The sequence below is a fragment of the Oncorhynchus mykiss genome, chromosome 1 (genome assembly GCF_013265735.2).
Source record: "Oncorhynchus mykiss isolate Arlee chromosome 1, USDA_OmykA_1.1, whole genome shotgun sequence".
NCBI classification, from domain to species: Eukaryota; Metazoa; Chordata; class Actinopteri; order Salmoniformes; family Salmonidae; genus Oncorhynchus; species Oncorhynchus mykiss.
The window spans coordinates 54,830,031-54,902,119 of NC_048565.1; the positions used below are offsets into that span (position 1 = coordinate 54,830,031).

Here is a 72,089-nt window from a genome sequence, read left to right on the forward strand (position 1 = left end):
CTCACAAAAAGTCACTAAAGTGCTCTCACAAACAAAGCTAGCTTACTAACTAATTACGTAACAACCCCGAAAAGCGCTTCAGGAAGAGACAGAAAATAACAGATGAGAACTGAGGAACATCCTGGATTCATATGGGTGTTTGTTCACACTCACTCCATCAGATACGTTATATCCCACTGTTGAATTCATTAATACCTAAAGATGAGTGTCTTCTAAAACCAAGTCATTTGATGAAAGATAAGGCAAAATGTGTGTGTCCAAAAAGATACAGGTCCATATGTTGTGCTTGATTGAGAGTGTGTGTGTCCGGACACTGTGTCTGTGTTTCACTGTCAATGTGTGTCTGCGTGTCTGTGTTTCACTGTCAGAGTGTGTGGCTGCGTGTCTGTGTTTCACTGTCAGAGTGTATGTCTGCATGTCTGTGTTTCACTGTCAGAGTGTGAGTCTGCGTTTCACTGTCAGAGTGTGTGTCTGCATGTCTGTTTTTCACTGTCAGAGTGTGTGTCTGCGTGTCTGTGTTTCACTGTCAGAGTGTGTGTCTGCGTGTCTGTGTTTCACTGTCAGTGTGTGTCTGCATGTCTGTGTTTCACTGTCAGAGTGTGTGTCCGCATTTCACTGTCAAGAGTGTGTGTTTGCGTGTCTGTGTTTCACTGTCAGAGTGTGTGTCTGCGTGTCTGTGTTTCACTGTCAGAGTGTGTGTCTGCGTGTCTGTGTTTCACTGTCAGTGTGTGTCTGCGTGTCTGTGTTTCACTGTCAGAGTGTGTGTCTGCGTTTCACTGTCAGTGTGTGTCTGCGTGTCTGTGTTTCACTGTCAGTGTGTGTGCCTGCGTGTCTGTGTTTCACTGTCAGAGTGTGTGTCTGCATGTCTGTGTTTCACTGTCAGTGTGTGTCTGCGTGTCTGTGTTCCACTGTCAGAGTGTGTGTCTGCGTGTCTGTGTTTCACTGTCAGAGTGTGTGTCTGCATGTATGTGTTTCACCGTCAGAGTGTGATTCTGCATGTCTGTGTTTCACTGTCAGAGTGTGTGTCTGCATGTCTGTGTGGTGTATAGCTTTTCCTGTCTTCAGGTCTTCATAGTCAGTACTTGGGTACTTTGGTGTAGTCCTCCTGGACAACACTCTTACACAGGCACATAGACAGGATCATTCCCAGAAGCTGGAGGACGAAACAACTGGGTTAGTTATGCTAAAAGCACGCACGCACGCACACATGCACGCACAAACACACACACACGTGTGCCCAAAAGCACCAATGCATGCACACACAGATAGACAGACACACGCACGCACACGGCAAGCACACACACAAGCATTAAAACCAAAACTAGCATACACAAAGACAACCACACCAGGCGCAGCAACAGGGTGGGGCACAGTAGACCTCCTATTATTAATCTTGAAGGTGCAGGATGCATACACATTCATACCTCACATGATGAGGGACTGTGTGTGGGCATGTATGTAATGTGTGTGTGAGGGCCTGTGTGTGTGTGCAATACCTCAATGACTGCCACTCCAACACAGATTCCAAGAATAACTCCACAGTTCTCCAGAAGCCAGCCCTCCACACTATGCATGCAGCCCTGTAGAAAGAGGGGGGAGAGCGAGAGAGACAGATTTTAATTTTAGAAAACCTTGAATGGCACAATCCAGGTAATGTACATACCGTACAGAGTGGCGAACCGTCATTCAGGGCAGCTTTGAGCCCCACATTTTTGCCCCCCCCCCCCCAAAAAAAATGAAAGGGGTTGCAGTCTGCTGTGAAGCATTCGTCCATGTATACGGGTAAGAGTCTAGCTACAGATTCAGATATTATACATACAGTTGAAGTCGGAAGTTTACATGCATTTAGATTGGAGTCATTAGAACTCGTTTTTCAACCACTCCACAAATTTCTTGCTAACAAACTATAGTTTTGGCAAGTCGGTTAGGACATCTACTTTGTGCATGACAAGCAATTTTTACAACAATTGTTTACAGACAGATTATTTCACATACTGTACTGTATCACAATTCCAGTGGGTCAGAAGATAAAATACACAAAGTTGACTGTGCCTTTAAACAGCTTGGACAATTCCAGAAAATGATATCCTGGCTTTAGAAGCTTCTGAAAGGCTAATTGACATCATTTGAGTCAATTAGAGGTGTACCTGTGGATGTGATTCAAGGCCTACCTTTCAACTCAGTGCCTCTTTTCTTGACATCATGATGAAAATTAAAATGAAATCAGACCTCCACAAGTCTGGTTCATTCTTGGGAGCAATTTCCAAACGCCTGAAGGTACCACGTTCATCTGTACAAAGAATAGTACGCAAGTATAAACACCATGGGACCACGCAGCATCATACTCGGCCTGTCCCCTAGAGATGAACGTACTTTGGTGCGAAAAGTGCAAATCAATCCCAGAACAACAGCAAAGGACCTTGTGAAGATGCTGGAGGAAACAGGTACAAAAGTATCTATATCCACATTAAAACGAGTCCCTATATCGACATAACCTGAAAGGCCGCTCAGCAAGGAAGAAGCCACTGCTCCAAAACCGCCATAAAAAAGCCAGACTAAGGTTTGCATCTGCACATGGGGACAAAGATTGTAATTTTTTGAGAAATGTCCTCTGGTCTGATGAAATTGAAATAGAACTGTTTGGCAAAAATGACCATCGTTATTTTTTGGGAAAAAGGGGGAATCTTGTTAGCCGAAGAACAACATCCCAACCGTAAAGCACGGGGGTGGCAGCATCATGTTGTGGGGTGCTTTGCTGCAGGAGGGACTGGTGGACTTCACAAAATAGATGGCATCATGGGTAGGACAATTATGTGGATATATTGAAGCAACATCAGTCAGGAAGTTAAAGCTTGGTTGCAAATGGATCTTCCAAATGGACAATGACCCCAAGCAGACTTCCAAAGTTGTGGCAAAATGGCTTAAGGACAACAAAGGCAAGGCATTGGAGTGGCCATCACAAAGCCCTGACCTCAATCCTACAGAAAATGTGTGGGCAGAACTGAAAAAAGTGTGTGCGAGCAAGAGGGCCTACAAACCTGATTCATTTACACCAGCTCTGTCAGGAGGAATGGGCCAAAATTCACCCAACTTATTTACCCAAGCTTGTGGAAGGCTACCCAAAATGTTTGACCCAAGTTAAACAATTTAAAGGCAATGCTACCAAATACTAATTGAGTGTATGTACACTTCTGACCCACTGGGAATGTGATGAAAGAAATAAAAGCTGAAATAAATCATTTTCGCTACTATTATTTTGACATTTCACATTCTTAAAATAAAGTGGTGATCCTAACTGACCTAAGACAGGGAATTTTTACTAGGATTAAATGTCAGAAATTGTGAAAAACTGAGTTTAAATGTATTTGGCTAAGGTGTATGTAAACTTCCGACTTCAACTGTACATACTCTACCGTTCAGAAGTTTGGGGTCATTTAGAAATGTCCATGTTTTTTTGTCCATTAAAATAACATCAAATTGATCAGAAATACAGTGTAGACATTGTTAATGTAAATGACTATTGTAGCTGGAAACGGCAGATTTTTTTATGGAATATAAAAAGCGTACAGAGGCCCATTATCAGCAACCATCACTCCTGTGTTCCAATGGCACGTTGTGTTAGCTAATCCAAGCTTATCATTTTAAAAGGCTAATTGATCATTAGAAAACCCTTTTGCAATTATGTTAACACAGCTGAAAACTGTTGTCCTGTTTAAAGAAGCAATAAAACTGGCCTTCTTCAGACTAGTTGAGTATCTGGAGCATTAGCATTTGTGGATTTGTGGGTTTGATTAGAGGCTCGAAGTGGCCAGAAGCAAAGACCTTTCTTCTGAAATTAGTCAGTCTATTCTTGTTATGAGAAATTAAGGCTATTACATGTGAGAAATTGGCAAGACACTGAAGATCTTGTACATCGCTGTGTACTACTCCCTTCACAGAACAACGCAAACTGTCTCTAACTAGAATAGAAAGACGAGTGGGAGGCCCCGGTGCACAACTGAGCAAGAGGACAAGTACATTAGAGTGTCTAGTTTGAGAAACAGACGCCTCACAAGTCCTCAACTGGCAGCTTCATTAAATAGTACCCACAAATCACCAGTCTCAACGTCAACAGTGAAGAGGCGACTCTGGGATGATGGCCTTCTAGGCAGAGTTCCTCTGTCCAGTGTCTGTGTTCTTTTGCCCATCTTAATCTTTTATTTTTATTGGCCAGTCTGAGATATGGCTTTTTCTTTGCAACTCTGCCTGGAAGGCCAGCATCCCGGAGTCTCTTCAGAATTCTCCTGAAGAGAGAAAGAGATTGAGAGAAATAGAGAGGGGGAGAGCAATAGATACAGGGAGAGAGAGGGAGAGAGAGGTGTGCAGAAAGAGGTAAGAATAAAGGGGTGATCCAAACGAGTCAGGACACAGAGCGCTCTCCAAACACCACCGTTGTCTTTGGACGAGGCTCAGTGCAGCATGCATACCGGTGTGTGTGTGTGTTGTCTTTGGCGGGGCCTGTAGTGCGGTAGAATAACAACCAGAGGCTGGCTGGAAAGAGAGAACATAAAAAGGATCCCTCTATAATAACAGTCCAGCAGCCTTACGGGAAAACATAGGAAACATTAATCAGCCCTTTGCTGTGTGTGTGTCTCTGCTGTGTGAATAGAGGCCTTTACTCAACACAAACAACAGGGATTGCTGCTGTCAACAGGGTGAGCAGGGTGATTAAGTACTACTGTAGTCCTGCCGTACTGAATTACCATCTGGGACATGACTAGGTTGCTGTCGGATGGTCAGGTGGAGTCTGATTAGATTCATATAGGAATATAACTTTGTAATGAGATGACACAGACCTTTGCTAAAAATACATTTTCTGTTCAAATTAAATATAAAGAGAGAAGTTTAGCTATGGTTTGCCCTAATGAACAAGAGCCAGGGTGTGGCTCATATACAGGCAGGTCAGCAGACAGGTGTACACAGATCCCAGTCTCCTTGACGTCTGTTCCTCTCCCTCCCTCTATACTACTTCGTATACAGGCAGGTCAGCAGACAGGTGTTCACAGAGCCCAGTCTCCTTGACATCTGTCCCCCTCCCTCCCTCTATACTATTTCATAAACAGGCAGGTCAGCAGACAGGTGTTCACAGAGCCCAGTCTCCCTCCCTCCCTCCATACCGTTTCGTAGACTGGCAGATCGGTAGAGCATGGTTTAATGTCAGTCCCCCCTATCCCATCCTCTCTCTTTAGCTTTCCCTCCCTTCCAACTCTCTCCAACATACCGTTTTTGTAGACAGGCAGGTCAGTAGACAGGTGTTCACACAGCCTACTCCTTGATATCTGTTCCCCCCTCTCTCTATCTCCCCCCTTCAACATACCGTTTCGTAGACCGGGAGGATGTTGGACAAGTGTTCACAGAGCCCTGTCTCCTTGACGTCTGTCCCGGGCAGGGTTTCGTTCCGACAGGAGCAAGGGTACATGGAGACAGAACTGTTCCTGATCCATACATTCTCCGACCAGTTGCCTGGGCCAGTCCAACCACAGCACTTCATCTGGAAGGCGGAGGGGAGGGGGTGGAGGCAGGACAGGGAGGTGGGAAGAGGATGGGGGAGAGAGAGAGGGGGGATTGGCAGAAAGAAAGAACAAAAGAAAGAGAAATAGGGAGAGAAAGCATGATTCATATGTACCAGTTAAATTCTTTGCTGAAACAGACAGTGTTCAAACAGCAAAAGAAGCCCAACACTCCGTGCCTGATGCTGGCATGAACATTTTGGGGTGATAGGCTTGACAGGACAGTCAGATATGCAAGAATGAACAGGGGAGGGGGATGTTAAATTGGAAACCTTTTGAATAACAAGCACTCTCGCTTGTGCTTTTGAAATCACAGTATCACATTCAGTTGACAACTGAACTATACTGAACAAAAATATAAACGCAAATGAAACAATATCAAAGATGTTGCTGACTTACAGTTCATATAAGGAAATCAGTCAATTTAAATAAATTCATTAGGCACTAATCTATGGATTTCACATGACTGGGCAATTGGTGGGCCTGGGAGACAGGCCCATACAATCATAATGAGTTTTTCATCACAAAAGGGGTGTATTTCAGACAGAAATACTCTTCCGCACACCCTCTGACGATACCGCAGGTGAAGAAGCTGGATGTGGACGTCCTGGGTTGGCGTGGTTACACGTGGTCTGCGATTGTGATGGAAATTCTCTAAAACGACGTTGAATGCAGCTTATGGTAGAGAAATTAACATTCAATTCTCTGGCAAGTGCTCTGGTGGACATTCCTGCAGTCAGCATGCCAAATGCTTGTTCCCTAAAAACTTGAGACATCCGTGGCATTGTGTTGTTTTACAAAACTGCATATGTTTAACCTCACTAGGGTAGGGGGTACTATTTTCACCTGCGGATGAAAAGCGTGCCCAAAGTAAACTGCCTGCTACTCAGGCCCAGAAGCTAGGATATGCATAGAGTAGATTTGGATAGAAAACACTCCAAAGTTTTTAAAACTGTTAAAATAATGTCTGTGCGTATAACAGAAATGAAATAGCAGGCGAAATCCATGAGGAAAATCCATCCAGGAAGTGCCATTATTTTTAAATGGCTGTTTTTCCAATGAAAGCCTATCCACTAGTTGTGAACAGTCTTTAGACATTGTTTCAGGATTTTATTCTGAAAAATGAGGGAGAATGACAACTTTGAGTCAGTGGATAGTGGGATGTCCACAGAGCTGTTTCCTGCGCACGACCTGACAGCACGCCTTTCTTGTTTTTCTTATATATTGACGACGCTATTGTTCGGTTGAAATATTATTGATTATTTAGGCTAAAAACAACCTGAGGATTGATTACAAACATCGTTTGAGATGATTCTACGAACTTTACGGATACTATTTGGAATTTTCGTCTGCCTCTTGTGACAGCATTTGTGCCATTGGATTACTGAACAAAACGCGCCAACAAAATGGAGGTTTTTGGATATAAAGAGGGACTTTATTGAACAAAACAAACATTTATTGTGTAACTGGGAGTCTTGTGAGTGCAACCATACAAAGATCATCAAAGGTAAGTGATTAATTGTATTGCTATTTCTGACATTCATGACTCATCTACTTGGCTGGCAACTGTATGTAATGTTTTGTGTGCTGAGCGCTGTCCTCAGATAATCGCATGGTGTGCTTTCGCTGAAAAGCCTTTTTGAAATCTGACACGGCGCACTGGATTAACAACAAGATAAGCTTTATTTGGATGTATTACACTTGTGATTTCATGAAAGTTAAATATTTATAGTAATTTAATTTGAATTTGGCGCTCTGCAATTTCACTGGATGTTGGCCAGGTGGGACGCTACCGTCCCACACCCCCTAGAGAGGTTAATGATCATGCTGTTTAACCTGTTTGGGCTAGGGGGCAGCATTTTCACTTTTGGATGAAAAGAGTGCCCAGAGTAAACTGCCTCCTACTCAGTCCAGATGCTAATATATGCATATTATTAGTAGTATTGGAAAGAAACACTCTGAAGTTTCTAAAACGGTTTGACTGATGTCTGTGAGTATAACATAACTCATATGGCAGGCAGGCAAAAACCTGAGAAAAAATCCAAACAGGAAGTGGGAAATCTGAGGCTTGTAGTTTTTCAACTCAGCTGTTATTGAAGATACAGTGGGATATTGGTCATCTTGCACTTCCCAAGGCTTCCACTAGATGTCAACAGTCTTTAGAATGTTGTTTGATGCTTCTACTATGAAGGGGGGCTGAATGAGAGGGGAATGAGTCAGAGGTCTGGCAGAGAACCACGGGCTCGTGACGCACGGTCATGAGAAAGTTACCTCTCGTTCCATTGCTTTTCTACAAAAGATGGAATTCTATGGTTGGGACATTATTGAACATTTATGATAAAAACATCCTAAAGATTGATTCTACACATCATTTGATATGTTTCTACGACCAGCAATATAACTTTTTGGACTTTTCGTCCGACATTTCCGCTGGAATTGCCCGCGCCTCGTGAGTGTCGATTTGTTTACTAAACGCGCAAACAAAAGGAGGTGTTTGGACATAAATGATGAACTTTACCGAACAAATCAAACATTTATTGTGGAACTGGGATTCCTTGGAGTGCATTCTGATGAAGATCATCAAAGGTAAGTTAATATTTATAATGCTATTTCTGACTTTTACTGACTCCACAACATGGCGGGTATCTTTTTGGCTTGATTTGTTGTCTGAGCGCCGTACTCAAGATTATGTTTTTTTCGTAAAGTTTTTTTGAAATCTGACACAGCGGTTGCATTAAGGAATTTATTTAAAGTTCCATGTATGATAGTTCTATCTATTATCAATGTTTATTATGAGTATTTCTGTAAATTGATGTGGCTCTCTGCAAAATCACCGCATGTTTTGGAACTACTGAACATAACACGCCAATGTAAACTGAGATTTTTGGATATAAATATTCACTTTATCGAACAAAACATACATCCTATGAGTGTCATCTGATGAAGATCATTAACAACGTTTGCCATGTTTCTGTCGATATTGTGGAGCTAATTTGGAATATTTTCCGGCGTTGTCGTGACATGAAGAAACATGAAGAACAAACTATTTTGCCAACAAAAATAATATTTTTGGAAAAAAGGAACATTTGCTATCTAACTGGGAGTCTTGTGAGTGAAAACATCCGAAGCTCATCAAAGATAAACGATTTAATATTACTATTATTTTTTTTTTTTATTGAATTTGACCCCTTTTTCTCCCCAATTTCGTGGTATCCAATTGTTGTAGTAGCTACTATCTTGTCTCATCGCTACAACTCCCGTACGGGCTCGGGAGAGACGAAGGTTGAAAGTAATGCGTCCTCCGATACACAACCCAACCAGCCGCACTGCTTCTTAACACAGCGCGCATCCAACCCGGAAGCCAGCCGCACCAATGTGTCGGAGGAAACACCGTGCACCTGGCAACCTTGGTTAGCGCGCACTGTGCCCGGCCTGCCACAGGAGTCGCTGGTGCGCGATGAGACAAGGACATCCCTACCAACCAAGCCCTCCCTAACCCGGACGACGCTAGGCCAATTGTGCGTTGCCCCACGGACCTCCCGGTCGCGGCCGGTTACGACAGAGCCTGGGCGCGAACCCAGGGACTCTGATGGCACAGCTGGCGCCCTTAACCACTGCGCCACCCTGGAGGCCTTAAACGATTTAATTTGATTGCTTTTCTGATTTTCGTGACCAAGTTACCTGCTGCTAGCTGGACATAATTCTATGCTAGGCTATCAATAAACTTACACAAATGCTTGTCTTGCTTTGGCTGTAAAGCATATTTTGAAAATCTGAGATGACAGGGTGATTAACTAAAGGCTAAGCTGTGTTTCAATATATTTCACTTGTGATTTTTTTTTTCTAGTAATATTTATGTCCGTTGCGTTATGCTAATTAGTGTCAGATGGGAGTTACAACAAGTTAAAGGTTAGTGATTCATTTTACCTATATTTTTGCTTTTTGTGACAACTCTCTTTGGCTGGAAAAATGGCTTTGATTTTCTGTGACTTGGTGATGACCTAACATAATCGTTTGTGGAGCTTTCTCTGTGAAGCCTTTTTGAAATCAGAGACTGTGGCTGGATTAACGAGAATTGTATCTTCAAAATGGTGCCTAATACTTGTATGTTTTAGAAATTTGATTTATGAGATTTCTGTTGACTGAATTTGGCGCCCTACAATTTCATTGGCTGCTGGCGAGCGGTTCCGCTAGCGGATGGAACATTTCTGGGATCTTTTATTCAGCTCATGAAACATGGGACCAGCATTTTACATGTTGCGTTTCTATTTTTGTTCAGTGTAAATATCAACGTTGACAAAGTGGAAACTAAAGCTACTCACCGTCCTTTGTACATAGTCCCAGGTGTGTTCTGTGGTCCTGTTCTGACCAGTGTAGTTGACCAACATCCCCTTGATGATGTTGGACATCTCATGCTTCAGCTGCATAGGGAGACAAAGGAAATAATACATGCATGAGCTAATTTAACTTTCAAAGTTAGGACAAGAAAAGGTACTAAAAAAGGTACTAATATTATCTAGGCATGATGCACTAATATTATGAAACCTGAATATAGCACAGAGCATGGGTAATAATGCACACATCAACAGCACAATGGCATGTTTCAATTGCCTTTCTATATACAAACAAGTTATACACTAAGTGTACAAACATTAGGAACGCCTGCTCTTTTCATGGAATAGACTGACCAGGTGAATCCAGGTGAAAGCTATGATCCCTTATTGATGTCACTTGTTTACTCCACTTCAATCAGTGTAGATGACAGGGAAGGGACAGGTTAAATAAGTATTTTTGAGCCTTGAGACATTTTAGACATGGATTGTGTTTGTGTGCCATTTAGAGTGAATTGGCAAGACAAAAGATTGAAGTGCCTTTGAACGAGGAATGGTATTCGGTGCCAGGCTGGGTTTTTCACGCTCAACAGTTTCCCGCGTGTATCCAGAATGGTCCACCATCCAAAGGACATCCAGCTTTCGACACCTTGTAGAGTCCATGCCCCGACTAATTTAGGCTGTTCTGAGGTCAAAAGGGGGTGCAACTCAATATTAGGAAGGTGTTCCTAATGTTTTGTACTCTCAGTGTATATTACAGGGCCACATGGTAGGGAGGCAGGGGAGTTGTGCCTAGCCTACATGCCTTAATAGGGGAGGAGTGGTGAGGGAGCCCAACCCTGTTCTGGGAAAGTGTGCCACCCTGCCCTGGCCTGTGGTAAACCCTAAACACAGAGAGCAAGCATTCACACACACATACAGCCATAGCAACCCCCACTTATCGTGAGTCATGAGATTCAAGTGGATCATGGGAACGGCTGAGCTAACAGAACTCAAACCGGTCAGATCGGCTCAAACAAAACACTCCCGTTTGTTCACGCAACACAACACACACACACACACACACACACACACACACACACACACACACACACACACACATCCAATTTCACCCATTAGCCTACTCTTCTTTCTTCTATAAAACAAGAATCACAGGTCCAAACAAGTTATGAAATCTTGAATATCATTATTCTACCTCGATTTTGTGTTAAACAATTAAATAAAAGCTTCCTTTTTGAGCTTGAGCAGTTTGACTCTGGTAAAAACTCAAATAGCTGAAACTCAAGTTTGTATATATGCTATTTTAATGTTAAGAGTTACAGTAGATTTACAGTTGACCAACCCTTGTGGTGCTGCTAGTGCCCCTCTCCTACCTATAGGGGGTGACGTGCCATTATACACCATGATGACACGTCTCCATCCCCGTGCTGTCATTTCACCAGCCGCTCAGCGTTGACGACAGAGCTGGAAACACATTTCACAAGCAAATGCCTTCCACATTGTCCCCCCTCCACAACCTTTCTCACCCCTCACCCCCACATCAATCCCCCCCCCCGAGTAGAAGCGGAACTACCTGTATGAACTGCTCAGAATGAAAACATACAACACCACAGTACAGCAATTCACACATCTCTCCCTCAACCCCACCTGCTCTCAGTCTCCCAGTCTTTCACTTTCCACTGATGGGTTGCGATCCGATTCTCTACTCTACACCCAGTAGTGTCTACCCGTTCAATCCCCCCTAAAAACACTGAATTGGAGCAAGCATGGCTGGAGGAAGTTTCCACCATATTTCTTAAATCCTCTTAAATCCATAAGTGGAAGTACACTTCTGGAGAAGGGTCGAGAATCGGAACTCAACCGTTGACTCATCACAGAACAATGCTTCTCTCCTGGCACACCCTGTTCCTGTTACACCAACACTAACTGTACATTCCATCACAGTCAGGGGTCAGAGGGGGGATTCTGAGAAGGCCTTCCCAGGAGTCAGGGAAGGTACAGCTGTGTAGGGGGGAGTGGAAATGCAAGATATGTCTTAGCTGCGAGGCCAAGAGAGGGAAGGTGAAGGGGGGAGAGCAGGACTCGGGAGATGGGGTGGGAGAGGGGCAGCGATTGGGAAAGGGGGGGGGGCAAGGAAGGCAAAGAGGGAGAATGAAGGGGGGTGGGAGAGGGATGAAGAGAGAGGTGGTAGAAGAGTGAGGCAGAGGGAGATGAAGATGGAGAGAGTGTGGGGTAGAAAGAACAGGGAAGGACATAGGGAGGAAGGTATAACTCACCCTGTCTCTCTGAAAGTAGATGAGCACCCCAGCGGTTACCTGGGCAATGAGGATGAGCAGGAGGCAGGTGAAGTACTGGGGAGAGACAGACAGAGAGCATCATGGGAAAGTGAGTTTGACAGGTTCATTATAACAGTTAAAAACAACAATGGTCTAGTTTGTATGACACAGGCTAAACCAAGTTTTACAGAGAATGTTAATCAATGTTATTGACTTGAAATGTTAGTCAGTTAAGTCAATCTGAAATGGAATCTCAGAAGTTGAATGGACACTGAAATAATGTAAGTCATTTGAAATGTTTTCGTAGAAGCAGAGCATGGCTGCCCTCACTACACTCCTGAAGCTCCCAGGTTTATCTCCCTGTAACCCCTCCTCACCCTCCTTTAACCCTCTCATCACAGTAAATCCACACATACTGCTGACCTAGGATGGTATTTAACTAACAATCCTCCATAGACCAAACAGGACTCTTTGCGTCTATACTAGAGGTCAAGCGATTAAAGTTCAAGTTTTTATAGCAATCGGTTTTGAATGCCGATTATGGCCGATTACATTGCAGTCCATGAGGAGACTGCGTGACAGGCTGACCACTTGTTACGTGAGTGCAGCAAGGAGCCAAGGTAATTTGGTAGCTAGCATTAAACGTATCTTATAAAAAACAATCAATCTTAACATAATCACTAGTTAACTACACATGGTTGATGATATTACTAGTTTAACTAGCTTGTCCTGCGTTGCATATAATCAATGTGGTGCCTGTTCATTTATCATCGAATCACAGCCTACTTCGCCAAACGGGTGATGATTTTACAAAGCGCATTCGCGAAAAAAGCAGTCGTTGCACCAATGTACCTAACCATAAACATCAATGCCTTTCTTAAAATGTTACATAATTATGACATAACATTGAAGGTTGTGCAATGTAACAGCAATATTTAGACTTATGGATGCCACCGGTTCGATAAAATACGAAACGGTTCCGTATTTCACTGAAAGAATAAACGTTTTCTTTTTTAAATGATAGTTTCCGGATTTGACCATAATAGTGGCTCGTATTTCTGTGTGTTTTTTACATTACAATTAAGTCTATGATTTGATATTTGATAGAGCAGTCTGACTGAGCGATGGTAGGCAGCAGCAGGCTCGTAAACATTCGTTCATACAGCACTTTCCTGCGTTTGCCAGCAGCTCTTCGCAATGCTTGAAGCACAGCGCTGTTTATGACTTCAAGCCTATCAACTCCTGAGATTAGGCTGGCAATACTATAGTGCCTACAAGAACATCCAATAGTCAAAGGTATTTAAAATACAAATGGTATAGAGAGAAATAGTCCTATAATTCCTATAATAATTACAACCTAAAACTTCTTAACTGGGGATATTGAAGACTCATGTTAAAAGGAACCACCAGCTTTGTTCTCATGTTCTGAGCAAGGAACTTAAAAGTCAGCTTTTTTACATGGCACATATTGCACTTTTACTTTCTTCTTCAACAATGTGTTTTTGCATTATTTTTACCAAATTGAACATGTTTCATTATTTATTTATGTATTAAATTAACTTAAAATAAAAGTGTTCATTCAGTATTGTTGTAATTGTCATTATTACAAATATATATATATCTATTTATCAACCGGCCGATTAATCGGTATCGGCGTTGAAAAATCATAATTGGTCGACATCTAGTCTATACACACTTCCACAACAAATCAGGGCCGCCAAATAAGAATTGAAGACCCAAGAGTCAATGAGTAATTTGAAATGTGAAACTTTAGGTTTAGCATTAGCGTGTTAGTAGTGGTGTTGTGTGTACAGTGGAAAGAAAAAGTATGTGAATCCTTTGGAATTATCTGGATTTCTGCATAAATTGGTCATAAAAGTTGATATTTGCAGGAGAATGTAAGGCTATCTGTCCGCCAATTGAAGCTCGACAGAAGTTGGGTGATGCAACAGTCCTGGCCTCAACCCGATTGAGATGCTGTGGCATGACCTCAAGAGAACGGTTCACACCAGACATCCCAAGAATATTGCAGTTTTGAGACAGTTTTGTAAAGAGGAATGGTCCAAAATTCCTCCTGACCGTTGAGCAGGTCTGATCCGCAACTACAGAAAACGTTTGGTAGAGGTTATACCTGCCAAAGTAGGGTCAACCAGTTATTAAATCCAATGGTTCACATACTTTTCCCACCCTGCACTGTGAATGTTTATACGGTGTGTTCAATAAAGACATGAAAAAGTATAATTGTTGGTGTGTTATTAGTTTATGCAGACTATTTGTCTATTGTTGTGACTTAGATGAAGATCAAATTTGATGACCAATTCATACAGAAATCCAGGTAATTTCAAAGGGTTCACATCATATTTCCACTTCATATTACTCGGTGTGTGTGTTTACTCACCAGGCCCAGCAGGCAGCGTATCTCATAGATGGCTCCTATACAGCCCAGGAAGCCCATGGCCATGGAGAGAGACCCCACACTGATGAAAATGTAGGACACTACCTTCAGGGTAGTAGAGGATTCCTCTGTAGGGAAGACATAGTGGAAAAGGTCAACTCTCAGCCCACAACAGACCATACACTAAACCAGAATCCATCTTACCCACTAGCTAAAATCAGGCCTGCTACTGGACTAAAAGGTATGCTCAACTAAAAAGGTATGCACATGTGGCAGGTGAAGTACCATCTAACCTGTGCATTCAGTAGTACCATAGTCAAGCAAAGCAATGCGGTCTGCCACAGACCAGGGCTCAAATGAGGCATTCTAAACATTCTAGCAATTCTCTGTACTACAAGAGTTTAAATGGCCCACCAGAGCAAAGGAGGAGATACAGAGCATTCACAAAGTATTGAGAACCCTTGTTGTTTTCCACATTTTGTTACATTACAGCCTTATTTTAAAATTAATTAAATATTTTTTCCCCTCATCAGTTTACACACAATACCCCATAATGACAAAGCAAAAACTGTTTTTTTGGTGCTAATTAATGTAAAATAAAATAAACGGAAATGTCACATTCACATAAGTATTCAGAACCTTTACTTAGTACTTTGTTGAAGCACCTTTGGCAGCGATTACAGCCTCGAGTCTTCTTGGGTATGATGCTACTTGGCACACCTGTACTTGGGGAGCTTCTCCCATTCTTCTCCGCAGATCCTCTCAAGGTTTGTCAGCGTCGCTGCACAGCTATTTTCAGGTCCCTCCAGAGATGTTAGATCGGGTTCAAGTCCGAGCCCTGGCTGGGCCACTCAAGGACATTCAGAGACTTGTCCCGAAGACACTCCTGCATTGTCTTGGCTGTGTGTTTTGGGTTGTTGTCCTGTTGAAAGGTGAACCTTTGCCCCAGTCTGAGGTCCTGAGCGTTCTGTAGTAGGGTTTCATCAAGGATCTCTCTGTACTTTGCTTCGTTCATTTTTCTCTTGATCCTAACCTCATCTTTTATCTCTTTCTCTCTCTTGGAGGAGGTCCAGAGAAGCTCCAGAGGCCCAATCTCTGTCTGAAATTAAGCGTGGCTCATAGCTCTGGGACACGGCTCCAAATCACTGGGGCCACAGCCAGAAGAACCAGAGAGTCCTATATACTGCATGATAACCTTTACTGAACCCTGTTCCATGAATAATACAATCACAATATAGTCACATCAAACCAGCCAAAATGCTCTAAAGATAAAACACAATAAGTCACTTCAAAGTATTGGCTCAGAGTGCAGAATATATTAATTTCAAAACCTGCCTTTGTTAAATCTATACTGTGGCAATACCAGTCACCTTATATGAATGGTAAACTACTGTTTGTGTAGCCTAATGTTATTTTATAATTTATTTTAAAAGAAAGTTGTCTTTAAAAAGTATGGTAATTTCTTATCAAGATTGGGGGAAATATCCCTGGACTGTCCATATTCGAAATGTGTATTAAATTAAGTCAATCATTATACTTTAGGCCTATTTAATGATGTTTTTTTATCAAGTGAAAATGTAGTGTAATAAAGTTATTTCAAATAGCACACATATTATTTTTCCATTGAAGGTGAAACAGCCCACTATTTCTATATTCTTATACTCTAATAAGTATTTTTTCACTCATAAGTCTTACTGTTTCCGCGGGAGTCCAGAACGTAGACGCAGCTGTCTAGTATCATAATCACATGGCAAGGTAACATGAGAGACCAACTGATCTGTAAGAATTTTTTGTTTGTTTTAACACGCAGGTTAGTCTCGTTTTAAGAAATACAGCGTTAACCTGCAGGGGCACGTTAAGTTCTGCATTTTCGTTGCAATTGACCCTACATGCCCATGAAGGATAAACAATGCCTGTATAATCATATATCTATTCTACAGTATAGCTATAGTGAAAGTAAACCAAGTCAGCGTAGTACAGTACATCACTGTGTGTATGTACTGCGTACAGACAGACATATATAGGCTATCAGTAACATTCGTCTTCCTCCTCTTCTGAGGAGGAGTAGCAAGGATCGGAGCACCAATGCGCAGCGTGGTATGTGTTAATGATGAATTTATTAAACACAGAACACTAAAACAAAAATAACAAAGAGAATGACACGAAACGAAACAGTCCTGTCTGGTGACATACACAAAGACAGAAAACAATCACCCACGAAACACAGGTGGGAAAAGGCTACCTAAGCATGATTCTCAATCAGAGACAACTAACGACACCTGCCTCTGATTGAGAACCATACCAGGCCAAACGCAAAACACAATATAGAAAAACGAACACAGACAACCCACCCCAACTCACACCCTGACCAACCTTAAACAAAGACATAACAAAAGAACTAAGGTCAGACACTATCCCACTTCAGACAGGAAAAAACACATACATTTATACTTTATACACACACTCATAACCTACATGCATGCATACGTCAGTGGCAGTGGTTATAGGATAATGAAAAGGCCTGGGTTTCACAGGGTGGGTCTACTACTAAGTATAGAGCAGGACACCCCATACAGACAGACTGTATGTGGCTCAGGACTATAATTTATGGGGATGTAACACACACACTGATCTATATCCAGTAAAGCCCTCTCCAATGTGCATGTGTGTGTGTTACACACATACGGCACTACAGAGCCATACTGAAATATGCTAGTTAAAAGGGCTCACACACAGAAAACACAGATCTAAGCTCCACCTGTCTTACAGCACTTGGCATCCGCTGACAGGAGCCTCTCACTACAAAACACAGATTCTTTGTGAATATAGAGGAGAGAGAGGAGCAGTTGTACTGAGCACCAGTGTACTATACTGTAAGACTCAAAGCACGTGAAGTAAGGAACACAGTGGACTGACAGAGATCAGCCCATTACTTCCTAACTCAGACCAAGATCATTGGTGACAGAAAAGTTAGAAAACAAAACAGTGAAACTTGCATGCAGACTTCATTTCACAGCTGGATACTTTCTAAAAGCAGGATCTCAAGGCCTTCAGATTAGTAACTTCTCTCTGAATGCACATCTTGTCACATCTGCTCCTGCTACGCCCTCTGGTGTTCATCCGGTGTCTTCTTGACCTGCAGTTACTCTCCCTGTACACTCTCTCTCCCTCTCCCTCTCTGTGTGATTGTGTGGTTGGAGACAGGTGTGCTGGAGTCAGAGCAGATCCCTACCAGCTGCAACTTGTTCCATAATAAAGACCTCTACAAATACTCTGTCCTGCCACTTCCACTCTGCCAGATCATAATCTCTGCTCAGTCAGTTCACGATTCTAGCCATTTATGATTATTCAAGATCCTGTTACTCTGCTGTGCCTGTTACCCTGCCTGGCACCATTTATCCTCTCATTGCATTTACCGATCTGTCTCTGGCTCCTGTCTCCTGTTCCACATTCACCACCCAACTACCTTGGATTCCCCTCAGGATCTGCTTACCCTGTTCTACTCAGCTAAATCCAACCTCAGTCTCCACATCTGGTTTTTCTGCAACTCATCCGAGCTTCCCCGGATCTGCACTCCATATCTCTCTGTGTAACAATAAATATTTTGGTTCATTCATCCCTGTTTCCTCATCTGAGTCTGCTCTTGGGTTCCCCTGTGTCGCTCCGTGTAACACATCTGTATTCTCTAGTGGTAGCGTAGCTAAAACACAACTTTTCCTTGTAGTCAGGATGTGTTCTCTGCTCTACTCTGTCTTGTACTATGGCACATTTCCAAGTAGGTCTCCTTCCCCTGGAACTTCCAAAATAGTTCCTCTGGTGGTTTCCATAGAAACGTACATTTAAAGAGTTTATTTCAAGGGTTTATTTCCCAAATGGCACCCTATTCCCTTCGACCAGGGCCCATAGGGTGCCATTTGGAAACCAGCAGCTGCTCAGACTTAGGGGGATTATTTGGCATAGCAGGGTTCAATGTATAAACATTTCCAGCTAGGGCAACATATTTAGTCTGTATTCAAATACCGAATGAACGCATCAAATGGAGTACATATTCTCATTTTAAACACAGTGATTCCACATTGAACTCAAATTCAATCTGTAAGACGGATATAATATATCACGTTTTTATAATATATATATATATATATAATACATATTTTTACCTTAAAGTGTGTGTTTGTGTACATTGAAAAAATCTTTCTATGAGCTATAATCTTTCATCTTAACTGAAGTATAGCCTTGCAGATCATAATTTCACAATGAGTTTTGGCACAAGATCGCAGATCTCCCTCACCAAGGCCAAGGTCTTTTGTTTAAATATATGTCAAGCTGTGTTTTCGCGAGCACGCCAATGATGAACTGTGTGTCGTGCGCGTCACTATGGCGAGCTACTAACAGAGTGGCACTGATAGAGAGAGAACAGTAGTCCAGTAGCTACTCCCATGGTGGAACAGCTGGACTCAGAGAGTCGGTCCCCATGGAGGAGGAAGGGGGAGAAAAAGGAGAATGAGTATAATGAGCCCCTCGAGAAAGAAGAGGGGATATCCTAAGGGTTCCCAACCTTCTTGATTTGAGGGGTAGATATAAAACGACACATAAATCCATGATGCTTTAGGCTAGAAGCAAGCGGTAAAATGCCAGAGGAAGACACGACTCTGATGCACATGGTTTCTCTCTATGACATTCAGGAGCTGAGCTACAACCTTTTAAAGTCGAGGAGTCATTACAAATTGACTTGGGAAGTAATCTTATACAATGTGTGACTGTCGCTATCAATTGATCAATTCACTTTCTGTAAAAAATAATATGTATAATTAAATTGAGGGTTCATATAGATTATCATAATAAAACATTTGGTATTGGAATAATATTTGGGAAAATTGGGGTCTAGATTTTATTTTCCTTATCAATTATTATACATTTCATTATTATTGTCTTTAGTCTTGTTAAACTACATAGAATTGCAGGTAATAAGCTTAAAACAAGTCTATATACAGTGGGGAGAACAAGTATTTGATACACTGCCGATTTTGCAGGTTTCCCTACTTACAAAGCATGTAGAGATCTGTAATTTTTTATCATAGGTACACTTCAACTGTGAGAGACGGAATCTAAAACAAAAATCCTGAAAATCACATTGTATGATTTTTAAGTAATTAATTTGCATTTTATTGCATGACATAAAGTATTCAATTACCTACCAACCAGTAAGAATTCCGGATCTCACAGACCTGTTCGTTTTTCTTTAAGAAGCCCTCCTGTTCTCCACTTATTACCTGTATTAACTGCACCTGTTTGAACTTGTTACTTGTATAAAAGACACCTGTTCACACACTCAATCAAACAGACTCCAACCTCTCCACAATGGCCAAGACCAGAGAGCTGTGTAAGGACACCAGGGATAAAATTGTAGACCTGCACAAGGCTGGGATGGGCTACAGGACAATAGGCAAGCAGCTTGGTGAGAAGGCAACAACTGTTGGCGCAATTATTAGAAAATGGAAGAAGTTCAAGATGACGGTCAATCACCCTTGGTCTGGGGCTCCATGCAAGATCTAATCTCGTGGGGAATCAATGATCATGAGGAAGGTGAGGGATCAGCCCAGAACTACACGGAAGGACCTGGCCAATGACCTGAAGAGAGCTGGGACCACAGTCTCAAAGAAAACCATTAGTGACACACTACGCCATCATGGATTAAAATCCTGCAGCGCACGCAAGGTCCCCCTACTCAAGCCAGCGCATGTCCAGGCCCGTCTGAAGTTTGCCAATGACCATCTGGATGATCCAGAGGAGGAATGGGAGAAGGTCATGTGGTTTGATGAGACAAAAATAGAGCTTTTTGGTCTAAACTCCACTCTCCGTGTTTGGAGGAAGAAGAAGGATGAGTACAACCCCAAGAACACCATCCCAACCGTGAAGCATGGAGGTGGAAACATCATTCTTTGGGGATGCTTTTCTGCAATGGGGACAGGACGACTGCACCGTATTGAGGGAAGGATGGATGGGGCCATGTATTGCGAGATCTTGGCCAACAACCTCCTTCCCTCAGTAAGAGCATTGAAGATGGGTCGTGGCTGGGTCTTCCAACATGACAACGACCCAAAACACACAGCCAGGGCAACTAAGGAGTGGCTCCGTAAGAAGCATCTCAAGGTCCTGGAGTGGCCTAGCCAGTCTCCAGACCTGAACCCAATAGAAAATCTTTGGAGGGAGCTGAAAGTCCGTATTGCCAGGCGACAGCCCCGAAACCTGAAGGATCTGGAGAAGTTCTGTATGGAGGAGTGGGCCAAAATCCCTGCCTCAGTGTGTGCAAACCTGGTCAAGAACTACAGCAAACGTATGATCTCTGTAATTGCAAACAAAGGTTTCTGTACCAAATATTGAGTTCTGCTTTTCTGATGTATCAAATACTTATGTCATGCAATAAAACGCAAATTAATTACTTAAAAATCATACAATGTAATTTTCTGGATTTTTGTTTTAGATTCCGTCTTTCACAGTTGAAGTGTACCTATGATAAAAATTACAGACCTCTACATGCTTTGTAAGTAGGAAAACCTGCAAAATCGGCAGTGTATTAAAAATACTTGTTCTCCCCACTGTATATCCTAGGTTGGGGGCATTTTTTTTTTTTTATGTGAAAAAGGGGGTCCTGGGAGAAAAAGGTAAGGGTATGGTGCGAGGGAATAGGGGGAGGATACAGGATCTGAGCTATCTGTAGAACAGCTGGATAATAAAAACAATGCATGATAAAGAGACTGGGGCCAGGGCTGTGCTTTGTGTTATGTCCCGGACACCCGACCTTGGTCAGAACAGATGGTGGTTCAGTATCCCATATTCACAATGAGTGTCAGAGTATTAGTAGTGCTGATTTAGGATTGGGTACGCCTTTTAGATTATAATGAATAAGATTATATGGCAGATCCTAGATCAGCAGAGTGGGATGATCGCCTAGGCTAAGCAGCAGTCATCAATCAACATTCAGTGACCTTGGAAAACATCAAGAGGGAAATGCCGAATCGAGAATCTCCATCCCTCAGTGATATATTTAATTTAGCCTTTATTTAGCCATGAAGTCCCATGAGATGAGTCATATTTTTTTAAAGGAGACCCAGTGGAAAATGATGACCACAGGGAAGAGAGGAGGGAAGACCCAGGCCAGACCTGAGAGGTCCGGGAAACATGTTAAGTTTCTATGTGTGTGTGTGTGTGTGTGTGTGTATGTGTCACAGGGAAGAGAGGTCCGGGAAACACTTCCAGTTCTGGCCAGTTAATACTCTCTCCAGACTAAATACAGACTATCTACTACTCCACCTAACCTTCTGCGAGAGATCTCACTGGTCGCTCCAGCAATACAACTCATTGACGGAGTTGGAATCAACTAGAATTAAGTTCAGAGTTATGCAGGAAAAAAATCCTACACGCCAAGAGAAGTACATTTCCAAGAGCAGTTCAAATAGAAAGTTGGATATGTATGACTTCCAGATGAAAATCAAAAGAAGAATCATTGAAGGGAGAGGATCAACTTTATGCTCTTCTGTAGCTCCAAAGGTGGTTTTCCATCCATGTTTCCCTTGATGGCCTGCTCTCTCCTTAGGCTACAGAGTGAGACTGGGCTTGCTACTGACTTGCAGTGTCTATAAGAAACCAATAAAACTAAAGCAGAAAAGATGGTGGGGATATCTGCTACCTCTTAACATGGCATGTAAGGTATTGAAACAGATATAACAATATGTGTCCGCGTGTCTGCTTCTGTGCGTGCGTACAAAGTGTTTGTACCTGCATATATGACTCGTTTCAGGAAACTAGGCGTATGTCGCAAGTCACGACTTCACAGGAGAGGCTTCAACTTTAATGTTTTATTTTTTTTAATCAAAATGGGTTTTTGGGCAGAAATGCCTTCTTGAACATTTTAACTTTCATGTGCCTTAACCTCTAGCGACAAGCAATCCCGTATCCGGGAGCGTAATCATAACCTCAAGCACATTACCATAACGCAACGTTTCCTATTCATGAAAATCGCAAATGAAATGAAATAAATATATTCAAACACAAGCTTAGCCTTTTGTTAACAACACTGTCATCTCAGATTTTCAAAATATGCGTTACAGCCATCGCTAGACAAGCATTTGTGTAAGTTTAGCATGGCATAATGCTATGCTAGGCTGTGCTGGTAGCAGGCAACATTTTCACAAAAATAAGAAAAGCAACCAAATAAAATCATTTACCTTTGAAGAACTTCAGATGCTTTCACTCAGGAGACTCCCAGTTAGATAGCAAATGTTCCTTTTTTCCCAAAATAATATTTTTTTAGGCGAAATCGCTCCGTTTTGTTCATCACTTTTGGCTAAGAAAAAAAACGAAAATTCATTCACTACAACGCCAAACTTTTTTCCAAATGAACTCCATAATATCGACAGAAACATGGCAAACGTTGTTTAGAATCATCCTCAAGGTGTTTTTCACATATCTATTCGATGATAAATCCTTCGTGGCAGTTGGGTTTCTCCTCAGTAGCAAACGGAAAAGTACTGCAGCTGGAGATTACGCAATAATTGTGACGGAGGACACCAAGCGACCACCTGGTAAATGTAGTCTCTTAGGGTCAATCTTCCAATGATATGCCTGCAAATACGTCACAATGCTGCAGACACCTTGGGGAAAACGTGGAAAAGGTAAGCTGACTCCTAGCTCCTCCTCAGCCATATAAGGAGTCATTGCCATGAGGCGGTTTCAAAAAATGCGGCACTTCCTGATTGTATTTTTATCTGGTTTTTTTCTGTAACATCAGTTCTGTGGCACTCACAGACAATATCTTTGCAGTTTTGGAAACGTCAGAGTGTTTTCTTTCCAAAGCTGTCAATTATATGCATAGTCGAGCATCTTTTCGTGACAAAATATCTTGTTTAAAACGGGAACGTTTTTCATCCAAAAATTAAAAGAGCGCCCCCTATATCGAAGAAGTTAATAACAAACGTGAATGCCATCTGTGCCATTTAGCCACAGAAAAAGTCAGGAACCTTCCCGCTAGCCATGATTGGCTGAGTTAATGAATGGGCTGGACATGCCGAGAGATGAGTTTCGGATTGGTCTGCCGTGTAGCATCTTCTGTCTATAAAATGAGCTGCTCGTTATGAGTCGATAAGCCTTTCTACTGCAGTTTTTTATAAAGATATAACATTAGCCATGGAGTACTACAAATGTGTTGCTACTTCTCTCTAACATTGCTGCCCTGAATTTATCAGGCACTATCGACAAAGGTCAGTGGGAAAAAGTTGTGATTGATTACTTTCAGGAGGACAATCGTACCATACTCACTCTCTCTGACTCTGAAATCAGACAATGTGAACCAGAGTGACTTGACACAACGGGCCAAGCAAGCTGTACAAACAAAACAGAAATGACATAGGACGTGTTATTTAATGAAAAGGGTTTTGCAGTCTGCTGTGAAGCATTCATCCATGTATATGGGTAAGAGTCTAGCTACAGATATTATACATACAGTTGAAGTCGGAAGTTTACATACACTTAGGTTGGAGTCATTAAAACATGTTTTTCAACCACCTCACACATTTCTTGTTAATACCCTCTCTGGGATATGTGGGACGGTAGCGTCCCACTTGGCCAAAAGCCAGAGAAAATGCAGAGCGCCAAATTCAAATAAATTCCTATAAAAATCAAACTTTCATGAAATCACACATGTAAGATACCAAATTAAAGCTACACGTGTTGTGAATCCAGCCAACATGTCAGATTTCAAAAAGGCTTTTCGGCGAAAGCAAACGATGCTATTATCTGAGGATAGCACCTCCATAAACAAAAGAGAGAAAACATTTCAACCATGCAGGCGCGACACAAAACGCAGAAATAAAAATATAAATCATGCCTTACCTTTGACAAGCTTCTTCTGTTGGCACTCCAATATGTCCCATAAACATCACAAATGGTCCTTTTGTTCGATTCATTCCGTCCATATGTATCCAAAATGTCCATTTATTTGGTGCGTTTGATCCAGAAAAACACGGGTTCCAACTTGTGCAACGTGACTACAAAATATCTCAAAAGTTACCTGTAAACTTTGCCAAAACATTTCAAACTATTTTTAGAATACAACTTTAGGCATTTTTTTAAGTAAATAATCGATAAAATTTAAGACCGGATGATCTGTGTTCAATACAGGAAGACAACAAACTGAAGCATGCTTTCTGGTCATGCGCCTCTATCAAACAGTACACATGAAGTGACCCTCGTTCAAGATGGCCGTACTTCTTCATCACACAAAGGAATAACCTCCACCAATTTCTAAAGACTGGTGACATCCAGCGGAACTGCAACCAAGTCCCTTAGAAATCTGGATTCCCAATGAAAATCCATTGAAAAGAGGGTGACCTCAAAAAAAAATATCTGAATGGTTTGTCCTCAGGGTTTCGCCTTCTACATAAGTTGTGTTATACTCACAGACATGATTCAAACAGTTTTAGAAACTTCAGAGTGTTTTCTATCCAAATCTACTAATAATATGCATATCATGGCTTCTGAGCCAGAGTAGCAGGCCGTTTACTTTGGACACGCTTTTCATCCGGACATGAAAATAATAATATGCATATCTTATCTTCTGGGGATGAGTAGCAGTTAGTTGAATTTGGGCATGCTTTTCATCCAAAATTCAAAATGCTGCCCCCTATCCTAGAGAACTTAACAAACTATAGTTTTCGCAAGTCGGATAGGACATCTACTTTGTACATGACAAAGTAATGTTTTGAACAAATGTTTACAGACAGATTATTTCACTTATAATTCACTGTATCACAATTCCAGTGGGTCAGAAGTTTACATACACTAAGTTGACTGTGCTTTTAAAAAAAGTTGGACAATTCCAGAAACTGTCATGGCTTTAGAAGCTTCTGATAGGCTAATTCACATCATTTGAGTCAATTGCAGGTGTACCTGTGGACGTACTTTAAGGCCAACCTTCAATCTCAGTGCCTCTTTGCTTGACATCATGGGAAAATCAAAGGAAATCAGGCAAGACCTCAGAAAAAACAATTGTAGACCTCCACATGTCTGGTTAATCCTTGGGAGCAATTTCCAAATGCCTGAAGGTACCATGTTCATCTGTACAAACAATAGTACGCAAGTATAAACACCATGGGACCACGCAGCCGTCATACCGCTCAGGAAGAAGACGCTGTCTGTCTCCTAGAGAGGAAAGTATCTATATCCACATCAAAACCATTCCTATATCGACATAACCTGAAAGGCCACTTAGCAAGGAAGAAGCCACTGCTCCAAAACCGGCATAAAAAAAGCCAGACTACGGTTTGCAACTGCACATTGGGACAAAGATCGTCCTTTTTGGAGAAATGTCCTCTGGTCTGATGACAAACAAATTGGACTGTTTGGCCATAATGACCATTGTTATGTTAGGAGGAAAAAGGGGGCATGCAAGCCGAAGAACACTAACCTAACCGTAAAAGCACGGGGGTGGCAGCATCATGTTGTGGGGGTGTTTCACTGCAGGAGGGACTGGTGCACTTCACAAAATAGATGGCATCATGGGGCGGAACTTATGTGGATATAAATAAAGTGGTGATTCTAACTGACCTAAAACAGGGAATTTTTACTAGGATTAAATGTCAGGAATTGTGAAAAACTGACGCCAGGTGGCTAGCTCGCTAGCTAACATTATGTGTATGATCTGTGGAGTAATATTATCTCAGAAATCCATTTGCATTGCTAGTTGTAGCCTAATGTTAGCTAGACAGGAACTAGCTAACATTTAATTTTATTTGGTTAACTTTAGCTAGCTATGACAATCAATTTGTATTGCTAGTACTCTATGGATTAGGATTATGGTTCATTGTTTAGCTAGCATGTCTAAACAAAAGATCGGATTGATTACATGACCCATCAAGTTGACAGGTGTGTCTGATGGTGATTACGGCTATCTATTGTATTATAATGTTAAAATATTTGTATCTGGAATTTGACTTTCAGCCTGACTCTCCTCCACCAGTCATACAAGGAGAATGATCTAATGCCTCCCATCAAAAAGAGAGCTGGCTCAAGCAAGCAATTCTTTACAGTGAGCAGTCGGTCTGCAGTGGTCAAAGCAAGAAAACGTTTGTGCTCTGGTATTGTGCCTGGCGGACCATGCACAAACTCCACCATAGTCTGGACATTCACTTCCTGGTGGAAAGCTATGGCTTGCAACAACACCTGATTCCGTAGTGCAGGCCGCTGCCACAGATCAAGCAGTACCAGCACTCCAGGTGAATATTATTTTCACTGCATTGTATGAGGTTATTCTTCTTATCTAAACTTGGGAGATGAATTGATGTTACGCAAGGTTGTAATGTCCTCTCAATTTTTTTTGTTATTTCCTGTTTTACAGCTTCGATGCTCTGGAGCCTGGTATTGTTGTCTCCAAGGAGCATTTGGACTCAGTCGTGACCAGGTTTTAGCTGCTGCGCAATGCTGACATCCTTCCTCCCATTGATGGTCAGCCTGTACAAGCACCACCTTGACTGGACACAGCTAGACAAACATATATTTTTGACAATATCAGGGAGTTTTGCGACAAAGAGGCTATGGACATCACATGCCCTGCACCAAAGTCAATGGCAGCACAGAAACAGGCTCTCCGAATATAGATTCCCTTGTTCATGCGTGGTTTGGACTTGGAGCGAGTTCCCAGTCATCAACACTATCTGCAGTGCCTCTATTCACATGACTCTCTCCTAATTGCTACTACAATTTAAAAAATGTATCCTGCTGCTCAACCACTTTTCCCTTGATTGTATGCATATAACTACCTCATACATCACTGATATCGTTATTGATATTGTTCTTGAACATAATGTATATTATTTTTTATTTTTTTCTACTGGCATTGACACTTGTTATTTTTTTCTTTATATTGACACTATCTCTTTTTGATATTGCTACTATACAAGTAACCATTTCACTTTACCGTTTACTCCTCCTGTAGAGACCCATCCACTTAACAAGATGTGGCTGTGGGATTATAGCATTTCTTTTACATGACCAATCAATTTAGACAAGTGTCATCTAATATTTATAAAATATTTTTATCTGTTTAACTGGAATTTTTCCTTATTGTAGGCTACTACTTTTACCTCTTAGTCTTAATGTGTGTAGCACATGACCTCACATGTGAATCCTTAAAGAAATGGGTGGGGCTGGCTTAAGAGGGTGTGAACAATGGGTGTAGACAAAGAAGAGCTCTCCAGTAGGTACCAAATCATTCAAGGGCCATTTCAAAAGTGAGGTTACACGTTTATCAACGTTCAAAGCAGATTTACTTTCCCATTGTTCCTCAAATACAGCGTAAGATAAACCATTTTGTAGCCCTGTGTCTCTGCTTTTATCCAATGCAAAAAACACAGTTTCAAATGTTGCTACATAACACCAAATTAAGGTGGTCGGTCACATATGGAGACAATATAGGAAATAAGGTGACATGATGTGTGTGAACGGCAAAGTTAGGGTTGAAGGGTTGAAGTAAGCTGTCATCCTCTAACACAGTATGAAACTACTTCAGATGTTAATCACCAACCTATCGCTAGTGATCTGTCACTTCCGCCTGTATGTGTTTGCATTTGCGCATGCATGTGTGTGTGCATGCATGCCTGCCGAACCAGATAGCTGTTTCTAGTGGAGTACCATATGCTATCTATCACATTTTTGTTTTAGTGCTTACATCTGCTCTTAACTTATGGCCCTCTTCCCTTGGGTTGGTGTTTGTGGGAATGAGACAAGTAAGATGAGAGCCACTTTAACTGCACAGACTGGGCTAAGGGTTTAGGATTGGATATGGATTGAGGTAGTAACAGTAGTAACACTTTGGGATCTGACAAGCACAATTTCCAATCTCTACTTTTGGCTTCCCCTGTGCATAGAACACTTGAGCAAAGATAGACAGTATCAACAACTATCAGGCAAGATCACAAAGGGTGTGTGTGTGCCTGTGTTCTTACTTACGCAGAACTGCGATGAAGCTCTGGTTATCCAGGAGAACCCACAGTCCAAAGCCCATGATCAATGCTCCAAATATCTACAGAGGGAAAAGGAATTGAGTTACAAGGTGGCACTCATTTTCATGGTCCATAGAGCCAGATAGCAACAATTGTCCTGGACCAGTACAATACAATAGAGGCAGGTAGATTCTTACTGAAAATGTTGGGCTCATTGCAAACCAGATCAGTGAGAAAACAAATAGAGACAACTTAAAAAACAGTGTGTCTCTAAAATAAGAAATTATAGTATGTCTGCTCCCTCTCTTTCTCTCTTCTTTTTCAAGTCTGGTGCACTCAGCCTGTTGTTACATTGGTATCGTTTGTATCATTTTACTTTGCCTGGGAGAACTATTAGCAAGTGGCTAGGCTTAGCTGTACCACAGGCTCTGACATAGAAACAAAGAGAGTATGGCTTTGTGTCCATGGTTGCACCTTTACAATGCAGAAAACCACCTCTCTCAAACCGTTCAAAACTAAAGACCTATTTTACCGGAGCAAAAGAAAATTACTTCTAGTATGGTTTCATGGGACTCTCTTAAAGGGGTACACACAAATTAATCATCATGAGTAAGGAAAAATAGTTTAAATAAAACCTATCTATAAAATACATCTTAAGAGAACATGTATGATTTTGCAGTATGAATTAAATGAGATGGAGGTCATTACCATGAAATTAATTAATCAAAAAATGCTAGGTGCCGCAGAATTTTTATATCCCATCAAGGTGTGCCACGGTTCAAAAAAGGTTAGGAACCACTGGTCTAAATTAATAAAAAAATGCTAGGTGCCGCAGAATTTTTTTTATCAAAAAAGGTTAGGAACCACTGGTCTAAACCACACCTTCTCTACTGTAACAGATCTGTCGGAGACCTCCAATTCAGACTAACCTAACACATAAAGGGCCAGATTGAAAAGTTCTGAAAGGGAACTAGCCAATAGAGGAGCCAGAACCAAAAGGTCTGAACCTGATCAGAGTTTCTTGTTTAATTTTAATTTCCGGTCCAGACCACGGCCTTTTCTGACACTCACCTCCAGCAACGAACGGATGTGTTAGACAGCCAGATTATCTGCCAATTATCTGGTAACGAGTCTATAAAGTGTAGCCTAGCGGTTAGCGCGTTGGGCCAGTAACCGAAAGGTCGCTGGTTTGAATCTCTGAGCTGACAACATGAAAAATGTGTCAATGTGCCCTTGAACAAGGCACTTCACCCTAATTGCTCCTGTAAGTCTCTCTGGATATCAGTGTCTGCTAAATAACTCAAATGTAAAAATGTAGCCTAAAGTGCAGTGTGGAGTTTATAGGGACCATGTCTGGTAGTGGGGGGGGGGGGTCAACCCAAAAGATGAGAGGTTCCTAATTCACCACTTTCCCTTGGCTTGGAAATGGAAACCTAATTTAGAACTCTTCATTTAGACTAGAGGGTCTGTTTCAACCTCATTAGGTCCATATAAACTAGTACTATGTAGTCCACTACTAGCCTCTGTCCACAGATGCTTTCCATTAAGGGCGGTGAGTGTTCACATCAAAAGCCTGAGTCACATTTACTACACACAGACACACAGTGAGTAAATTGGAAAGGAGGTAAAGAGTCAGGTTGGACATCATCAGTGAAGGTTTAATATAGGAGCTGTTGTGTCAGTTTCAGGATGGACTGTCTGGGTTTTGATCAAACACACTTGTAGGTTGCGTTTGAAGAGTGAAATCTCTGCCAGGTGAAGTCTTTTGAATAAAGGTTAGAAGATGAAAACCACCAGTTCTGACTGTGTTGCTACAGTACAGTACTACAACACTTTTCACTTTGGAAAGTAACACGTACTCTGCTAATCTCTGGGATATTTCAATAAACAGCCTACCATATTCAAATGATAATGAAAACAGGAACAACATGGAAAGAACAGCAAACAGAAACTGGTCAGTGGGCACTGGACACACACATTTTCTATTAATGATCTTCAATAACTACTAGTCATTATACACAGAGTAATATTCTCTTAAGTCAGATGGATTTGATGCAAATGAAGGCTACAGTGGCTGGGGTTGACATAGATATCCATTGACATAGATAGCAGGCTAGGGCTGAAGGTGGTGATGTCACTTACAAAGAAGAGGAGGTTGAAGAGGAACAGGAAGTACTTAGTTGCCGTGATGCATCCCTTCCCCATGGTTACGACTCTGCAACTGAGAGAAAGAAACAGTTAGGTTAGATGAAGGCTACTTTTTATTTGTTTTATTTAACCTTTATTTAACCAGGCAAGATAGTTGAGAACAAGTTCTCATTTACAACTGCGACCTGGCCAAGATAAAGCAAAGCAGTGTGACACAAACAACAACACAGAGTTACACATGTAATAAACAAGCGTACAGTCAATAACACAATAGAAAAAAAGTCTATATACAGTGTGTGCAAATGGCGTGAGGAGGTAAGGCAATAAATAGGCCATAGTAGCGAAGTAATTACAATTTAGAAGATTAACACTGGAGTGATAGATGGGCAGATGATGATGTATAGGTAGTGATACTGGTGTGCAAAAGAGCAGAAAAGTAAATAGGTAGGTAGATTGGGTGGGCTATTTACAGATGGACTATGTACAGTTGCAGCGATCGGTTAGCTGCTCAGATAGTTGATGTTTAAAGTTAGTGAGAGAAATATAAGTCTCCAGGTTCAGCGATTTTTGCAACTCATTCCAGTCACTGGCAGCAGAGAACTGAGTAGAGTATTGGAAGCTATTTTGTAGATGACATCGCCGAAGTCGAGGATCGGTAGGATAGTCAGTTATACTAGTGTAAGTTTGGCGGCGTGAGTGAAGGATGCTTTGTTGCAAAATATAAAGCCGATTCTAGATTTGATTTTGGATTGGAGATGTTTAACTTCTTATGGATGAGGAGCAGAATTGAGTAGCTTGGATGAATAAGGTGCCCAGAGTAAACTGCCTGCTACTCAGGCCCAGAAGCTAAGATATGCATATTATTAGTAGATTTGGATAGAAAACACTCTGAAGTTTCTAAAACTGTTTGAATGATGTCTGTGAGTATAACAGAAATCATATGGCAGGCAGAAACTGAGAAAAAATCCAACCTGGAAGTGGGAAATCTGAGGGTTGTAGGTTTCAAGTCTTTGCCTATACAATATACAATGTCATTGGGATCATATTGCACTTCCTAGGGCTTCCACTAAATGTCAACAGTCTTTAGAACCTTGTTTCAGGCTTCTACTGTGAAGGGGGAGAGAATAAGAGCTGATTGAGTAAGGGGTCTGCCATAAGGCCATGAGCTTGGTCAGGCGCGCATCCGTGAGAGGTAGCTGCGTTCCATTGCATTTCTAAAGACAAAGGAATTCTCCGGTTGAAACATTATTGAAGATTTATGATAAAAACATCCTAAAGATTGATTCTATACATCGTTTGACATGTTTCTACGAACTGTAGAGGAATTTAAAAAAAACTTTTTGTCTGACCTGCGTGTCGTGAATTTGGATTTTTGAACTAAACGCGCGAACAACAAGGAGGTATTTGGGCATAAATTATGGACTTTATCGAACAAAACAAACATTTATTGTGGAACTGGCATTCCTGGGAGAGCATTCTGATGAAGATCATCAACGGTAAGTGAATATTTATAATACTATTTCTGACTTCTGTTGACTCCACAACATGGCGGATATCTTCATTGCTTGTTTTGGTCTCTGAGTGCTGTACTCAGATTATGGCAGGGTGTGCTTTTTCGGTAAAGCTTTTTTGAAATCTGACACAGCGGTTGCATTAAGGAGAAGTTTATCTAAAGTTCCATGCATAACACTTGATTCTTTTATCAATGTTTATTATGAGTATTTCTGTAAATTGATGTGGCTCTCTTCAAAATCACAGGATGTTTTGGAAGCAAAACATTACTGAACGTAACGCGCCAATGTAAACTGAGATTTTTGAATATAAATATGAACTTTATCGAACAAAACATACATGTATTGTGTAACATGAAGTCTTACGAGTGTCATCTGATGAAGATCATCAAAGGTTAGTGATTAAATTTATCTCTATTTCCGCTTTTTGTGACTCCTCTCTTTGGCTGGAAAAATAGCTGTGTTTTTCTTTGACTGACCTAACATAATCAGATGGTGTGCTTTTTGAAATCGATCACGGTGGTGGGATTAACAACAATTTTATCTTTAAAATGGTGTGAAATACTTGTATGTTTGAGGAATTTTAATTATGAGATTTCTGTTTGAATTTGGCGCCTTGCACTTTCACAGGATCTCAGCCGTAAGAAGTTAATATGAGTCTGGAAGGAGAGTTTACAGTCTAGCCAGACACCTAGGTATTTGTAGTTGTCCACATGTCCTAGGTCAGAACCGTCCAGAGTAGTGATGCTAGTCGGGCGGGTGGATGCGGGCAGCGAACGGTTGAAAAGCATGCATTTGGTTTTACTAGCGTTTAAGAGCAGTTGGAGGCCACGGAAGGAGTGTTGTATGCCATTGAAGCTCATTTGGAGGTTAGTTAACACAGTGTCCAAAGAAGGGCCAGATGTATACAGAATGGTGTTGTCTGCGTAGAGGTGGATCAGGGAATCACCCACAGCAAGAGCGACATCGTTGATATATACAGAGAAAATAGTCGGCCCGAGGAATTGAACCCTATGGTAGGTACCCCCATAGAGACTGCCAGAGTTCCGGACAACAGGATTTGACACACTGAACTCTTATCTGAGAAGTAGTTGGTGAACCAGGCGAGGCAGTCATTCAAGAAACCAAGGCTGTTGAGTCTGTCGATAAGAATCCGGTGATTGACAGAGTCGAAAGCCTTGGCCAGGTCAATGAAGACGGCTGCGCAGTACTGTCAATTATCAATGGCAGTCATTGATCTACAAGTGATTTTGCATGCCGAGTAACCCCATGGAATATCAGTAGCCTAGTCAAACTGGGCACAGTGCCCAGCTTTAAGCGCTGACCAATGCCAGATATGCGGCCTGTTCCTGATCTTGCACATCTGCATGGCACTTTCAGTGTTTATATACATCTGTCGGCATACCGTGACTAAGGCCAAGTTTACATTGGATCATCAAGGCTTCTCATGGGTTTTAACACACACGCAGATATGCTTTGCTCCTCTCAGTCCACCCTGCCTGTTTGCCTGCACGATCCCTTCCCTCTGTTCACATGGCAGAGCAATCGTTGCAAGGCACTACTGTGTCGTAGCTCTTAATATGAGCAGGATGTAGTGTCAGTTTGAGTCTCACACTGAGACCAGATAGAGTACACACACACACACACTCACACTACTTCAGCAAGGTAGGATGACACACACACACACACACACACACACAGACACACACACCATTAGTGGTTATTACATAGGCCTAATTATTTGTCACGCCTGCTCCCGCTCTCCCTCTCTGGCGCTCGAGGGTGCCAGCCTGCAATTCATTACGCACACCTGTCACCATCATTACGCGTATCAGCGCTCATTGGACTCACCTGGACTCCTTCACCTTGTTGATTGCCCCATCTATCTCTGTCTGTTCCTCCATGTGTTCCCCGCATCATCATTATTGTCGTTTACCTGTTCCCCTGTCCAGACGCTGTCCGTGTTCTGTTTCATGTCCGTGTTTCATTAAATGTTCACTCCCTGTACTTGCTTCTCGTCTCCAGCATCTGCCCTCACAGAATGCTGACACCAATATGTGAAGCATGAGGGAGTTTTCGTTTTTTTGTTTTTGTTGGGTCTGGGTGCCGTCGCCAATGGAACCGAGAGTGCCTCAGCTGGCTCGTCGGGGTTCCATGTCTTAGCTGGCTCAAGAGGTTTTCTTGCCTAGGTAGGCACCCGTCATGCTTCAGCCGGCTCGTCGAGCTCTCACGCCTCAGTGGGATCGTCAGGCTTTCACGCCTCAGCCGGATTGTCAGGCTCCCATGCCTCAGCCGACTCCCACGACATCTGCAGGCTCGTCGGGCATCTACACATCAGCCGGCTTGTCCAGCGCCCATGCCTCCGCCAGCCCGTCAAGCTCGCCCAGGCGGGACGCCGGGTGGCGCCCCTAGAGGGGAGGGGGTACTGTCACGTCACTGTCAGTCTGCCCTTCATTACACACACCTGTCACCATCATTACGCGCATCAGTGCTCATTGGACTCACCTGGACTCCTTCACCTTGTTGATTGCCCCATCTATCTCTGTCTATTCCTCCTTTGGTTCCCCGTGTCAGCATTATTGTCATTATGTTTTCATTTCCAGACGCAGTCCTGTCTTGTTCCATGCCCATTGTTAATTAAATGTTCACTCCCTGTACTTGCTTCTCATCTCCAGCATCTGCCCTCACATTATTAACGTGTAAGGACAGGATTGATCAGAACCAGATATCCTAGTCGAGCACATAAAAACAAGTAGGCCTAAGTACAGTAGCAGCAGATACTATAGTCTACTACACAAAGCACATAATCCTTAACACTAGAACCGCTAAAGCAGCCATTTGGACTGCTCATTAATCTAATTATCTTATTACTCTGCCATTTTTAAAGTCATGGCCCCCTCTGTCCTTGACTTTTTCTAAATATGTCGATATAACACACAGTCATTGTTAGAATCTTAATATCACAAACTGAACTGGAGTTCTAACCAGTTTTAGGAGGGCATGTAATTTTTTTGAAAAGGGGTTATATGGTAGGAGACCCAGGAGGACCCCATTACTGAGAGAGAGAGACAGAAGAAAGGCTGACTGCAATTTGCATATTTTTGGAAAAGCACACCATCTCTATTTCTAAAGAAAACAAAATAAAGCCCTAAAAGAAAAGAACACCTTCCCTACAGTCAAATATGTAGGAGGTTCAGAGATGTTTTTGCGTTGCTTTGCTGCCTCTGGCAATGGGTGCCTTGAACATGTGCATGACATTATGAAATCAGGAGAATACCAAGCACAGGAAGTTGGTGGCACCTTGACGGGCACGTGATAATGGCTGGAGCGAAATAAGTGGAAAGGTATCAACAACATCAAACACATGGTTTCCATTTGTTTGATGCCATTCCATTTGCTTAGTTCCATCCACTATTATGAGCCATCCTCCCCTCTGCAGCCTCCACTGATACCAAGGCATTTTGGAACACAATGTCGGACACAGTGTCCGAAAACTCGGTCTCCATATAAGGTCAATGACCCAAACACACTTCGAAAAGCACCCGGGATTGGTTAAAGACAAAACGCTGGACTGTTTTGAAGTGGCCAGCAATGAGGCCAGATCTGAAAACTTGTGGAGAGATCTGAAAACAGCAGTTGGGAGAAGGCACTTTTTTGTTTTTACATACACTAGGTGTACAAAATAGGGATGCACAATACATCGGTGAACATATCGGAATCGGACGATATTAGCTAAAAATGCCATCATCGGTATAGCCCCGATGTCTAGTTTAACGCCAATGTTAAAAACCGATGTCTAAGCTAACGTGCATACCTATATAATGTAGGTACAGGACGTAATGACACCATGTAAACATTTGCACTACACGTGCAACACAGCATTCCGAACCTAGCACACAATGTCTGCTGTGTGGATCGAGCAGTCATTTGAAAGAGTAAGATATTTTCAGTGAGACAACTCAAAAGCAAAATCCATTAATGCCAAGATAATGGAATTCATTGCCCTTGACAATCAACCGTTCTCTGTTGTGGGTGATGTTGGCTTTAGCGACTGGTCGAGCACCGGTACACACTAACATTACCAAGTGTGCTATTGTTCAGATGTTGCCCTACCGAAGTTACACAGTAATAGGGTCACTGCTATTAGCTTCACGACATACTATACTATAACACTATTTTAACACTATTTGACAATAACACTATTTGATGAGATAAATAAGCTTTTAATATGACATGTCAAATAACACTATTATAGAATGTTGTGTGTGCTGAATTTACACATGCAAGCCAAGCTCCACCACTACTATCAGTAGAATTTTCAAAGCTGTACAAAAAAGTCTGCAAGCAAACACCTGCCACAAATGATGTGTTTACAATACAGTTGGCTAGAAAGCATTATATGTCCGACCGCAACTTCTGGGGTAGCTAGCTTTAGCTTTGTACCTAGCTAGCACCAATATAACCAGCCTGAAAACAATGACCAGTAGAAACTGCAGACATTTTCATTATTGTTAGCAATGTGTTGGCGCCCCCCCCTTGGGTTGTGCCGTGGCGGAGATCTTTGTGGGCTATACTCGGCCTTGTCTCAGGATGGTAAGTTGGTGGTTGAAGATATCCCTCTAGTGGTGTGGGGGCTGTGCTTGGCAAAGTGGTGGGGTTATATCCTTCCTGTTTGGCACTGTCCGGGGGTATCATCGGATGGGGCCACAGTGTCTCCTGACCCCTACCCGGCTCAGCCTCCAGTATTTATGCTGCAGTAGTTTATGTGTCGGGTGGATAGGGTCAGTTTGTTATATCTGGAGTACTTCTCCTGTCTTATCCGGTGTCCTGTGTGAATTTAAGTATGCTCTTTCTAATTCACTCTTTCTCTCTTTCTTTCTCTCTCTCGGAGGACCTGAGCCATAGGGCCATGCCTCAGGACTACCTGGCATGATGACTCCTTGCTGTCCCCAGTCCACCTGGTCGTACTGCTGCTCCAGTTTCAACTGTTCTACCTGCGGCTATGGAACCCTGACCTGTTCACCGGATGTGCAATTGAACTTCAGTTTATGAAAATAAATAGCTAGCCAGCTACTTAACCCTGTTGCCCAAAGCTAACGTTATAAGCAGCCAGCTAGCTTCATCTGGCTAGTAAGGCTCGACCGGACCGAGTTATGTGTTGTGAAGCTAGCCACAATAAGGATTAGGCACAATAGTGCCAAAAATAGTTTTCAAAAAGAGTACAACTAAAATAAGGAACTTGCAGAAGTAATTGCATGTCACTATGATTTACTTGCTGAGCATATGGAAGTTTATACTGTCTTCTCTGGGATGTCAAAATCAATTCAAAAAGATTTGATAACTTCCATTGCGTCATCCATTAAAAGTGAGATTAAAAAGAGGGGTTGACGTAGCGCATTTTTTCACACCCGGTCAAGTAGGCGTTCCACTTTCCTCCGGTATTTATTTAGCAAAGGTAATAACCCATCATCACTTCAGACAAACACAAGCAAAAACTCTTTCCATAAATGTTGCAGCAGCCTAGGCACACCTAAAGATTTGAGATCTGACATGCTGTATTGGATGAAACAGAGACGATTTTTCAGTCTGATCAACTGTATGCTACAAATAAGAGCAGCTGCATACAGCCTATGCACCCTGATCATCTGGTCAGGGTAAACAACATTATGTATTTATAGTCCATTTGTTTGTGAGAAGAAAATGTTATAACATTTTGTTTATATTCAAACCTGGGCTGGCTAGACTGCCTCAACCTTTTCAATCCAAAATTATTAACTGGAATTAATCAATCAACATAATAGTGATGACAGACTGAGTTCATTTTTAATTAGGCCTGCAGTTGCATATGCCTGCACTATGCAAACATGCAAAAAGCAAGCCATATGAGTTCTATTGTCTATCAGTTGTTGTCTCTGTGTCTGGGTAGAGGAAACACCCTGCTGGTCTAGTCTAATATATAATTCATATGAACAAATATAAGGTAGCTGCAGTTTGACAGGGTTTTCACCCTGAAGCCTATGAACACCTCAACCCCTGTCCTGCACTGAAGTCTATGAACACCTCAACCCCTGTCCTGCACTTAAGTCTATGGACACCTCAACCCCTGTCCTGCACTAAAGTCTATGAACACCTCAACCCCTGTCCTGCACTGAAGTCTATGAACACCCCAACCCCTGTCCTGCACTGAAGCCTATGAACACCTCAACCCCTGTCCTGCATTGAAGTCTATGAACACCTCAACCCCTGTCCTGCACTGAAGTCTATGAACACCTCAACTCCTGTCCTGCACTGAAGCCTCTGAACACCTCAACCCCTGGCCTGCACTGAAGCCTATGAACACCTCAACCCCTGTCCTGCACTGAAGTATATGAACACCTAAACCCCTGTCCTGCACTGAAGCCTATGAACACCTCAACCCCTGTCCTGCATTGAAGTCTATGAACACCTCAACCCCTGTCCTGCACTGAAGTCTATGAACACCTCAACCCCTGTCCTGCACTGAAGCCTCTGAACACCTCAACCCCTGGCCTGCACTGAAGCCTATGAACACCTCAACCCCTGTCCTGCACTGAAGTCTATGAACACCTAAACCCCTGTCCTGCACTGAAGTCTATGAACACCTCAACCCCTGTCCTGCACTGAAGTCTATGAACAGTGTGACAGAGATGAAAATATCCGTTAGAAATGTAGAAAGGGAAATCTATATGCAAAAATTAGCATGGGTTGCTAATATGACTAGGATTGTGAAAGAAATAAAATAAAGTTTATATAAAATAATTTCCTCCACGGATATGGTCGGATTTTGGCTAGGCTACTTTAAAGCAAGGTAGCAAAACGTTCAGGTTTCAAACGATTAAGTATATGTTTTCATACTACCTCCAGCTCCTTGCAAAGTGGTGTGTGACGTGCTGATGAAGCATGCCTTCCATTGTCTGTGCATTTGGTGTTTGAGATACTGACATATTTTCCGCTCAAAGGCTCTGTATCTGTATGCTGTACGCATGTGATAAATAAGATACATAACGAATATACTGTACACACATGCGCCAATTTAACTTCACAAAATTATGCTAATTACCCTATAGACCGATAAGCATGACCTGTCAAATGTATTTCCATCGACTGGTATTTAAGTAAATGAATAGGCTAAAAAGCATTATTTCGTAATGGTATTTTTTCTTCTTAATTGTCAGGCGGCAATTTTACTTATCAATTTTTCTATTTTTTGGGGGGCCAAAATCAGGCTATTACCAGCTAACGGAAACCCTGAGTTGAACACCAGTTCTTACATTGATTTGGACTCGGTCACAGAAATGGGAAGTGCAATATGTATTTATTGCCGATTTCAAAGTGCCATGTGTTATTTTCTGCTAAATCCTCTAGAGGGCAGAATTTGAAAGAACAATACTCGATATCAAAACGATACCAAAAAATGTTGCAAGTCACGACTTCACAGGAGAGCCATTTGAACGTTTATTTGTATCAAAATACGTTTTTTAGCAGAAATGCCTTCTGGAACATGTGAACTTTCATGTGCCTTAATAACAAACTTGTATGCCATCTGTAAATATGAATAAAATTGTTAAATTAAGAGCCTTGTTTGTTAAGCTACAGAAAAAGTTGGCAACCTTCCCACTAGCCATGATTGGCTGAGATAATAAGTGGGCTGGACTTGCCGAGAGAGGATTGGTCTGCCATATAGATGGCTTCTGTCTATTTGAGCTGGTCAGTCTGTGTTGGTAATCCCGTTGAACGAACCTTTAAAAAAAATGTAGCAAGTAATGGAGCTGCATATGTGTTGCTCTCTATTTTCTGGAGGATAGAGTTTTGAAATCAGTGGAATTAGAGTATGATAACTAAAGAGAAGGAGAAAACACCTGTCTCCGGATTACGTCTTCAATCCAAGGGCAACCGTGGCATGGCATCCATGACAAGAAGATGCGTCCATCATGCATGATAGATAGTCTAGCTAGCTACTTTTCAGATATTACACTTTTCTAATTTTGACAGAAAGTGGTTCCATTTCAAGCTAGTGTACTGTTAGCCAATTAGCTAATTAGCTGATTGGCTCCCTAGCGGCAGGGACTGGGAGACTAGTCAGGATCGAGGGAAATTTAGCTAGCAACAGCAAGCTAGCTAGCTAAAGTGCCATAAATGTTTGCTTATCGACCTGTCCCAAAATGAATGTAGTTGGTTCAGAGTTGGTTTTGATATTTCAACCACCTGATTGCATATGGTATGGGAGGACAAAATCAACATGGACGGACGGATGCACGCGCGGTCTGGAGGGACGCACGCGCGGTCTGGTCAACATGTAATGCAACAATGCTGTAACGTTAGGCGATATGCATCTTTCAAATTATTATTATAGCACACCGCACATCATCGTCGTTAAGCTGGAAAAATTATACAGAAAGGCAAAGCGACAGCAGCGAACAACCTGCTTTGCCCCTGTCGAGTCTGCTGCTACGTTGTGCTTTTAGCTGACTCAACATTACAATGAAGCAGTTGGTGCTTTGGAAACAAGCTGAAGTTATTTCTGACTGACTGCTGGGAACATGTCCACAACTTCATCAGCAAGTTGTCAAACTATTGTAAATAAGTGACAAATGTATGTGTGCAGTGCCCAACATCCTTAGCTAGCTAGCTAAAATTCAATCCATGTGTTTGTCATTGAAGCTAGCTAGCAGCAGGCAGGCTACAACAAGCTAAATCAGCTGATGCTTCGTTTTGCCCCAGTACCCGTGTTTCATAGTGAGTGAGTCATGCACAAGACAGGTAGCGGAACACAATGCTTGCAAATGGATTGTCTTCCAACTGACACAAATGGAAGTGTCAGTTGGGAAGTGGAGTGTGCAATGTCTCAATGCTCATTTTGGCCAAAACACTTGCAGACTCAAGTGGCCACTTTATAAAGGGCTTAATGGCCAATTGTTTGGTTTTAGATTAAATTCAGCCTATGACTGTGGTACTCTTAGAAAAGAAAAGGTTCTACCTGGAACCAAAAAGGGTTCTCCTATGGGGACAGCAGAAGAACCCTTTTGGAAACCTTTTTTCTAAGTGTTGATAGAACTTAATTGCCTGCTAGCGGTTATACGAAATAGAACCTGATTATGCATAGTGCATGTGGAATTTTATGAATTTTCTCAACGTTTTAACGGAAAACCGATTAAAGGCGTTAAAACGTTAATACATGTTTTTCTATTTGTCACATCCATAATATTCACATCTGTGAGTCCATTACCCTGGCATGGTACAGCCCTCCCTCTGGGGTTAAATATTTTAGTACCTTGTTATGGGTCCCCAGCGTTCTCCGTTTAACAACAACTGTCAGCTCACAGGAAAAATGGAGGAGACACATGGACACAGAATCCGTTTACACCAAGTTGTATTGCACCAAGCCAGGAGCTACAACATTCATCAGATGGGTCCATCTCTCCAGACCAAGGCCAAAGCAAATGAAAAAAACACCATTTATAGATTGTGTCAGCTATTCAATGCAAGAAGTGTGAACTTCAAAAATCGACCAAACGTTATTGTATTGTAGCTAACGTTATATTACATACAGCCAGAGGGAAAATGTTCCTACAACTTTCTTTCTAATCACCAAATTCAACCAGGGCGCATAGCGCTCACTCATCGTTTCTCTATCTACCCGAGGAGGCTTGACAGCTGTCCATAACTTCGGGATGTGATGGGAAGTTCCACTTTGCCTAGCACATTTCCCTATCAAATGTTATTCGCAGTAAATTACTAATAGCTAGCTACAGCTACCTAGCGTATGGCTCATTTATAAACCAGATAACTTTAGCTCTATTCAGAAATGTAAACTAGCTAGCCATACTAACTTAGCTATATAGCGTGCCGACTATCATTAGAGTTATCAAAATACCTCGTGACTCTATCTAATATTAACTAATATCTAATAACCCCACAAATAAACAAATACTTACTTTTTGGTGTAAAAGGTGGAGAGAACAGTTGGCCGTCTTCTTGTCTGTCCCGTTGTGCGTGTGAGAGAACGGGATGTGTGTCAGTGACGGGCCACGCGATTGGCTGTGAAGGCGTGGTAGATCCCCACCGTGCGGTGGCTTAATTCCTCTTTCATGTCTGTAAAAAAAGTCATACTGTACAGTTTGTTAAATGATAGGCCACTGCAACATGTTTTTCTATGCAATAATTATTGCAATTCATAAACATAATACTTTAAATGTTACATTTCATGTTGTTCTTACTGTTCTCTTCAAGAACACGATAATATACTTTTTAAAGGCCTTCAATTTAACTTCACAAAATTAAGAAAGTAGCCAACTTTGCTCATGCATGAGTCATTAAAAGCAAATAAATAATGAGCTCACCCTTTACATTGAATATAGTTACACTAACATGAATCAGTTTGTTGATTCCTTCCTCAACATGTGGTTTTTACTCTTCAGCTTCCTGTTTACAAAGTAACCACAGAGAGAGTGTCACACGTGTTCATACATAGTTCACAGAGTTGCCAACAGTCATAGATAGAGGAGTGCCAAACTGCCGATGGAGCCGTGCGTCCACCCTCCTGTCTGACTCCCACCCTGACCACTGATACCACCCTATAAAAGAGTTAACCTGACCATATCCCGTAAGCATGCTGGCACATTGAGTGTGGTAGGGGTGTGTCGATGTGAGTGGGCGTCTAATAAATCCATACACCATCACAAAGACATCTACAAGTACTGTAACTGCCCAAATAAAGGAAACACCAACATAAAGTATCTTAATAGGGCGTTGGGCCACCACGAGCCAGAACCGATTCAATGTACCTTGGAATAGATTCTACAAGTGTCTGAAACTCTTTTGGAGGGATGCGACACCTTTTTTCCATGAGAATTTCCATTATTTGGTGTTTTGTTGATGGTGGTGGAAAACGCTGTCTCCGGCGAATCTCCCATAGGAGTTTAATTGGGTTGAGATCTGGTGACTGAGACGGCCATGGTATATATGATTTGCATTGTCATCCTATGAGGGCATAGCCATGGTAGCCAAAATAATGGCCTGACCAGCATGTTTATATATGAGCCTAAGCATGATGGTATGTTAATTGCTTGACACAGGAACCACACCTGTGTGGAAGCATTTGCATCACTCGATAAGTGTTTCCATTATCTGTATTACTAATTCATTTAGTCAGGTCATGACTAACAAAAGACTAATAACATGTATTTTCAAAATAAAATAATATATTTTGAGTTTAACTATGTCACTGGTCTGTGCAACCTTTAGGCTACAAGGCTGAGCCATGCAAATTCAATCAATAGTTCTTCTCTTGTTCATTTAACAGACAAGACACTTAAATTCCCCTGCCTTGACCACAGTCAACACGCATATTTTAGATATAATGGAATATAAAATATAAATCATATTTTTCCCACACAACTTGAGTGCTATGGAATATATGGAACCACTGTCATATAGCCTAGGCTAATTTAAAAGTAGTATTTTGAAAAAGCCCATGTCCTCATTTTTATAAAAACACTAAATCTGCTCTTTCCGATCATGTTAAACAAAAAAATCTAACCTGGATTTGAGAAAACATTTTCTGATCCATGTTAGATGTGACCCCATCGTGCACATGCTCTCTTTTCAAATTCCCCAGTCCACATGGGCTATTTTGTCTGAAGACAGATAAACTACACATCGCTAGTAGGCTAAGTTGAAAACATGCAGATCAAGCTACCATTTACTAGATAAATATAAGAGCATTTAAATAGTTACCTGTCAAATATATTTTTTAAATATATGAAATTGCAGTGTGCATTCCCCCAGGCTAAATGCCAAAGCATTTCTGTGACAATATACTAGAACATCTCAAGGACAGAACTACACACATTTAAATGGAGAGAATAAATGCATTAAAAGCATTTCTGTGAAGCTTTGTGATTGACAAGAACAAGTGTGATGTCTGACAACAATAGAATATTTCAAATGTAATTCGTGCCAATGCCACATCAGCTTTATGGCTACATTTATATTAGACTAAGCCGTAGGCAGAATTTTACCGCAATTATGACTAGGTCGGTTTGGGGCAATAAATGTTTGGGCTTTGATACCAGCAACACCTTTCAGACAGATACATAGAAAAGACGGAAAAACGTTGCCAGCATGCTAAAGTTGGCAGGTTTTCGTCTTGGTTTGTAAAGGGTATAACTTCTCTTATTCTCTCTCCTGCTCGTCCCTTCAGTGTTAAAAGTTAGGTAAGCATCAGTGTGGCTTCATAGAAGTGGTGAAAAACTAGGGAGCCTCAGGTCCCATTTTTTTGTGCGTTACTATGTTATTATGCTGCTGTTACTGTATGTCATTAGGCTAAATACTTACAGTAATTGATTGTTTCAGTAAAAATAGGCGATCCAGCCGTGTAGAAATTCAACATATCAACTTTGAAGCTTCACATCTTTTGAATGAAAGCAGATTTGGTGAGCCTATTATTATCTTGGTGGGGACAATTATATAGTTTATAATGTTTTAGAGTTCATGAAAATCAGAGGAGAATCCAGAACCACATCTACAGTACTCTATACAGTGGCAGTTTTTTTTAGGTCAAGCCTTCACCACAGGTAATGTAGGGTGTGTGTGTGGTGGCTCATCGTCTTGCCTGCGTAAGAAAGATGACCCCACCACCGACCTGCAGTCAATAATAGAAACCCCAATAATAGAAAACCCTTTTTGCATGTGGTTAGGTGTGCATATACCACGAAGAGGCTCAAGACAAGTACAGAGTAAAAATTACAGGAGTGAATTTAACTCTATTTAAAGAAAATGTATCTCTGCCAAAGATAACATTTGGTCTCAATTCCAAAGAGTAAAATGTACTCTGGCAAATTATTTTTTCAGAGTTGCATTTGCTCAACTTGGTGTAGAAATGTAACTCCTACGTCATTGCGTTTCACGTTTTTTACTCTGCAGTGTTGTTCAGTATTCTAGAGTTAATTGTTGAGTGTAATGTTTACTCCTACCAGTGTCATCACACATTTACTCTAACTCATAATACTAAATAAATTGACCTTGATCAGGGTAAATGCAGAAAAATGTAATTACTACCATAAATCAGTCAACACAAAATATTGCATAACAGCATTTGTTTATTACATGAGATGCCAAAAACAGCCCAAACAGTTCTTGCATGGTGTACAATCTTTGAAATAAAATAAAGCAACAGGGACAGTATGAATTGAAAGCCCGTGCCTCCGTGGGGAAATGTCTTAATGGTTCTGATACTGTGTACAAGCGTGGAAATGAAATCATATGAAGCAGTACTGGACCACAAACTAACTTGAATCATCACCACCACAGGACATCTATCTGTATGTCGAATGATCTGTGATAAAAAATATCTTTAAAGTCAACAACATGGGGTCCCTTTCTTCTCTGTACAACCTCAAACACATTAAAATGTTCACAAAGAAACAGTGTGTTTAAAGCAAAGATGACCACATACTGCTGGTTATCTTTTACAAGAATAGACTGGATTGTGTGAAATATTGGCATCTCACAATGAACTTTAATACAAACAACCAAATTTGAACGGTAGACATTCCCTTGATGTTTGGCCCATTTAACACTCAAAACCTTAGTGGAAGATGGCACACAGAGTGCATTTGCCACCTAATGAGCTCCTTCCATCAAATTTAAGGACACCATTTTCCCTGGACCAATATCCAATCTACCTAGGTCAAATGTTTGGCAGTTGTACGTCATGCCACTTTGGTGTTTCTCAGTCAATGTTTTTGTTATGTTTTTAAAGCTTTTCATTGTATTTATATTTTTTTTTATTGTGTTTTGCTTCGCAGCACATACACCAGCTATGGAGAATCAGCCTGATTTTCTGAATACATCACGGATAATGCACCATAAAACGTTGCTTTGGTAACAACCTTTTTCCAGGAAACAAATCCTTAAACATCTGTGGGTTTCTGCAATCAAGTGCTTCAAATAGATTGCGCAGTAGAAAACAAGACTGAATGGCATTTAAGCCCAAATCATTGGAACCCTCAAGTAACTTGTTTCTTTCCATATAACCATAGTGAAAGCTCTGAATGTGCATGTCACATGCATCTCTTTAGTTCGCTATACAATCTTGGAATTGTCTTCACTAAACTCTGTCTGAAAGTCATCTTTCTCAGCAAGAAAGAAACGGCAGCTATGTCTTGCACTAAAAGATTCCACAAAATTAAATAAACCATGAATACCAAGATTGCACCTGTTACTTGGACAATAGTTCAATGAATTTGATGTTCGTACAAGGGAACCTTCATTCCATCACTTTCCAAAATGTTTACATCTCGTACAATTGGGTCAAGTAGTGAGTGAAACCCAGAGGTTTTTATATATTGAGTATGACATAGAGAAACCAGGTGAATATTGAGCAGAGAGGAATTCAACTTTGGAGAGACATTTCTTAAAGTGAAGGGCACCCAATTTATGTATGCCACACCTCAAGCCAAGAGGATTAGCTGTTTCAAAGTCTTCACAGAGGAGTTGAATTTGTATTGCATATTTCCCTTTTGAGAATAGAGCATGATTCTTTAAAAAAAATCCACCACGAAAGTCATAAAGTAGACTTTCTTTGGAACCATCCACAAGGCTGCACATTTTGTTTGTGCGCATTTTTATAAATAGACTTCACGTCTGGATGGGTATGTGCATTCATTTGTACATTAATTTATCTTTAACAATAACCTGGTCATATGTTCCAGTGGTTCTATTGCATCGCGTGTCATATCTTCTGCCAAGAACATATTCAACTGGATCTACAGTTCCCCACTTCTCTTCAGAAATATTTAAACCTTTTGGTTTCAGAATTCACTACATTGAAAGGATTTTCTATTTGCCCAAAACACATACAATTTTACACCCAATATCGTTGTTGCCAGTTTCCTGTAAAGTCAGAAACGTATTCACTGACTCTTTAGCTTGCCTGTGGATATCATCAACTATCTTTCCCATGGAACTGACTAAAGTGTTCACTGTTGTTTCACCAACTCCTGCTGCTTTGAGTTGAGCTATTGTTGTGGCACCATTATCCACCACACTCTTCTAATACAGAACTGAATCACAATGTGAGCTTGGTGCTGGCATATCACCAACATCGTTTGCTGCAAAACTGTTAGCAGCTGTAGAGGAGCCTTCACCATCATTATCAGAAAATGCTTCGGTACGCTCCTCATGTGCCTTGTTAAGATGCTTTCTACATCCAGAAAAAGTGTCAAATACATGTGAACAACCAACCTGACCACACTTCAAATGCAGAGATTTCCCTAGACAAATAGGGCTGTTGATTTCCATCGATGCCATCAAGATGCTGCTGGTTGCTGCCAATAAGACAATAATATATCATTAGGACATCTACTATTAATTCTCAAAACATCTAATATAAGTCTCACAAACCAGATAGTAGTGATTCTGATGTGCATTACAGTTTTATACTGCTAAAATTATAGTGTAACTAGTAAGAGGTCAGCAATAGAGCTGATGATAGTGTTCTTTGTTGGGGTAAGTGTTAATACATTTGAGGGGTGAAGGGCAAGAGGGGGAAGGAGGGGATCAATAACAAATTTGTGTTGAATTGTAGCCTGACCCATAGGAACTTCACAAGATATTCAGCTGTTTCACAAGATGTTAATTTTTCCCAGCTTGTTGCGGCATTGAGCGGGGGGAGGCAGAAGATGGACGAGGAGGAGAATGGACTACTTGTCACTCTCCCAGCCTAGAAACACACATTTTAATTCTGACAGAAAACTTTCAAAACATGTCTGCCTCCCACATACTCATCGTAGAACATCATATTACAGTATAAAGTGGTATGACTGTACCATTTTCCACCTCAGCTGTGAACTCGTTGTATATCAGCTCGGTTGTTGGTGTGAGTCTATGACCCTGCAGGATGACCTTCTATTTGAAGACAGTAGGCCATTTCCCACCTCAGCTGTGAACTCGTTGTATATCAGCTCGGTTGTTGGTGTGAGTCTATGACCCTGCAGGATGACCTTCTATTTGAAGACAGTAGGCCATTTCCCCAGGAATTTTGAGGAAATTGCATCACCAAACATCAGTGCTAAATCTTGCTCAATCTACAGACAAGACACAAAGACAACAATACAATCACAGCTACCAGATTTCTAATACATGGTTCTGTCGCCATTTAAGTGTAATTTGGGAATTTGATATTTTATTAGGATACCCATTAGCTGTTGCCAAAGCAGAAGCTACTCTTCCTGGGGTCCACACAAAACATGGAACATGACATAATACAGAATATTAATAGAACAGCTCAAGGACAGATTATTATAATTTTTTAACAAAAGGCTCACTTAGCCTACATATTAAGCACACAAACTATCTAGGTCAAATAGGAGAGAGGCGTTGTACCGTAAGGTGTTGCTTTATCTGTTTTTTGAAAACAGGTTTGCTGTTCACATGAGCAATATGAGATGGAACAGAGTTTCATGCAATGATTGCTCTATATAATACTGTATAAATTCTTGAATTTGCTCTGGATTTGGGGACTGTGAAAATACACTTGATGGAATGTCTGTTGGGGTAAGTGTGTGTCAGAGACGTGTGTAAGTTGATTATGCAAAACAATTTGGGATATTCAACATTTTTTTTATAAAAAGAAGAAGTGATGCAGTCCGTCTCTCCTCAACTCTTAACCAAGAGAGACTGGCATGCATAGTATTTATATCAGCCCTCTGATTACAATGAAGAGCAAGACGTGACGCTCTGTTCTGGGCCAGCTGCAGCTTAACTAGTTCATTCCTTGCAGCACTCGACTGGACAATAATGAAGTAAGACAAAACTAAAAGCTGCAGGACTTTCTTTTTGGAGTGTGGTGTCAAAAAAGCAGAGCATCTCTTTATTACGGACAGACCTCTTCCCATCTTTACAACCATTGAATCTACAGTGCCTTGCGAAAGTATTCGGCCCCCTTGAACTTTGCGACCTATTGCCACATTTCAGGCTTCAACATGAAGATATAAAACTGTATTTTTTTGTGAAGAATCAACAACAAGTGGGACACAATCATGAAGTGGAACGACATTTATTGGATATTTCAAACTTTTTTAACAAATCAAAAACTGAAAAATTGGCCGTGCAAAATTATTCAGCCCCCTTAAGTTAATACTTTGTAGCGCCACCTTTTGCTGCGATTACAGCTGTAAGTCGCTTGGGGTATGTCTCTATCAGTTTTGCACATCGAGAGACTGAAATTTTCCCATTCCTCCTTGCAAAACAACTCGAGCTCAGTGAGGTTGGATGGAGAGCATTTGTGAACAGCAGTTTTCAGTTCTTTCCACAGATTCTTGATTGGATTCAGGTCTGGACTTTGACTTGGCCATTCTAACACCTGGATATGTTTATTTTTGAACCATTCCATTGTAGATTTTGCTTTATGTTTTGGATCATTGTCTTGTTGGAAGACAAATCTCCGTCCCAGTCTCAGGTCTTTTGCAGACTCCATCAGGTTTTCTTCCAGAATGGTCCTGTATTTGGCTCCATCCATCTTCCCATCAATTTTAACCATCTTCCCTGTCCCTGCTGAAGAAAAGCAGGCCCAAACCATGATGTTGCCACCACCATGTTTGACAGTGGGGATGGTGTGTTCAGCTGTGTTGCTTTTACGCCAAACATAACGTTTTGCATTGTTGCCAAAAAGTTCAATTTTGGTTTCATCTGACCAGAGCACCTTCTTCCACATGTTTGGTGTGTCTCCCAGGTGGCTTGTGGCAAACTTTAAACAACACTTTTTATGGATATCTTTAAGAAATGTCTTTCTTCTTGCCACTCTTCCATAAAGGCCAGATTTGTGGAATATACGACTGATTGTTGTCCTATGGACAGAGTCTCCCACCTCAGCTGTAGATCTCTGCAGTTCATCCAGAGTGATCATGGGCCTCTTGGCTGCATCTCTGATCAGTCTTCTCCTTGTATGAGCTGAAAGTTTAGAGGGACGGCCAGGTCTTGGTAGATTTGCAGTGGTCTGATACTCCTTCCATTTCAATATTATCGCTTGCACAGTGCTCCTTGGGATGTTTAAAGCTTGGGAAATCTTTTTGTATCCAAATCCGGCTTTAAACTTCTTCACAACAGTATCTCGGACCTGCCTGGTGTGTTCCTTGTTCTTCATGATGCTCTCTGCGCTTTTAACGGACCTCTGAGACTATCACAGTGCAGGTGCATTTATACGGAGACTTGATTACACACAGGTGGATTGTATTTATCATCATTAGTCATTTAGGTCAACATTGGATCATTCAGAGATCCTCACTGAACTTCTGGAGAGAGTTTGCTGCACTGAAAGTAAAGGGGCTGAATAATTTTGCACGCCCAATTTTTCAGTTTTTGATTTGTTAAAAAAGTTTGAAATATCCAATAAATGTCGTTCCACTTCATGATTGTGTCCCACTTGTTGTTGATTCTTCACAAAAAAATACAGTTTTATATCTTTATGTTTGAAGCCTGAAATGTGGCAAAAGGTCGCAAAGTTCAAGGGGGCCGAATACTTTCGCAAGGCACTGTATATGTTTCGACCATGACAGTTTACAATCTAAGGTAACGCCAAGTAATTTAGTCTCCTCAACTTGTTCAACAGCCATACCATTCATTAGCAGATTCAGCTGAGGTCGAGAACTTAGGGAATGATTTGTACCAAATACAATGCTCTTAGGTTTAGAGATGTTCAGGGACAGTTTATTACTGTCCACCCATTCCAAAAGACAGCCACTCTTTGTTAAGGGTTTCAGTGACTTCATTAGCTGTGGTTGCTGATGCATATATGGTTGAATCATCAGCATACACGGACTCACATGCTTGGTTTAATGCCAATGGCAGTTCATTGGTAAAATAGAAAAGAGTTGAGGGCCTAGAGATATTCCCTGCGGTACACCACACTTTACATGTTTGACATTAGAGAATCTTCCATTAAAGAAAACCCTTTCAGTTCTATTAGCTAGATAGCTCTGAATCCACAATATGTGACCCAATTCAGGAAACTAGGTGTATGTCGCAAGTCACAACTTCACAGGAGAGCCATTTGAAAGTAAAACTTTTTTTTTTTTTTTTATCAAAATGCGTTTTTTTTTTTAGCAGAAATGCCTTCTCGCACATGTAAACTTTCATGTGCCATAATATCAAACTTGTATGCCATCTGTAAATACAAACACAATTGTTAAATTACGAGCCTAGTTGGTTTAGCCACAGAAAAAGCCGGCAACCTTCCTGCTAGCCATGATTGGCTGAGATAATGAGTGGACTGGACATGCCGAGAGATTAGTTGGGATTGGTCTGCCATATAGCATGCGCCTCTATATTGGAGCTGGTCAGTGTATCTACGTAATCTCATTTAAAAAAAATATATTGTGTAGTAAAACTGCATAAACCTATGCAAGTGAAAGTGTACTGTTAGCTAGCTAACGTTAGCTGGCTGTTTTGCTAATTAACGTTATGTGTATCACTTTCATAGAACCTGGTTGATTCATGCAGGGTAGTAACGTCATGAGTTGTGATTATGACAAAGTATTTTCATTTGAAGTTAGTGTACTGTTAGCTAGCTGGCTCGCCAACTAACTAACGTTACGTAATACGTTGGGATTCATTGGTTACCTAGCTAGCTATCTAGCTACATGTCTTAACAAAAGATGCTCGTCTTAGTGTGCCAGAGCACAAAATAACTGATTAATATGTGAATGCCCAACACCCGTTGAATGTCCAGTGTCAATAAACGTCGGCAACAAAGCGTAATTCAATTGTTGCCAGCAGCACTGTTATAGTCACCAACGCTCTGGATAACATACTGTAACTGCCTAATCAGAACTGCTATGGCAAGTCATGTTCAGTGAGCTGTTCTCTCTCTCTTAGATGTCTGGAAGTAGCTGGCAATTTAGTACAAAACACACGGATCAACCCTTAAAACCTTTTGGGGATAGGGGGCAGCATTTTCACTTTTGGATGAATAGCGTGCCCAGGGTGAGCTGCCTCCTACTCTGTCCCAGATGCTAATATATGCATAATATTATTAGTATTGGATAGAATACACTATGAAGTTTCTAAAACTGTTTGAATTATGTCTGTGAGTATAACATAACTTATTTGGCAGGCGAAAACCTGAGAATAATCCAACCAGGAAGTGGGAAATCTGAGGTTTGTAGTTTTTCAAAGCTTGGCCTACGGCTTCCACTAGATGTCAACCGTCTTCAGAAACTTGTTTCAGGCTTCTGCTATAAAGGAGGGGCTCATGAGACCTGTTTGAGTCAGTGGTCTGGCAGAGTGTCTCAGGCTCGTGACGCGTGCTCCCGACAGAGTTAGCTCTCGTTCTAGTGCTTTTCTTCAGACATAGGAATTCTCCTGTTGGAACATTATTGATGTTTTATGTTAAAAACATCCGAAAGATTGATTCCATACATCGTTTGACTTGTTTCTACGACCTGTAATGGAACTTTTCAAGTTTTTGTCTGGACGAAGTGCAGAACGCCTGTGCTAGAAAGGTTAAAGAGATGGGGGTAGACAAAGAAGGGCTCTCCAATAGTAGTACCAAAACATTGAAAGACGGTTTTCTCAAAAGTGAGTTTACAAGTTGATCAACTTTCAAAGCAGAATTACTTTCCCATTGTTTCCTAAAATGCAGTGTATGATATACCATTTTGTAGCTCTGAGTCTATGCTTTTATCCCAATATAAAAAACAGAAATTCAAACGTTGCCACATAAGACCGAATCCAGGTGGTGAGTCACATATGGAAGAGGTTGAAAAGCCATAACACACGTTTTTTTCAACAACAGGTTATGGTCAATAATATCAAAGGCTGCACTGAAATCTAACAGTACAGCTCCCATAATCTTCATGTTATCAATTTCTTTCAACCAATCATCAGTGATTTGGGTGATTGCTGTACATGTTGAGTGCCCTTCTCTATAAGCATGCTGAAAGTCTGTTGTTAATTTGTTTACAGAGAAATAACATTGAATTTGGTCAAACACAATTTGTTCCAACAGTTTGAGAATTGGCAGCAAGCATATACAGTGGGGCAAAAAAGTATTTAGTCAGCCACCAATTGTGCAAGTTCTCCCACTTAAAAAGATGAGAGAGGCCTGTAATTTTCATCATAGGTACACTTCAACTATGACAAAAAAATGAGGAAAAAAAATCCAGAAAATCACATTGTAGGATTTTCAATGAATTTATTTGCAAATTATGGTGGAAAATAAGTATTTGGTCAATAACAAAAGCTAATCTCAATACTTTGTTATATACCCTTTGTTGGCAATGACAGAGGTCAAACGTTTTCTGTAAGTCTTCACAAGGTTTTCACACACTGTTGCTGGTATTTTGGCCCGATCTCCTCTAGAGCAGTGATGTTTTGGGGCTGTTGCTGGGCAACACGGACTTTCAACTCCCTCCAAAGATTTTCGATGGGGTTGAGATCTGGAGACTGGCTAGGCCACTCCAGGACCTTGAAATGCTTCTTACGAAGCCACTCCTTCGTTGCCCGGGCGGTGTGTTTGGGATCATTGTCATGCTGAAAGACCCAGCCACGTTTCATCTTCAATGCCCTTGCTGATGGAAGGAGGTTTTCACTCAAAATCTCACGATACATGGCCCCATTCATTCTTTCCTTTATACGGATCAGTCGTCCTGGTCCCTTTGCAGAAAAATAGCCCCAAAGCATGATGTTTCCACCACCATGCTTAACAGTAGGTATGATGTTCTGTGGATGCAACTCAGCATTCTTTGTCCTCCAAACACGACGAGTTGAGTTTTTACCAAAAAGTTATATTTTGGTTTCATCTGACCATGTGACATTCTCCCAATCTTCTTCTGGATCATCCAAATGCTCTCTAGCAAACTTCAGACGGGCCTGGACATGTACTGGCTTAAGCAGGGGGACATGTCTGGCACTGCAGGATTTGAGTCCCTGGCGGCGTAGTGTGTTACTGATGGTAGGCTTTGTTACTTTGGTCTCAGCTCTCTGCAGGTCATTCACTAGGTCCCCCCGTGTGGTTCTGGGATTTTTGCTCACCGTTCTTGTGATCATTTTGACCCCACGGGGTGAGAGCTTGCGTGGAGCCCCAGATCGAGGGAGATTATCAGTGGTCTTGTATGTCTTCCCTTTCCTAACAATTGCTCCCACAGTTGATTTCTTCAAACCAAGCTGCTTACCTATTGCAGATTCAGTCTTCCCAGCCTGATGCAGGTCTACAATTTTGTTTCTGGTGTCCTTTGACAGCTCTTCGGTCTTGGCCATAGTGGAGTTTGGAGTGTGACTGTTTGAGGTTGTGGACAGGTGTCTTTTATACTGATAACAAGTTCAAACAGGTGCCATTAATACAGGTAATGAGTGGAGGACAGAGGAGCCTCTTAAAGAAGAAGTTACAGGTCTGTGAGAGCCAGAAATCTTGCTTGTTTGTAGGTGACCAAATACTTATTTTCCACCATAATTTGCAAATAAATTCATTAAAAATCCTACAATGTGATTTACTGGATTTTTTTTCTCATTTTGTCTGTCATAGTTGAACTGTACCTATAATGACAATTACAGGCCTCTCTCATCTTTTTAAGTGGGAGAACTTGCACAATTGGTGGCTGACTAAATACTTTTTTGCCCCACTGTAGGTCTGCTGTTAGAATCCGTAATGGCCGCTTTACCACTCTTGGGTAGGGGAATGACTTTGCCTTCCCTCCAGGCCTGGGGATGACAGATAACTGACTCTATAGCCACTCCTACCATCCTCAGTAGCTTTCAATCTAAGTTGTCAATGCCAGGAGGTTTGTCATTACTGATCGATAACAATTTTTCCACCTCTCCCACACTAATTAACTTATTTGATATAGGGGGCGCTCTTTTAATTTTTGGATGAAAAACGTTCCCCTTTTAAACAAGATATTTTGTCACGAAAAGATTCTAGACTATGAATATAATTGACAACTTTGGAAAGAAAACACTCTGACGTTTCCAAAACTGCAAAGATATTGTCTGCGAGTGCCACAGAACTGATGTTACAGAAAAAACCCAGATAAAAATACAATCAGGAAGTGCCGCATTTTTTGAAACCGCCTCATGGCAATGACTCCTTATATGGCTGTGGAGGAGCTAGGAGTCAGCTTACCTTTTCCACGTTTTCCCCAAGGTGTCTGCAGCATTGTAACGTATTTGTAGGTATATCATTGGAAGATTGACCATAAGAGACTACATTTACCAGGTGGTCGCTTGGTGTCCTCCGTCACAATTATTGCGTAATCTCCAGCTGCAGTATTTTTCTGTTTGGCTCTGATGAGAAACCCAACTGCCAGGAATGATTTTTCATCGAATAGAATTGTGAAAAACACCTTGAGGATTGATTCTAAACAACGTTTGCCATGTTTCTGTCGATATTATGGAGCTAATTTGGAAAAAAGTTTGGCGTTGTAAGTGACTGCATTTTCGTTTTTTTTTTCTTAGCCAAACGTGATGAACAAAACGGAGCTATTTCTCTTACACAAATAATCTTTTTGGAAAAAATGAACATTTGCTATCTAACTGAGAGTCTCGTCATTGAAAACATCCGAAGTTCTTCAAAGGTAAATTATTTTATTTGAATGCTTTTCTTGTTTTTGTGAAAATGTTGCCTGCTGAATGCTAGGCTTAATGCTATGCTAGGCTATCGATACTCTTACACAAATGCTTGTGTAGCTTTGGTTAAAGCATATTTTGAAAATCTGAGATGACAGTGTTGTTAACAAAAGGCTAAGCTTGTGTTTCAATATATTTATTTCATTTCATTTGCGATTTTCATGAATAGGAAACGTTGCGTTATTGTAATGAGCTTGAGGCTATGATTACGCTCCCGGATACGGGATTGCTCGATGCTAGAGGTTAAAATTCAAACTTGCAATGATTTTCTTTCATTATTTGTTTTTTTTATGCATGAATACGATGGCTCGCTGTTGGTTTTTGGCATTTCCTGTCTAAGTTTGCCCACTTTGCCAATGAAGTAATCATTAAAATAATTGGCAACATCAAATGGTTTTGTGATGAATCTGATTCGATGAAAGATGCAGTTGAATTTGACTTTCTGACTATATTTTCATTTAAAAGTACTGAGTTTAGTCACATCATTTCTAAATTTTCAGCATTTCAGCCCGTCAGATGTACAGCCAGATTTATTAGTCACACCTTTTGCCCCATCTCTTTCAGCCATACAGTTTTTAAATTCCTCATTAATCCATGGAGCCTTAACAGTTCTAACAGTCAGTTTCATAACAGGTGCATGTTGATCAATAATTGGAAGAAGCAATTTCATAAATTAATCAAGTGCAGCGTCTGGCAATGTACACACTGCGACATGGTCATGCTTTGTAAAAAAAAACAATACATCAATACATGTCATTCAAGCGTTCTCACACGTGCAAACTATGGATTTGACAGAGTCCATTTCAAACATACAGTGCCTTGTGAAAGTATTCGGCCCCCTTGAACTTTGCGACCTTTTGCCACATTTCATGCTTCAAACATAAAGATATAAAACTGTATTTTTTGTGTGAAGAATCAACAACAAGTGGGACACAATCATGAAGTGGAACGACATTTATTGGATATTTCAAACTGTTTTAACAAATCAAAAACTGAAAAATTGGGCGTGCAAAATTATTCAGCCCCCTTAAGTTAATACTTTGTAGCGCCACCTTTTGCTGCGATTACAGCTGTAAGTCGCTTGGGATATGTCTCTATCAGTTTTGCACATCGAGAGACTGACATTTTTTCCCATTCCTCCTTGCAAAACAGCTCGAACTCAGTGAGGTTGGATGGAGAGCATTTGTGAACAGCAGTTTTCAGTTCTTTCCACAGATTCTCGATTGGATTCAGGTCTGGACTTTGACTTGGCCATTCTAACACCTGGATATGTTTATTTTTGAACCATTCCATTGTAGATTTTGCTTTATGTTTTGGATCATTGTCTTGTTGGAAGACAAATCTCCGTCCCAGTCTCAGGTCTTTTGCAGACTCCATCAGGTTTTCTTCCAGAATGGTCCTGTATTTGGCTCCATCCATCTTCCCATCAATTTTAACCATCTTCCCTGTCCCTGCTGAAGAAAAGCAGGCCCAAACCATGATGCTGCCACCACCATGTTTGACAGTGGGGATGGTGTGTTCAGCTGTGTTGCTTTTACGCCAAACATAACATTTTGCATTGTTGCCAAAAAGTTTAATTTTGGTTTCATCTGACCAGAGCACCTTCTTCCACATGTTTGGTGTGTCTCCCAGGTGGCTTGTGGCAAACTTTAAACAACACTTTTTATGGATATCTTTAAGAAATGTTTTTCTTCTTGCCACTCTTCCATAAAGGCCAGATTTGTGCAATATACGACTGATTGTTGTCCTATGGACAGAGTCTCCCACCTCAGCTGTAGATCTCTGCAGTTCATCCAGAGTGATCATGGGCCTTCGCTTGCACAGTGCTCCTTGGGATGTTTAAAGCTTGGGAAATCTTTTTGTATCCAAATCCGGCTTTAAACTTCTTCACAACAGTATCTCGGACCTGCCTGGTGTGTTCCTTGTTCTTCATGATGCTCTCTGCGCTTTTAACGGACCTCTGAGACTATCACAGTGCAGGTGCATTTATACGGAGACTTGATTACACACAGGTGGATTGTATTTATCATCATTAGTCATTTAGGTCAACATTGGATCATTCAGAGATCCTCACTGAACTTCTGGAGAGAGTTTGCTGCACTGAAAGTAAAGGGGCTGAATAATTTTGCACGCCCAATTTTTCAGTTTTTGATTTGTTAAAAAGGTTTGAAATATCCAAGAAATGTCGTTCCACTTCATGATTGTGTCCCACTTGTTGTTGATTCTTCACAAAAAAATACAGTTTTATATCTTTATGTTTGAAGCCTGAAATGTGGCAAAAGGTCGCAAAGTTCAAGGGGGCCGAATACTTTCGCAAGGCACTGTACCATGCCTAGTATGGCCAGGAACCACGGAAACACTGAGTATGTCAGAGGAGTTCTGTGGGTCATGGACAATATTTTGGCAGTAGACAAAGGTCAGCTTCATCTTTTCATCAGTGTGATGGCTTCTCATCACTGCCCTTCTTCACTCAGCCAGTTTTTGTCGGTGAAGGGCTCTCTGTCAACAGCTGGTCCACTTTCAACCAAAGATTAAAAACAACAGGAACACTATTATAAATAGTACAACCACACTCCATTACACCCATATGAACACACCCTCACATGCCTGCTCCCAAGCAAGCACAAATCATACACACAAATAAGACAGTTATGTACGAGTGTAAAAACCGTTAAATCCCAGTGGATTAATAAGGAATTGAAAACATTGTATGGTTGAGAGGGATGAGAGAAAGGGAATGGCACATAAGTCTGGCTGTGCAACCAATTGGCAAACGTACTGCAAATTGAGAACTCATGTGACTAAACTGAATTAAAAAGAAAGACAAACTACACTATGAAAGAAATATAAATGACATAAAGAATGATAGTAAAAAGCTTTGGAGCACCTTAAAATGACATTTTAGGAAAAAAAGCTAACTCAGCTCCATCATTCATTAAATTAGATGGCTCATTCATCACTAAACCAACTGATATTGTAAACTACTTTAGTCATTTTTTCATTGGCAAGATTAGCAAATGTAGGCATGACATGCCAGCAACAAATGCTGACACTACACATCCAAGTATATGTGACCAAATTATGAAAAACAAGCATTGTAATTTTGAATTCCATAAAGTGAGTGTGGAAGGCGGGAAAAAAATGATTGTTGGCTATCAACAATGACAAGCCACCGGGGTCTGACAACTTGGATAGAAAATAGCGGACGATATTGCCATTCCTATTTGCCATATTTTCAATTTAAGCCTACTAGAAAGTGTGTGCCCCCAGGCCTGGGGGGAGGCAAAAGTCATTCCGCAACCTAAGAATATTAAAGCGCCCTTTACTGGCTCAAATAGCCGACCAATCAGCCTTTTACCAACAAGGGTCAAAATTGTGTTCGACCAGATGTTATTTTACAGTAAACAAATTGACAACAAACTTTTTCAGCATGCTTATAGAGAAGGACATTCAACAAGCACAGCACTTACACAAATGACTGATGATTTGCTGAGAGAAATTGATGATAAAAAAAATTGTGGGGGCTGTTTTGATAGACTTCAGTGCGGCTTTTGACATTATCGATCATAGTCTGCTGCTGGAAAAACGTATGCGATATGGCTTTACACCCCCGGCTATAATCTGGATAAAGAGTTACCTGTCTAACAGAAGACAGAGAACACAGAGGGTCTTCTTTAATGGAAGCCTCTCCAACATAATCCAGGTAGAATCAGGAATTCCCAATGGCAGCTGTCTAGGCACATTACTTTTAAAATATTTACTAATGATATACATCTGGCTTTGAGTAAAGCCAGTGTGTCTATGTATACAGATGACTCAACACTATACATGTCAGCTACTACAGTGACTGAAATGACTGAAACACTTAAAAAAGAGCTGCAGTTAGTATCAAAGTGGGTGGTGTTGGTGTTTCATACAGGAGAGGGAATGCAAAACAACGACGCTGGACAGAGTGGAATCAGGTGTATCAAAAAGGCATTTTATTGGTCAAAGTTATCTTGTCTTGCAGTTTAACGTGCACGGACCCTATTCCTTTGGCTCAGAAGGAGTCAGCCCAGAAAAGGGTGCTTAGCCAGAGTTTACAACAGAATGTATACACAGAATAATGTAGGTGGAGTCTCGTCGTGTTGGTCTTCTGACTGGTCCTGAAGAGTTGGAGGCGGGCCTGCTTCTAGCCAGAGCAGAAGCCCCATTGGTGCACAGCAAAGTCCTTTGCTCACGTCACCCGACCAGTAGGGGGGAGGTAGAGTGTGAGTGTACAGTGCTTCATGAGATGTATGTGTGTCAAGGAAGCGTGGATTTAGTGACTGGTAATGTCTGCTCTAGGCTCAGGTGTTTCCTGTTTATGCAGGAGTGCATGCAAGGGTCAATGTCAGTGAGATAGCTTGGCACTTCTAAGCTCGTTAGTGTTGCAGGCTGCTCTTTGTAGTTACAGGGGAGTATATTTGCGTGATGGCAGCTGTGTGTCCTTCGGATAATCATGTTATTGCACACAGGCTCTAGACTTGACTGAAGACACTGGTCCCAGAGTTATCTGAGGGCATCCGGTTTAACCAGAGCTTTGGTCTGCTAGTAACGCTTTATATTACATTATTTATATAACAGTGGCAATTAATAAGTTAGTCCTAAATATTTCTAAAACGAAAAGCATTGTATTTGGGACAAATCATTCACTAAACCCTAAACCTCAACTAAATCTTGTAATAAAAATGTGGAAATTGAGGTGACTAAAGTGCCATGACAGTTTACAATCCAGGGTTACACCAAGTGTAACCCTGGATTGTAAACTGTCATGGTCAAAACATATTGATAAAACAGTAGCTAAGATAGGGAGAAAGCGCTACTCTACCTTCTTAACAGCACTATTAACAAGGCAGGTCCTGCAGGCCCTAGTTTTGTCGCACCTGGACTACTGTTCAGTCGAGTGGTCAGGTGCCACAAAAAGAGACTTAGGAAAATTGCAATTTGCTCAGAACAGGGCAACACGGCCTGCCCTTGGATGTACACAGAGAGATAATATTAATAATATGCATGTCAATCTCTCTTGGCTCAAAGTGGAAGAGAGAGTGACTTCATCACTACTTGTACTTATGAGAGGTATTGACATGTTGAAGCTGGACACCCATGCATACCCAACAAGACATGCCACAAGAGGTCTGGTGGTATTTGGCCGATATACCACGGCTAAGGGCTATTCCTTTCCATGACACAAAGCAGAGTGCTAAGTCACAGCCCTTAGCCGTGGTATATTGGCCATATAACACAAACTTTTTCTTCTTTGGACTTTATATGGCGATTGGCAACAAACTTTCATAAGGTGTATTACCACCACCGATCATCTTTCACCGTTCATCTTTCAGTCACCCACATGGATATAACCAATGAGGAGATGGCACGTGGGCAAATGCTTCTAAAAGCCAATGAGGGGATGAGAGAGACAGGACTTACAGCACGTTCTGCGCCACAAATAGAAGCAACTTCTATTTTAGCGCCTGGCAATGCAGAAGCTCGTTGGCGCTCACGAGCAGTGTGGGTGCAATGATTGAAGAACATGCAAGTCTTCATTTAATTTGCAACACTCGCACACTCGCGAGCGGTGTGGTAGCATGTTATTCCTATTTTAGACTGGTTACCAATGTTATTAGAGTTATACAAATACATGTTTTGTCATACCCATTGTATATGGTCTGATATACCACGGCTTTCAGCCAATCAGCATTCAGGGCTCAAACTACCCAGTTTATAAACATCGCTATACCTCGATTGTAAAATGTAATATTCAACTAACAACAGATAAGGTAATGACTCAAACTGCTCATGCAACGAGAACCGGAAGTGTCGACTGCTAAAGGGAGGAGAGTGGACGATTGTAAGAGAACATTTCAGTTCAAACTTCTTTGGAAGGCTGTTGTGGAGAAGAGGAGGGAAGAAGACGGTATGGGGCACAACGTGTAGCAACAGCTCAGACTGCTATGGAATGTTGAGTGGAAGCTTATGTTAAGTGTAGTCTAGGGGACGGAGTGGAAGGTATGCGGTCTAATGTAGACGCAGGCTGCAATAATGTTTTTGTTTGGTTGGTTCAGCTTTGTAATTTGTTGGTATTGCTAGATAGCTAGCTAATGAGCAAACTGTAGAAAGCTAGCTATATGCTAACATAAGCTCGTTAAACTAACTAGTGAGCTAGATAGATTACGTTAAATTCGACCCCATTATAGCTACAGTAGCTACAGTTTTATTTATTTAATTCGCCTTTATTTAACCAGGCAGGCAAGTTGAGAACAAGTTCTCATTTACAATTGCGACCTGGCCAAGATAAAGCAAAGCAGTTCGACACATACAATGACACAGAGTTACACATGGAGTAAAACAAACATACAGTCAATAATACAGTATAAACAAGTCTATATACGATGTGAGCAAATGAGGTGAGATAAGGGAGGTAAAGTGGGGCAAAAAAGTATTTAGTCAGCCACCAATTGTGCAAGGAGTGAGCTAGCTGTTTTAGATGCTGACCAGACGGGCCAGTTCACTTTTCTAGCAAGCAAAAGGGCTAATGTTAACCCACTGAATTATGTTTGTTACGTTGAATACATCTGTTTGTGTGTGAGTGTGAGAGAGAGAGGAGTAGCTAGCTAGCTAGTATGAGAGGGAGAGAAAGACTGCATCTGGTGAATAACTTAGTCTCTTATGGAATCTGATTATCACAATACTGTAATTTGTGCATGGCAACACATGATGTCATGACACATTCTTATGAGGTTATATCTTTATAGTGGCAGATACCTGAGCTGATTCCAGACCAGCTGGACAGGACTATCAGACTTCAAAGGGAAACCCTTTAGCTTTTGCCAGGTCAAACACAAGTTTATACACAAACTTACATGTCTCTGCATCATAAATTACAGTGTCTTCCCCAGCCCATTCTAGTGACCACTGTCCTCTGGACTCAGCCGAAACAGACAGGTATACACATCACTGGGACATTGTTATTACATTATCATTAACAGATATTGCCACCTTAGGTAATGGTGGATGTTTAGAAGAGCCCATGTGTAAGCATTTCACTGCACTGTTTAGCCTACATCCTGTATCTTGTGCATGTGACCAATACACATTGATTTGATCACATCTGATCTTATTCTGTAGAAACCTTGATTTCCATCTTTCCATTGAAATCAAGACCAATTGTATTGTCTGTATCTATTTTGTGTAGCACCAGGTTTGCATGCGCTGATCTGTTGTGAGGATGACACCCTAAGAACAGGTGGGTGCAAGAAGGATGGAATAAGAGCGTCTGCTAAATGACGGATATCTAAGAGGACTAAGGATGCTGGCTGTAGGAGTGAAATACAAAAATGAGAAGATGTACATTTTTTTCACAAGGGTCATTGACTTTCAAATAACGTCTTGGAAGGAGGTGAGTGATTGCCACAATTGCAGTTGGTTACAGAAACCATAACAGCGACCTTTACTCCACACACAGAGATGCATAGAAAGCTCTCCCCCGCCCTCCATTTGGCAAATCTGACCATAATTCTATCCTCCTGATCCCTGCTTACAAGCAAAAACTAAAGCAAGAATTACCAGTGACTCGCTCAATACGGAAGTGGTCAGATGAAGCAGATTCTACACTACAGGACAGTTTTGCTAGCACAGACTGGAATATGTTCAGGGATTCATCCAATGGCATTGAGGGGTACACCACCACAGTCATCGACTTCATTAATCGCATTAACTCAACCAGAAGCCATCGATTACAGGCAACATCTGCATCTGCCGCTTTCAAGGAGCGGGAAACAAATCTGGACGCTAATAAAAAATCCTGCTATGCCTTCAGACGAACCATCAAACAAGCAAAGCGTCAATACAGGATTAAGATTGAATCCTACTACACCGTCTCTGATGCTCTTCGGATGTGGCAGGGCTTGAAAACTATTACAGACTGTAAAGGGAAACCCTGACGCGAGCCTACCAGTGGAGCTAAATGCCTTGAGGCAAGCAACACTGAAGCATGCACGAGAGCACCAGCTGTTCTGGATGACTGTGTGATATCGCTCTCGGTAGCCAATGTGAACAAAACCTTTAAACAGGTCAACACTCACAAAAGCCGCTGGGCCAGACGGATTATCAGGATGTGTACTCAAAGCAGGCGCGGACCAACTGACAAGTGTCTTCACTGACATTTTGAACCTCTCCCTGACCGAGTCTGTAATACCTACATGTTTCAAGCAGACCACCAGTGCCCAAGGACACAAAGGTAACCTGCCTAAATAATTACCACCCCGTGGAACTCACGTCTTGAAGTGCTTTGAAAGGTTGGTCATGGCTCACATCAACAGCATCATCCCTGACACCCTAGACCCACTCCAATTTGCATACCGCCCCAACAGATCCATAGATGACGCAAAATCAATCGCACTCCACACTGCCCTTTCTCACCTGGACAAAAGGAACACCTATGTGAGAATGCTGTTCATTGACTAGAGCTCAGTGTTCAACACAATAGTGCCCACGAAGCTCATCATTAAGCTAAGGACTCTGGGAATAAACACATCCCTCTGCAACTGGATCCTGGACTTCCTGACAGGCAACACCCAGGAGGTAAGAGTAGGCAACGTCTGCAACGCTGATCCTTAACACTGGGGCCCCTCAGGGGTGTGTACTTAGTTCCCTCCTGTATTCCATGTTCACCCACGACTGCTTGGCCATACAAGACTCCAACACCATCATTAAGTTTGCTGACGACACAACAGATCACCGAAAATGATGTGACAGACTATGGGGAGGGGGTCAGAGACCTGGCAGTAACAACCTCTCCCTCAACGTGAGCAAGACAAAGGAGCTGATCAAGGACTACAGGAAAAGGCAGGCCGAACAGGCCCCCATTAACATCGACGGGGCTGTAGAGGAGCGGGTCGAGAGTTAAGCTCCTTGGTGTCCACATCATCAACGAAATATCATAGTCCAAACATACCAAGACAGTCATGAAGTGGGGACGACAAACCCCTTTTCCCCTCAGGGGACTGAAAAGATTTGGCATGGGTCCCCAGATCCTCAAAAGGTTCTACAGCTAAACCATCAACTAGACAACTCGACTGTACCCCTACGACCCAACGGACTCGGTACCAGTACCGAGTATATAACCTGTATATAGCCTCGTTATTCTTATTGTGTTACTTTTTATTATTACTTTTATTTGAGCCTATATGGTAAATATTTTCTTCTTCTTGAAATGCACTGTTGGTTAAAGGCTTGTTAGTAAGTATTTCACGGTAAAGTCTACACTTGTTGTATTCGGCGCATGTGGCAAAAAAAGTTAGATTTTATTTGAAATGTAACTTTGTTTAATGTCTTTCAAGTTGTTAAGAAATCTATCCTGCCTACCATGGACTTAAGTGGTTGTACCTGCATCATCTAATCACATCTGATGTTATTCAGTACAAACCATCTTTCCATCGAAATCTAGACTAATTGTATTGTATGTATCTGTGTTGTGTAGCAACAGGTTTGTATACTGCGATGTGAGGACAACACCCTGAGAACAGGTGGGTTCAAGAAGGATGGAAACCTAGAGTTCAACATGAGGTCCATGTTCTACAGGAGATACCACGACAAACACATCTGTATTGAGGTTAGAAAAACACACACACACACACAGTTTCCCGAGTTGACACAAAGTACCAATGATTTGAGTCAAACGTGTGTGTGTTTGATCGGCATCGGTGTCCCTTCCACGGGACGGTTGAGCTAATGTAGGCTAATGTGATTAGCATGAGGTAGTAAGTGACACAAAAATTTCCCAGGACATATCTGATATTGGCAGAAAGCTTAAATTCTTGTTAATCTAATAGCACTGTCCAATTTCCAGTAGATATTACAGTGAAATAGCACCATGCTATTGTTTGAGGAGAGTGCACAATTTTGAACATGAAAAGTTATTAATAAACAAATTAGGGACATTTGGGAAGTCTTGTTACAAAATTTATCAGACATGCATTGGTTCATTGGATCAGTCTAAAACTCTGCACATACACTGCTGCCATCTAGTGGCAAAATCGAAATTGCAACTTGGCTGGAATAATACATTATGGCCTTTCTCTTGCATTTCAAAGATGGTACAAAAAAAATTAAAAATAACGTTTTTTTTTTGTGTATTATCTTTTACCAGATCTATTGTGTTATATTCTCCTACATTCCTTTCACATTTCCACAAACGTCAAAGTGTTTCCTTTCAAATGGTACCAATAATATGCATATTCTTGCTTCAAGGTCTGAGCTACAGGCAGTTAGATTTGGGTATGTCATTTTAGGCAAAAATGGAAGACAAAGGGACAGATCCTTAAGAATTTTTAAAGAGGAGGAAGCCGCTGACAGCTGATGAGCTGCAGGTCATCTATTAGTGGTGTATTATTGTTATTTACTATTAGGCCTATATAGTGCATTCTGAAAGTATTCTGAAAGTAATCAGCATCACTGCCTGGTACGGCAATTGCTCAGCCTCTGAACTCAAGGCACAAGTCTATACTTGTGTATAGTAGAGGTCGACCGATAATGATTTTTCAACGTCGATACCGATTATTGGATGACCAAAAAAGCCGATACCGATTAATCGGATGATTTATTTTTTATTTGTAATAATGACAATTACAATAATACTGAATGAACACTTATTTTAACTTAATATAATACATCAATAAAATCAATTTAGCCTCAAATAAATAATGAAACATGTTCAATTTGGTTTAAATAATGCAAAAACAAAGTGTTGGAGAAGAAAGTAGAAGTGCAATATGTGTCATGTAAAAAAGCTAACATTTAAGTTCATTGCTCAGAACATGAGAACATATGAAAGCTGGTGGTTCCTTTTAACATGAGTCTTCAATATTCTCAGGTAAGAAGTTATAGGTTGTGGTTATTATAGGACTATTTCTCTCTAAACCATTTGTATTTCATATACCTTTGACAATTGGATGTTGTTATAGGCACTTTAGTATTGCCAGTGTAACAGTATAGCTTCCGTCCCTCTCCTCGCCCCTACCTGGGCTCGAACCAGGAACACATCGACAACAGCCACCCTCAAAGCATCGTTACCCATCGCTCCACAAAAGCCGGCCCTTTCAGAGCAAGGGGAACAACTACTCCAAGTCTCAGAGTGAGTGACATCACCGATTGAAACACTATTAGCGCGCACCCCGTTAACTAGCTAGCCATTTCACATCGGTTACACCAGCCTAATCTCTGGAGTTAGGCTTGAAGTCATAAACTGCTCAATGCTTGAAGCATTGCGAAGAGCTGCTGGCAAAACGCACGAAAGTGAAATAGTGGAATACGGAATCGTTCCATATTTTATCTAACGGGTGGCATCCCTAAGTCTAAATAGTGCTGTTACATTGTACAACCTTCAATGTTATGTCATAATTATGTACAGTTCTGGCAAATGAATTATGGTCTTTGTTAGGAATAAATGGACTTCACACAGTTTGCAACGAGCCAGGTGGCCCAAACTGCTACATATAAGTCTATGACTGCTTGCATGGAACGCAAGAGAAATGACACAATTTCCCTAATTATAAGAAATTCATGTTAGCAGGCAATATTAACTAAATATGCAGGTTTAAAAATATATACTTGTGTATATATTTTAAAGAAAGGCATTGATATTTATGGTTAGGTTTGGTGCAACGACGGTGCTAAATCATCACCCATTTGGCGAAGCAGGCTGTGATTCGATGAGAAATTAACAGGCACCGCATCGATTATATGAAACGCAGGGCACGCTAGATAAACTACTAATATCATCAACCATGTGTAGTTAACTGGTGATTATGTGAAGATTGATTGTTTTTTTATAACTTTAATGCTAGCTAGCAACTTACCTTGGCTTCTTGCTGCCCTCGTTAACCCACCGCCCCTAGGCCATCATTGAAAATAAGAATGTGTTCTTAACTGACTTGCCTAGTTAAATAAAGGTGTAAAAAAAAATATATATAATAATAATTGAAATTGGCCATTCCGATTAATCGGTCGACCTCTACTACAGAGGGCAGTGCTTACGACCCAGTACATCACTGGAGCTAATCTGCCTGCCATCCAGGACCTCTACACCAGGCGGTGTCAGAGGAAGCCCCTAAAAATTGTCAGAGACCCCAATCATAGACTGTTCCCTCTACTACCGCATGGCAAGCGGTACCGGACTGCCAAGTCTAGGAGAAAAAGGCTTCTCAACAGTTTTTACCCCCAAGCCATAAGACTCCTGAACAGGTAATCAAGTGGCTACCCGGACTATATGCATTGTGTGCCACCCCCAACCCCTCTTTTTACGCTGCTGCTACTCTCTGTTTATCATAGTCACTTTCATGTACATTCATGTACATACTACCTCAGTAGGGCCGACCAACCAGTGCTCCGGCACATTAGCTAACCGGGCTATCTGCATTGGGTCCCACCACAGCACTTACAGTTGACCAGGGCAGACAATTGACAAACTGACTTGTTGGAAAGGTGGCAACTTATGACAGTGCCACGTTGAAAGTCACTGAGATCTTCAGTAAGGCCATTCTACTGCCAATGTTTGTCTATGGCGATTGCATGGCTGTGTGCTCGATTTTATACACCTGTCAGCAACTGGTGTGGCTCAAATAGTCAAATCCACTAATTTGAAGGTGTGTCCACATACTTTTGTATAGTATATACTGTATGCAATTAAAAACTGCTTTGAAGAAGGTGGTGGGGATAGGATCGAGAAGGTAGGTAGAAGGCTGAAGTTGTGATATCATGTTCCTGAGCATGTCTGTGTCGACCAGGGAAAATAACTATAGTACATAGTGCCTTTGCGAGGGAAAGGCTAGGGCCCATATCAAACTTCTCATCAGGTCTTGCTTTGACTGATACCCAGCCTATTGTTTTATATCTTATCACTGAAATATGCCACAAACTCATCACATTTAGATATGATGAATTCACCAGTGAATACAGTTACATTAGAATGAATTATCAACAGAGAATGAGTGGTGCTAGTCAAGGAACAATTGAGGCCCTGGAAAAATATACTTGACTCTGTAAAGAATCATCTCAGATAAAGCCCAACACATACAGTACATACAAACAATACATTTAAAGTGACTGGGGGGGTGACAGCCCCCCAATGGGATGGGATTTTTTTTTCCTGTTCATACTGAATTTGTTATTACTTAAACTCTATTAAACTCTGTATTTCTTACTGTTGTTTTTCTTTTGAGTGGCAGCCTACGAGTACATGTTTTATAAACTTATAGATTGAAATGGATAATGTACCTGTATCCCCCCAACAACAAATGACAAATATAAAAACGCTGTCACATTTTTTTGAAATATAAATAAATATATATTTCAAAAAAACGTGACAGCGTTGTTTTATATATATATATATACAGTGCCTTGCGAAAGTATTCGGCCCCCTTGAACTTTGCGACCTTTTGCCACATTTCAGGCTTCAAACATAAAGATATAAAACTGTATTTTTTTGTGAAGAATCAACAACAAGTGGGACACAATCATGAAGTGGAACAACATCTATTGGATATTTCAAACTTTTTTAACAAATCAAAAACTGAAAAATTGGGCGTGCAAAATTATTCAGCCCCTTTACTTTCAGTGCAGCAAACTCTCTCCAGAAGTTCAGTGAGGATCTCTGAATGATCCAATGTTGACCTAAATGACTAATGATGATAAATACAATCCACCTGTGTGTAATCAAGTCTCCGTATAAATGTACCTGCACTGTGAATGTCTCAGAGGTCCGTTAAAAGCGCAGAGAGCATCATGAAGAACAAGGAACACACCAGGCAGGTCCGAGATACTGCTGTGAAGAATTTTAAAGCCGGATTTGGATACAAAAAGATTTCCCAAGTTTTAAACATCCCAAGGAGCACTGTGCAAGCGATAATATTGAAATGGAAGGAGTATCAGACCACTGCAAATCTACCAAGACCTGGCCGTCCCTCTAAACTTTCAGCTCATACAAGGAGAAGACTGATCAGAGATGCAGCCAAGAGGCCCATGATCACTCTGGATGAACTGCAGAGATCTACAGCTGAGGTGGGAGACTCTGTCCATAGGACAACAATCAGTTGTATATTGCACAAATCTGGCCTTTATGGAAGAGTGGCAAGAAGAAAGACATTTCTTAAAGATATCCATAAAAAGTGTTGTTTAAAGTTTGCTACAAGCCACCTGGGAGACACACCAAACATGTGGAAGAAGGTGCTCTGGTCAGATGAAACCAAAATTGAACTTTTTGGCAACAATGCAAAAACGTTATGTTTGGCGTAAAAGCAACACAGCTGAACACACCATCCCCACTGTCAAACATGGTGGTGGCAGCATCATGGTTTGGGCCTGCTTTTCTTCAGCAGGGACAGGGAAGATGGTTAAAATTGATGGGAAGATGGATGGAGCCAAATACAGGACCATTCTGGAAGAAAACCTGATGGAGTCTGCAAAAGACCTGAGACTGGGACGGAGATTTGTCTTCCAACAAGACAATGATCCAAAACATAAAGCAAAATCTACAATGGAATGGTTCAAAAATAAACATATCCAGGTGTTAGAATGGCCAAGTCAAAGTCCAGACCTGAATCCAATCGAGAATCTGTGGAAAGAACTGAAAACTGCTGTTCACAAATGCTCTCCATCCAACCTCACTGAGCTCGAGCTGTTTTGCAAGGAGGAATGGGAAAAAAATTCAGTCTCTCGATGTGCAAAACTGATAGAGACATACCCCAAGCGACTTTCAGCTGTAATCGCAGCAAAAGGTGGCGCTACAAAGTATTAACTTAAGGGGGCTGAATAATTTTGCACGGCCAATTTTTCAGTTTTTGATTTGTTAAAAAAGTTTGAAATATCCAATAAATGTCGTTCCACTTCATGATTGTGTCCCACTTGTTGTTGATTCTTCACAAAAAAATACAGTTTTATATCTTTATGTTTGAAGCCTGAAATGTGGCAAAAGGTTGCAAAGTTCAAGGGGGCCGAATAATTTCGCAAGGCACTGTATATATATATATACACACATATACACACGTTAAGCCACACACCTGAGAGCTCCTCAAGGCACAAGAGTGTGCCGCAGCACACCGGTTGAAAGCCACTGCACTAGGACCAGGACTAGACCCTTCTCAGACAGGACTCAACATGGTAATTAGCTAACATCATTATGGGCATCGTTAGCCTCTCTCACTGTTAGACATCTGTGTTCTCTATCCAACTCCATTTACCGTACAGTACAACGAGACAGACAATCTGAGCATGTAAAGATCTAGTTAGGACGTACAGCCATGCAGATCTGAGATGTAGGAGAATAGAGTCAAGTGGTGTTCGGTTGACAACATGGGCTGTGTCTAAAACATCCTTGCCTCCTCTCAAAGCTCATTGGAGGAGAGTATCCAAGGCCCCTACCTCGGACATCCTTGTCAAAATGAACTTTGAAAGGAATTGAGGAAAGATGTAGCAAGCTAGTAATGTTTTCAGACACAACCAATGTGTTTATGTTGTGAGGAAACTCCCTCATGCACAAACATATAAATATACTTTTCGCCTCTTTTGTCAAAACTATAATACTAACATTCTGTTCATGGTTAACACATCCATTTTTTCACCATTTATTATTGCTTGATCACACCTCTGTGTACTTACTTACTAGCATTTATTACAGTAGTGTGCTACAAAAGACACATGCTACATTCCTGTACACAAGGGACTATATTGCATGCAATTGTCAACTAACATATCATCAAAACAAGACACATATCACTTAAATGAAAAACAATTAAATAGGGCTTAGACTCCAGTCACTGCTTAGTTAAAAACCATTCCAGGATCACTCCTTAAATCAGAGAGTGGGCCTTTAATTCACCTTTGGAAAACATTCAACTAATGATCTATAGAATCTATACGTTCCCTCTTCTGTTCAAAGGAACTACACCACATGGCAGCAATACAGTATTTGGCTACTTTATTTACAAGTATCAAGTGAATTGTGTGTAGGTTGTACTTTTAATAGTTTTAAGGCAAGACTAATGACAGATATTAGCTAGCTTTAATAGATAGCTAATATAGCTATCTATTAAAGTGTGCTACATTACAGATACAGAAGTTCCTGACATAACACAGACATACTCTGCTGGTCACATTAAGCGCACAGTTTTAAAAAAAGTATACCGTTCAAGATCAAGCTCTGCCTTTATTAGTACTCTGCCTTTAACC

At 41.3% G+C, this 72,089-nt stretch overlaps 1 protein-coding gene across 2 annotated transcripts; it reads right to left on the bottom strand.

The window, feature by feature from the left end:
* Nucleotides 1-795: 795 nt before the first annotated feature.
* Nucleotides 796-42,295, bottom strand: LOC110525455 (CD82 antigen). Of its 2 annotated transcripts, none has more exons than XM_036980594.1 (9): nucleotides 42,161-42,295; nucleotides 30,691-30,769; nucleotides 28,556-28,628; nucleotides 14,555-14,679; nucleotides 12,157-12,231; nucleotides 9,872-9,970; nucleotides 5,357-5,530; nucleotides 1,497-1,580; nucleotides 796-1,153 (listed from the first exon to the last, which is right to left on the bottom strand). In XM_036980594.1, exons 2-9 carry the CDS (start codon nucleotides 30,751-30,753, stop codon nucleotides 1,076-1,078), a joined length of 771 nt encoding a protein of 256 aa, XP_036836489.1. In that variant the 5' UTR covers nucleotides 30,754-30,769; nucleotides 42,161-42,295; the 3' UTR covers nucleotides 796-1,075. The 2 variants fall into 2 exon arrangements, with proteins under 2 accessions (XP_036836489.1, XP_036836492.1); XM_036980597.1 differs by lacking the exon at nucleotides 42,161-42,295 and adding an exon at nucleotides 41,497-41,623.
* Nucleotides 42,296-72,089: the final 29,794 nt, after the last annotated feature.

Coding starts and splice junctions, on each gene's coding strand:
- LOC110525455 (XM_036980594.1), bottom strand. CDS start 30,753: ATGGGGAAGGGATGCATCACGGCAACTAAGTACTTCCTGTTCCTCTTC. Junction 9,971..12,156: donor TCTACTTTCAGAGAGACAGG/GTGAGTTATACC, acceptor CTCCCTATGCAG/CTGAAGCATGAGATGTCCAA. Junction 1,581..5,356: donor TCCTCCCGGTCTACGAAACG/GTATGTTGAAGG, acceptor CTCTTTCTACAG/GGCTGCATGCATAGTGTGGA.